Below are 72089 nucleotides of genomic sequence, written 5' to 3'. Positions count from 1 at the left end.
AGCAACCTTATTAGTCCTGGATGATTTTCTCACTTTCTTACACAACACAATGGCCTAACCTCACTTTACACACTAACTACTCCAGACCTAGATAAAATGTTTCCAAGGATACCTGTTGCTTTTTGGATCGATGATATTCAGAAATAAGTAATTGCTAGTTACTGAATGTCACGGCTTCCAGGTCCTTGCAGTGTTTGTAAAAATGTTAACTTGCACTGATATTTTAAATTTAAATTTAGTACTATAGAGTTTTCTTCTTTTATTATTTATTACTCTCAGTTTAAAAATATGTTTGCTTTTATACTGAAAATCTTAATTCCTAACAACCTTAATATACTTACTACTGACTTTTGTTTATTATTCAATATATAGTTTAAAAATTCTAAAATCAATAGTTCTCCTACATATAAATCCTCTGACTGAAAATTGAGATTTCTTTAAGGTGCTTGTGTCCATATTAAAAACAAAAGAAAACAAAGCAAACAAACTAACACCAAAAGTGTCCTGAATACTGTATTTCAAATACTCAATTAACACTTTTGTCTGTGTGAATGTGATATTAATTTTATATTTCTTAGTACTTTTGTTTTGTGTGTTTTATTTTTCAACTTGATTTGATTTTAAAATATTTAATACATTTACATCTTTCAAAGATGTTAAAAGTTTTTATCTGAGAAAACCTTCACCATTCTTAATCTCTCCACTATTTGGGCACTGATTTTCAAACTTAAATTTAATAATACATCCAGGAAATTAAATTATTTAGTCGATGGGCTCTTATATTTTTAGTGTAGTATGTCATTGTGCTATAATTTACATAACCAATGTCCTGAGGTATAACTTGGACTGCCTTTAATCTTTTACTAATCCATATAATATTTTAATAAATAGCCTTCTTTATTTGTTTAATCATGCTTGTGGAGGTGAATTTTCCAGAAAGATTTAGATAAATAAGATTACTGGGTTATAGGGTAAATGTGCTTATGGTTTTGTTAGATACCGCTGATTTTCTTTCCACATAGGTTTTGGAATTCCTATCAGCTATATACAGAAGAATCTATTCTTCATAGCCCCTGGACAGATTTTACTGTCAAACTTGGATTTTTGTCAGTTTGACGGGTAAGAAATAGTTTTTCAGTATAGCTTAATGTGCATTTCTCTTGTTATGTTTGTGTTCAAGCATCTTACACAAGTACCAGTTATGTTTATTTTTTTTTGAATAAAATCTATTATAATTACTTTACCTATTTTCAGCAAAGTTTCTTCTAAATTTTTGCAAGCTTTTTCATAATAGTGCTTTAGGCATTTGGAATATGAGTCAATATTTTTATTTGCTTTCTCATTTTTTTTCACTTTACTTATGTTTATTTCCAAGTGAAACTTGTTTTTACAGAAGTACATATGTAAAGTAAGAACATTTTTAAACTTGTGTGGATATTTATTTAAAAAATTATTTTCAAAAACAAAAACAAAAATTATTTTAACAAATATGAATTATTTGATTCAAATAATTCAAGTTTGAATTATGATTCAAATAATTCAAACATCCACATAGTATTAAAAGCATATCATAATCTTGATACATTTATTAATTTGCTTTTAACAGTTTGGATTTTTCTCTTTATGCTGCTTAAAAATATAATCATTTATCTTTTAAACATTTGTTTATTATACAAGAAGGAGTTTAAATTAACTGATTTTCTCCATTAATAAAATGCAAGCATCTTTAAATTTAATTTATGAATTTATAAAGTTATTAATAAAAACAACTGATAATGAGGTATTTTACATATAGAAAAGAATTCAGATCAGTTGTTCTGATGTCACACCACATGGCAAAACCTGCTTGATGTTCTTTCTTCTTCTCTTTAGCCTTAGTAACATAATCATGATTCTGTTTGAAACAGACAACTTGAGCTGTGTCACATGACTAAGCTTTTACCTGGAACACAAAGACGATGATGGGAGCTTGAGCAACCGCCTTTAATTATGAACTGTATTTAGGATGGAAGCCATGTACACATACCAGGGAAATGCAGAACATACAATCTATACTGGCTATAGAAAATAAAAGCACTGAGTAGCCATCCTACAAGCCTCTACTGCTAGACAGGAAAAAAAAAAAAAAAAAAAAAAAAAAAAAATATATATATATATATATATATATATATATATATATATATATATATATTTCTCTTTTGTTAATCAACTATATTTTTTGAAGTTTTTAGTTTTATGGAGCAAATATAGCTATTAGTTGATATGAACAATTCATGTTAAATACTTCAAATGTCATAGGGAAAAACTTAGGATTTAAAAAAAATAATCTAATGTAGACTGAAAATTTATTTAAATGGATCAGAAATTTGTTTTTCAGAATGATAACCTTCAAAACTTAAACATGAATTAGAAATTAGCAACCACTGAATTATATAATAAAAGGAAATGTGAAAGATTGGTTACATTTCTCTTTGGATTAAAACTAAAGGTAGATTCTTATGAATTTTGACATTTTGTTCAACTCATTCCTTTTCAGTTTTTCCAAAAATTCTAAAGTCTTCCTTTTGTTTTGATGGTTGCTTTCTATAAGACCTTGGGAATTTTGGAGACATAATCTCCTGAATTCACTGAATTAAGAATTTCTATTTTGTTAGTACAAACCAAAACCAGTTCTTCTTGTTTCATGACATGATCAGTAAAAACCTACTTTTTATAAATTTGTCTAAATGTCTCATTTTTCTTTTAGAAAAGTTCTAACTTTCTATTCTCCACATTCTTCATGCCCAATCTGTACCACACATTGTGTCTCAAGATAAATGATTTTAAAAATCATATGCACACATATACATATTTAAAATATTATATAATCATATCATCACAACTATTTCAGTATTTATAAATATAAGTTATACATTAACCAGAAATATGGAATTCTACAATTTTGGTTGATCAATACATAGCATTTATTATTCACAGCTAAGAACTCGTGTGTGTTAATATACTCTTCAACACAAATGATGTTACTTTTTTTCTTTCTATCATCAACATTGATTGATGGCTGTTTTTATATCATCAATGTATTCTAATTGATTGTCGTTAGTATTTTTTTGTGACCAAATGGTCATAATCTTCCGGGTGAACTTTGGTGTTTTTACAAGTCTTCTTCTAATCGTAATTATTTGTGTAATCATGTGGTATCTGACATTTCCAAAAGAATTTAGTTTTCAATGAATATTGCCAGCCCAACACATGGAATCAGATATTTTTTAGGAGTTTTGATCGTTTTTTAGTGAACAAATTTGCCAATTACCAACACATACATACATACCAAGTACCTTATTCTATTATATGTTCATATCTACCACCTTTTTGAGGTTTGGTTTAGAATTATAAGTTTGATTATTAAATACTCCACTGATGAAAATTGTTATTTGAAATTATTATCACATGCAAAAAAAAAATCACTTTCACTATAGAATGTTACCTCTCTGGTTCCCTTTTTCAGCTCCCAAGTTATGGTTTCAAGTCAAAATTCTAAAATCACTAGGGGAAAAATTTTTCTTAGAGAATAATTTTTTCATTAACGTTTATTTTTTGGCAAGGTTCCATATCATGTACCCTCCTTCATTTTATTTCAGCAAGAAAGATTCCAGCCATGCTTTCTCAAAAAAAAAATTGTGATTTAAAAACACCAATTAATAATGACACTATAACTTAATTATACTGAAACAATAGCAATCACTATATTAAAAATATGAATTATCCTGGACTTAGTATGTTTTAGCTTTTAGTAATTTGAGCCCAAATATTTCCCCTCTCTAGAATTTAGAATGTTTCTTCTGAACACCAATAATTAATTTCCTTATCTCCCTACACATTTACAGACATCCCAGAGTCCCAAAGCCAAGTTCACTTGCCAACAAGTCCATATATTCAAAACATATAAATTAAACCAAAGTTATGAATAGCTTTACAAAAACTAATTTATAACCAGCCAGCACAATCAATATTAAATTACATCGACCGTTAAAGTATTTTTCATGTAACCTGCCTATTTTAAAATTTTTCTGCTGATAGTATCTGTCAATACAATTCTCTAAATTTTAACATTTATCACCCCACCACATACACTTCTAGAACTTTTATCCTTAATCAAAATTTCTGTGTTGTGAAGTCCCTCTATCCTGTTAAAAGTTCAGAGATTTCTTCCATTTTTCCTTTAGAACAAAATCCCCTTGAGTCTCCCCTTTACTTCAACTTTCAAAATCAGAGGAATGCTTGCCCTGAACCTCTGAAGCAGAACCAGCGCTTATGATTCTTGTGCTTATAAATCACCTCTCTAGTGTGATTACAGACACTGCCTTTCCAGAAATACTTGGTTTATCACCATTATGTTTTCAGAGAAATGGGATCTATTTCTTAGACATCATTGTTCTTATACTATGCCTTGTCACCGTATATTCTTCAGATTTACAGAATAGAATTCCTTTTCTCATTTTGTCTTTCCATGCTACTTACATTGCTGTAAGATCTCCCACTTCAGCTGGAATGACAATTTCCTATTTACAACAAATCCCAGGATTGCCTGGGAGTAATTTGCAGGGATGATTCGGTACATCTCCATAGTTATCACTCTTATTTATCTCTCCAAGTTTGCCAATATTCTAGTCATTGCCGTAGTCAAACCTTGCAGAAAGAGCATTTTGTGTAGAGTCCCCAGCTTGTGTGCTTTCATTTTCTTATTTGAAAATCAATAATTCTTCTTGTTTCCCTCAGGGTAGATTATGCTTTCAGTTTTGACATACTTGAACTGGTCTTTTGATATATAACCCTTGTCTTTGATATACTGTATCTTGATGAATCAGCCCATTTTAGTTATATCTGCTCAGTCACCCTTTACTCTAGTTAGGGTTCCCCTTTATTGAGGATATGTCAAGTTGTATTTCTAAGGACCCACTCTGGGCCTGCTACTCTACCAAGATGTTGTATCACATATCTCTTAATTCTAAGTTTTTCTTCTGTGTAGTAACAGAATCAAATAAGAAATGATGAGGCAAATTAAGGCAAAAACGAATGTTTAGGGTGGCTATACCAATCAAGAACACATCACTATGAATCACAGAGATCTGCAGTACAGAAATTTCTGAAGAAACTTTTTAATGCACAGCTCAAGATCTTACACGTAATTATTTCTTCTGTGTTGCAAACCTCCCCAGACTCCTTCTCAGATCTTCTCCAAAATGCAGATTGCTTTGTATGTTTCCCCATATTTGGTTCCACCTCTGACTAATTTATATGCAGCTCCCTTTATTTGTATGCATCTCTTATTGTATTTTAATATTAACAACAGAGATTATTGTATAACTGAGGGTTGTGGATGAGTACTTCAATGGTTGGGCAAATCCCCATTCTACATAGTGAAACTGCAACCCAGCTCTTGGCTTGTCTCACAGTTGTGAAGGCAAGAATGGCAACTCACCATGGTCTTTTCCCTATCTTTCCTCTGTTCCATATTAGCCTGAACTCACTTTCTTAAGACATTCTATTCATATTAGTTGCCAATGGCATAACTGTAATACATATATATTCTGATTTGAAACTACCACAGATCATTCTTTCTCCAAGGATTCCACATTTTACTGTTTCATATACTAAATCCCCACATAAATATATAAATTAATAGATATATTAATGAAGATACAGATATCAAGATATACATGTATAGTTTCTTTATATTCTGTACTATTCCAATGATCTTTTGGTTTAGTACTAAAGCAATGTCACATTTTTAACCATCATATTTTATGATTTCAGATTGGAAAAGGTCTCCTGTATAATCACATAGACACTCATGTTTAAAACAAACTGCTATGGTTTCAACCTATACAGCAACAAATCCAGGGCAGGGCAGTAGTTCCAGGCAGTGGACCCAAACCCATTTGCTGAGGCATCAGAGATCCTGGTCCAGGATGGCATTTTGAAGTAATGCTTCCTTGTCCTCTTCACCAAACTATATAAATGAAAACCATTTTATATATATATATATATATATATATATATATATATATATATATATGGCAATGACTCTTCTTTCTAAAAAAAAGATATGTATATATATTATACTAAGTGGGTCTTTTGTAACTTATGTTTACTATTATTAAGTTTATATCAAAGTATATGAGAGAATCAGTCACTGTAAATAGTTTTCTTTAATTCCAATTATTAATTATAGCTACTATATAGGAATACATAAATTTACTCATTTTCATATCATCTTTGTGCAGTCTCCTGAGTGTACTTCCTTACCAATTCTACTATTATGTTTATTGCTTCTTTGGATTTTCTAAGTGGAAGATTTATTATTCATTAATAACGATAATTTTATTTCTTAATTTCACATATATACATATTTGTGTCACATTGACGATGATAACAGTAACAGTGATAGAGAGCTCTGAGTGTCTACTGACTGCATTTATACAGTTAAGGCACATCCGTCCTATTTGTTTACTAAGAGACTTCTTATAAAAAGTGGTGTTTAATTTTCTCAGTTTGATATATATATAATATATGTATTATACATAATACATATATATACCTAGGATGCCAAAAAATGTATATAAGTGGACACATTGGTCAATTTTGCTCAAGCAGTGGTTCACCGTAATCAGAAGTGTCTGAACGCTTTGAGCAATTCAAGTAATTGCAGAAGTCAAACGTGACTTGTATCCATCTTTTGTTATCAGTATATATTGGGTATTACAATTTTAATACAGTTTTTTCCTTTCTTAAAATGGGTGTACATTTTTTTGGCACTGTGTGTGTGTGTGTGTGAGTGTGTGTGTATAGATACAATTTTATTTTTAATTTCTAGGTGTAGGAAATTACATAAACATATTTTCAAAGTCAGCATAAAAGCTGGCCCTGACTGATTGAACCTAAACAACGTTTTACTAACAGGATATTTAAGTACAGCAAGTTCACCGAAAAAGTAGACAAAGTTTTCAGGATGCAAGATCAACATGGAAAAGCAATTGTGTTTCCACATAAGAGCTGTGAACAATACAAAAATTAAATCAAAAATACAATTTCATTTGCAATTGCATCTAAAAGGGTATTATAAGAAAACATTTAACAAAAAAGTGCAAGAAAATTATAAAACTTTGGTAAGGAAAATTAATGATGATCTAATAAATGGAGAGACATTCCACGTTCATGGTTTTGAAACCTCAATTTACTAAAGATAGTAATTCTCTTCAAATTGATCCATAGCTTCAAGCAATACCTATGAAAATTTCAGCAGAGTATTTTTTTTAAATGGCAAGCAGATCCTAGAGTTTATATTGAAATGCAAAACACCTAATAGCCAATCTCTCTCTCTCTCTCTCTCTCTCTCTCTCTCTCTCTCTCTCTCTCTCTCTCTCTCTCTCTGTATATATATATATATATATATATATATATATATATATATATATATATATATTTTAAATGAGCAAGTTTAGATGGTTCCACATGTTAAAGCTTTAAAGTTGCCATTTAGTCTTCACCACTAGTAAAATGCGAAGCAGACTGAAAAGTCAGCACTGATTCTTGGATCCATAAGCGAAGGGAGAACCACTCCTAGGCATCTATCCAGAGAAACTCAAAACTCCAATTCAAAAATCTGTATGCACTCCTATGTTTATTGCAGCACTATACACAATAGCCAAGACATGGAAACAACCGAAATGTCCATCGGTAGATGACTGGATTAAGAAACTGTGGTACATTTATACAATGGAGTATTACGCAGCCATAAAGAAAAAAGAAATCTTACCATTTCCAACAACGTGGATGGATCTAGAGAACATTATGTTAAGCGAAATAAGTCAGAAAGAGAAAGACAAGTACCATCTGACCTCACTTATATGCGGAATCTAAAGAAAAGAATAAGTGAATGAACTAATCAGAAACAGTTCTGGGGACAAAGAGGAAAAACTGAGGGTTGTTAGATGGGCGGGGTGGGTGGGGATAAGGGGAAAGGTGAGGGGATTAGAAAACAGTCGGTAACCACAAGATGGCCACGGGGTTTTTGAAAAATAATTTGGGGAACGTAATCAATAATAGTGTAAAGATTTTGTAGGGTATCTGATGGACACGTGTCCCATTTGGGAGACCACCTCAGGGAAGATGTAGATGCTTGATCAATGTACTGTACACCTGAAGCTGAATAATCATCAATGCCAACTATAATTTTATATATACAATGTGATGGCTCAGTGCGATGTCGGAGGGATAGTGGAAGGGGGGATGGGGGAGGGGGGTCCACAGTGTGAGGGATATAAATGATGAATGTCTAAGTATTACCTTGTCCTGTGCACCTGAAACTAATATAAAAAAAAAAAAATAAGGGAGGAAACCTTTCATTCCTCTGGTGCCCCAAGATTGGAGAGACAGGCAGAGGAATAAAAGGAGTCATGGCTTATTGGCTAGTGGCTTACTGATTTTATCGATCTTTTCAAAGAACTAGCTTTTGGCTTCATTAATTTTCTCTCTTGATTTACTATTTTCAATTTCTGTCATCTGCTGTCATACTTCTTTTTTAAAAAAAATCTGCTTTCTTTGCTTTTAATTTGCTCTTCTTTTTTAATTTCCTAAGATAGAAACTTAGATTTTGGAATTTTCTTCTTTTCTTACATATGCATTCAATGCTGTATATTTCCCTCTAAGCACTGCATCTCACCAATTTTGATAATTTATGCTTTCATTTTCATTTAGTTCAAACTATTTTAAAATTTCTCTTGAGATTCTTCTTTGGCCCATGTTTTATTTGGAAGTATTTGTTTAATCTTCAATTATTTGGGGATTTTCCAATTATCTTTCTGTTATTGATTTCTAGTTTAATTCTACTGTTATCTGAATAAAGACATTGCATGATTTCAGTTCTTTTAAATGTGTTAAGGTGTGTTTCATGGCTCAAAATTGCTCTATCTAGGTGAATGTTTCATGTAAGCTTGAAAAGAATGTGTATTCTTCTGTTGTTGGATGGAGTAGTCTGTAGATGTCAATCATATCTAGGTGATTGATGGTGGCATTAAGTTCAACTATACCGTTACTGATTTTCTGCCTGCTGGCTATATACATTTATGATAGAGGGTGTTGAATTCTCTGTAATTATGGATCCAGCTGTTTTTCTTTGCAGTTGTATTTGTTTTTTTTTTTTTTTTTTTTTTTTTTTTTGCCTCAATTTGACCCTTTGTTGTTAAGCACATGCACATTAAAGATTATTATATCTTTTTGAGCATGGACCCCTTTATCATTACATAATGCCCTTTTTTATTTTCAGTAACTTTCCTTGCTTTGAAATCTGCTCTGTCTGTTATTAATATAGCTACTACTGCTTTCTTTTCATTAGTGCTAATGTGGTATATTTTCCTCTACTCATTTACTTTTAATCTCTATGTATCATTATATTTAAAATGAGCTCCTTGTAGACAACATATACTTGGGTGTTGTTTTTGATACACTCTGACGATCTCTGTCTTTTAATTGGTTCATTTAGATCATTGGCATTCAAAGTAGTTATTAATATAGTTGGGTTAATATATACCTTAATTGTTACTGAGCTCATTGTGTAGTGATGGGGTGGCTGAGGAAAGAGGCTGATTAATATCCACAGAACAGGTCAGTCATCTTATCCATTTAATTATTAAAATCATCCTCTGCTAAGGTTATCCTGTGGTGTTAATTGAAATGGGACACAGATATCTTCATGTTTTTCACCTACTAAGAGAGGTCTATCCATATCTTTTCCCCAGACTTCCTTGTCACCAATTTTTAAACACATTCCTTTTAATTCATGACCATCCAGCCAAACCACTGGCCACAGACCATGAATCAGTATATAATTGCACATCAAACCATTTCTCCTTCCAAGAAAAAGGAACAAGTTAGTGCATTACTTGAGTTCTTCTCTTAGGAGGATTTTTAGTTCACTCCTGTCATTCAGGGATATTCCAAAGATCCCAGAAGGGGTCTGTAGTGCTGCAGCTGTCCACTTGCAGATGGTGATTGCATATTGTGCAGAATCATCTATAGACCAGGCCTGAGTTTTCACTTGTCAAACGATAGTAGGAAACTATCTATGAGGCCACAGTTGCAAGTTGGGTAAGAGAAAGTAGTGTGGCAGAAGTGGGGACTGTATACATTTAGGCTACTTCTTCAAGTGACTTACTCGTGCCTTCAGGGCCTGCTCAGGCCCAATCTCCTACATATAATAATTTCATTTGTTAGTGAGTACTGCTGGGCACACTCAGCTTTATGACTTTGTGGATCAGATAACACCCAGCTCATGATGGGCAGCTCAGGTCACATTAAAACTTAATAGCCTATGTTTAAGCATGTAGTTTATACTAAGGCCCAGTAGAAGGCCAAAAGCTGTTTCTCCAAGGGATAATATTTATCTTAGAAGATGGCATGGATTTGCTCCAAATCCTAAATGTCTACTTTGTGATTCACCTATAGAGGCTTGCCAGTCTAATTTTTTTCATCACTGTAATGGACCAGTGTGTCATCTTGTAGAGAAAGGCAATCAAGATCTGTACCAGGAGGTACAGTGAAGGTGTATTGCTGCCTTTTCCAATGAAAAGCAAACTGCTTCTGATGAGTCTTATTGACAGATGGAGAAAAAAGCATTTGCCAGGTCAATCTCCACATATCAGATACCAGGGGATGTATTAATTTGCTCAAGCAATAAAACTACATCTGGTTCAGGAGCAGCAATTGGAGTTACTATACCTAAGCTTATGAAAATCCATTGTTCTTATTCAGGATCCATCAGTCTTCTGCACAAGCCAAATACCATATTTTGCTGTGTATAATCTGCTCTCGTATACTGCACATTCACGTTTTTGGTGCAAACTTTCAAGAAAAAGAATTTTTTGTTTTAATGTTTTAATTCAGATTTGTATTTGTTTACATTAAGGTACTTGTTTTATATATTGTAAAGGAATTTTAGCATTTATTGTTTAACATGTTATGGTACGAGAAACTTTAAGCAACAAATAATTACAAAACACAAGAACAGATACAAGGTACAAGAAATTTTATGCACTGGCAACAAGTTTACAATATTTACATATCATAGAATGCCAAGAACTCTTTGTCATTGCAAACTCATCATTAAGTTAAAACCGATTATTGTATTCCAGCATATTATTTTACATATGAATATTGTTATTGATTTCTAAAGTTATACTTTTAACTCATAAGCATAAATAAAACAATTAAAAACATTTATGTAAATATGGAATTAGTACTACCATGTATAATGTGCATCTTTAATTTTCCCCTCACAAATTTGGGCAAAAAAGTGTGCATTATACACAGCAAAATACCACAGTTGGGTTGAATAAGGATGTGGTGGGAATTACCACTCTGCATCTTATGATAGCACAAATATCTCTAATCCCTCTAGGAATGTGGTATTGCTTTTCATTTACTCTTTTTTTTTTTTTTTTTTTTTTTTTTTTAGATAATGGAAATTCTAGTCACTTTCACTTGGTTTTTCCCACCTTAATAGTCCTCACTCTATAGGTCAAAAGCTAATGTGTAGTTTCTGCCAGTTGCTGAGTATAGCTGTTCAAATTGTGTATTCCCAAACCAAGGAAGTAACCATAGAATGGGTTTGGAGACCCACTGGGCTCACTGTGAGACTAACATGAGCTAAAACTCCATTGATCATCTGACCTCCATAAGCCCCTACTCTGACGAATGAACCACAGTGATATGTTGGGTCTCCTGAAACTAGTGTCAGTTCAAAGCCAGTGTCTAATAGTTCCTGACAGATCTGATTTTTTTCCCCAATGCACAGTTAGCCTGGTAAAGGCTATAGATCCTTTTTTAGAGAAGGCTGTGAGAAAGAATAAAAGTATAAAATTTTGACAGAGTACGAGAATCCTTCCTCAAGGGGACTCTGCCTCTCCTTTTATTCAAGGAGTTCTAGGTCTATAAACTGACTAAAGTCTGCGAATTGATTGAGGGGCTATTACTCTGTTTTTAAGACTCAGGTAAAACTCATGTTCACCTCACCTGCTTATATAGATCAAGTAAGAATTTAGTAGGATTCCTATCTGCTTCACTTATAGGGACATCATGATAAGGACTCGCCAATGCCATAGGTCTATATATGATTCAGACTTCTGATTGCTACTTTGACTCTGCTGTACATTGTGGTAAACATACCCTTGAGTTGGGTGGTTGAGTGTAGCCACTTGGCCCCTGATCCCTTGGGATTGAGTTACACCCATTGCATTTAAGTTTCCCAAGTCACTTGCTACAGTTCTCCTTGTAAGGTCTGGCCTACAGAGAAGAGTGATCACAGAGCTTTCCAATGATGTAGGAGCTCACCTCGTACATTCATTTCTTGTGGTCAAGTTATGTCTTCTGGATCTTCCCAAGGTAATCGAGTAGATCATAAATGATAAATACACTCTAACATTCCAAGCCCCATAAGCCTTTGAAGCCCCTTCTCTACATTAAACCAAGGGAGATTCGCCATTTCCATGTCACTAATGTGAGCCACCATTTTTTCACATTTCAGCCAACCAACAAACAACTGTTAGAGCTCTTTCTAAGTCCCCAAGTTACAATATTAAATACAGAATCTCTGCCTGGTGGACCCATAACAATAAATTCAGCCTGATCCATCTTTATGTTCCTCTCACCATTGTCCTATACCTTTAATATCCATCCCCAACATATTCCCTGGATTTCTGTCTGTATAAATTTGAAAATTCAACTAGTTCTTTTGAGGTGTCTCATACTTCCTCATGGGTCATGCTCTTTTCCTCGTCTTTAGAGACCTGCTATGACTTGAGTGTAGTTATACGTCTAGAAGCAAAGATAGATGGTGAGGGTGAGTCCTGAGAAGAATTAGCATTGTCTTGTAAGGCAACTGCCTCAGGGAGGCTATTATAGTTTTTTCAGGCAATGCAGGGTTAATCTCAAATGAGAGTGCAGCAACTAGTTCCACTGGGGATAGAGAGATTGCTTTTTACTAGAGGTAGAGAGTTGTTTCTACTGGCAAAGAATCATCAAAATTTGGGGACACAGTGTCCCCAGCTTTGTCAGAGTCTTCTCACATGCTCTATTCCAACTTTCCCAATCATTGCTCTCTTTTTAACAGTAGACATCCTGTGAAGCTGTGAAATCAATTTGCATTGTAATTCTCCTAGAGGCAGGATGAGATTCTAGGTTAGGTTTTCATCAATATTAGCCCTGTGGTTACAGGATTGAAAGGTCTCTTTCAGGGCAGACATAGAATTTTCAGGTGATTTATGTGGTGCTTAACGGAATTGAAATTCCTGAGTTCATCTTTTTTTTTTTTCTTTTTTTCCTCCACTTTGTCCAGTGGCGTTAGGAGCAACCAACCATTATCTTTATACTCTGAAGTTTGACAAAAGTGTTTGAAAGTAGTATACACACTGTCCCCCATATCCTTGCTTCTTATAAGTGGCTGTTTAAAAGTTTCCAGTAGAGATATCCTGTATATCTCTATAGCCAGGTCCTGTCATGTAATGTTGGTGCTCTCTGTAATACTGGAACTAGAGTCATTAGTGTCTTTAAATCTAAACGGATTAGTGAGCCATTTCCAGAACCAATATAGGAGATTCATTAGTACGGTTCTATTCCTCTCCTGGTACAAAAATCTCAATATATATATCCATATCTATATATCTATATCATCTATATCTATCTATCTATCTATCTCTATCTTATCTATCTATCTATCCATCTATCATCTATCTATGTTAGTGCAAAAAGTAATTGTGGTGCAAAAAGTAATCGTGGTTTAAAAAGTTAAAAACAATTGCAAAAACCACGATTACTTTTGTACCAAACTAGTTATCTATCTATCTATCTATCTATCTATCTATCTATCTATCATCTATCTATCTATCATCTATTGAGAGAGATAGTACTTGGCCAAATAATCAGGAGAGCTGTTAGTATAGTTTCAGACTGAAGTACAGTAGCAGAGAACCAGGAAAGCCAATGCTTCAGCTCTTGTCCAAAGGTAACTTGCTAAAGAATTTTCTCTAGCTTAGGGGATGCTGTGCTTTTAATTCTGTTCAGGTCTTCAGCTGAGTGGATGAGGCACACTCCCTTATTGAGAGCTATCTGCTTCCTCAAAGTTCATTTGATTTAAAAGTTAATCTCATCCAAAACCATCTTCCAAGTTGACACATAAAATGAGCCATCACAGATGTAATAGCTGCTTTTATGTATCTACCATTCACCTCACCTCCCTAATTTGTTCTCTATTTTGGTAGCCTTCAGTATGCAGTATCCTTAGAACCATTCATATTTTGTAGCAATCTTTGCCAAAATCTGTTTTTGCTGGGATTTCTTCCTGTAGTATAATTTCATATTCTTTCAGTTTGGAGGAATTTCTTAATGTTGCTGATCATTTGTAGACATTTTCTTCATTTTTCAGTAATGTTATGAATTTGTTTTTTTTTAATCTGTTCTGATATTCCAAGAGGAAAAACATACAAAAATTCAATCGTTACCGTGATCCACTCTTGTTTATTTCTTGAAACACTCTATGCTCTTAGAATTACATGATATTTTACCCTGCAATTTTTCTTTATACATGTTTGACATCATGCTCTTCTCTGATTCTCTGTGACTCTTTTTTTTTCTCCTCAGAGTTCTATACTTGATACTTTACTCTTTATTAAACCACTTTTCTTAAGTGGTGTTGAGGTAAAGCACTGCTATCTTTAAATCCGTACTTGAGAGACTCTCTGAAAGCTCCTCATTATTTGCTTTAAAAAATGGACGATTTTTTTTTATATATTTTTTTCTTTTTTATCTGAAAAGCGACTCAAAAATTAAAATGTCAGCAGCCTCCAAATCCATGGAACTAGCTTATCTTGGGAATTCATATTCCGCAAGATACTCCGCAGTATCCGCTACATTTCTGGGTCATATGGATGGGACTTCTGTCTCAGACATGATATTAAGGAAAGAAAGTATATTCACAGTTTAAGTTATCTGCAAATGTAGAATACAGTAAAGGGAATTGTGTGTGTGTGGGTGTGTATGCGTGCATGTGTGTGTTGCAAATGTTATACCTACTCTCAGTGGGAGAAGGGAGTAGTGCGTTCTGCCCAAATAAGGCCATGACTAATGCTCTTCCTTAAAGGTATATATCTCTGCTCACTAGTGGTAAACACATTGCCAAATACCCTTAGGTAGCAGGACTAACAGTTAGAAAGCTGACCTGCAAGTTGTATCATTACAAAATACGGCTTTGTAAGACCTCCCGTGTCACTTGAAAATAGTATTTTCCCTTGACCACTCATATATCTTGGCACCAGGCTAAGCATGGCAGACGGTTTTTATATTGAATGCCAGGTCTCATTGTTTCACAATAACTGCCCAAAGTGCTACACTGAAAAAGATTCTCAGGTCAAATATGAACTGTTTGGGAAAGAATGCTATAATCAATTAGCAATAAAAAGGAGGAACAAATGGAGAGTTGATTGCTCCATCCAGTACAAACTTTCACCAAACAAATTTCATGAAACCTAGAAATGAATTGTCATAATTTAGCACCATTTCTTTTGATCCCTTCCACTAAAATTTATAAATCTAAATCAATTTCATTTTCTAAAATGTGTGATATCAAGACCAACATGTTTTTCAGGATACAAAACTGATATGGTTTCTCTTTTTATATTCTACGCTGGAAATTTCTCGGTAGCGGTTAAGATTTATTTCCTGTTTTCTAAAATGATTATTTTACTTCAGTGGCTCAAAATGTCATAGAGTTTTCCAATCAGACACTTAAGTAATTTACTAAAATTCATATTGGATAATTTAGATTAGAATATTAAAATAGAGGACTGAGATAGGGATATGTCTCACAGAGTGCTGTATCTGAGTCTGAAAGTTATTGAAACAGATTACTTTTTATGAAAATTGATAATATATGTTTAATTTGAGTCACATGTGCATTCCAACACAGCACTGAAGGTACAGAATTTGCATATAAGCCATTCCAGATATGCAGTGTATTAGAAAACCCATTTTAGTATCATTTCCAATATACTTGCTGCTAAAAAGCAAGATTTTTTTTTCAACATTAGAACAAGAAGACAGTTGTGTAACATTTTCTGTCAAATTTTATAGATGATTTATTCAATTTAATTTGGTTGAAGAGATGCTAATAGAGGGTTGACAGATTTCTGGAAAAAGGAGAGAAAAAACAAACAATGATAAATGAAGACATGCTTTTATCTTATAATAGCTTACACTAACTCTCCACCATATTTCAATGGATGGCAGAAATCATACAGATAATATAAGCCTAATTATTATAAACATATTTTATTTAGTTTTTAAATAGAGTCAGAATGATAACATACATTCTGACGTATCCATCCTGATTTTCACCTTGACCTTTTCGATATCACACTATACTAATCAAATGAAGGAAAAGGTCTGGAGATATCGTGAATCATTAAAAAAACATTATCCTGGAAAAGAGAACTTTCCATAACATCATAGTGATTTAAAAATTAAAGTGTCAAATAAACTGGGGGTTGGTGTACCAATACACAGAGAAAAATGTGGTTCCCTTTACTTAGTCATCATACTTACCAGATTCTAGAAATGTTAGATAAATGACTATAATTTTACCAGCCTTCCCTAATTTTTTTTATACAACTCCCAAATTCAGATATTTTTTTTTATTTGAACATCTACCCCAGTTATAATCTGTTTCAATCTAAAAATTATATTTGTATTTACCTCAATGCCTGTTTGGTCATGTAATTTAGTCTTGTTTTCCTAGCGAGCCTAAGTTTCTCAGGAATGTGTTAATTAGCTAAGTAAGAATGACCGTCAATATTTACCTGGACATTTTCCATGAGATTGGCCATCATTAGTGCTGGTTTAAATGTTGTTTCAATTTCTCAGTTTATCACTGTTAACTAAAGATAGTGTATCATAAATCTGGTAAAACATATGGCTACCCATAAGACTAAAATGCCTGTTTACACTGGCCAGGTTTTTCCTTTCTTGAGTTAATGTACTTGCGAAATAGAGAGCTGCTTGACATACAAGGACATGCTTCACATGGACATACCAAAAAACATTATTACATTTTGTTTTCTGTGGAGTCACTGTTCATTGTGAATATAAACCAGATATACAGCCTGGAATATTTATGTAGTTGGTATATACTCTTGCCATCACTGTGTTGACAAAGGACAATATCAATGTGTACAATTCAAGTCATCAAACACTGTTGTGTAAGAATCTCCACTTCAACACCTTCTTTATTCCTTTTGCCATGGTCTCTAAAGATGCTGTAATTCCCAATTTGCAGATTATTTTTATTGAGGGGGAAATGTCACAAACTATATGTAAATTCTCTCATTTGCTTCTGCTCCATGTTAATATATTTCTATAAATATGTGATTATGGTCTGCTATTTTTCAGTGAAATTTGAACAAGAAGATTTAGTTTGCATCAGTAAAGTTTAGATTGAACAGTGAGAAAGTTACAGAAGTTATGAGATGGAATCATACTATAAATAAAAGCTTTATATATTTTTGATAGTCTATGAAAATCAGGATAAGGTAAATTTTATTTATTGGTGGTTGCTACAATACAAATGTTTCCTTTTAAAGATGTTAACAGTGAGGCCCCAAAATTTATTAGATGAATAGCTTGGTAGTTAAAAAAAAAATAATTTTAGCAATTCAATTTCTATAACTGAAAGTATTATGCTTCTTTCCTCTTAAAAATGTAAAATAATTTCTAGCTATGCTTTAAGATTATAACTATTATTAAAACCCTGAAAAATTAAATCTGGCAATGTTTTTCATGATTCCAATATAATGTGCCACGTTTGTTTATACATTTAAAAAATATAAATATTAAAATAAGTATAAAAACTTTATCTCTTAGGGTTTTGGCATAGAAAAACTATTGTTTTCCCAACTATGTGCCTGATTACTAGACCTTTTATTTCTTAAATTTTAATGAATACTTTAAGAGTTTGCTGCCATACTTAACGAATCTACTTTCATATTTCTGTTTTTTAAGAGATATTTTACAAGCATACTTTATCACATATTGAAATTAACTATCCAAAATAAATATTTATAGCTTTTTTAACTCTACTTACTTTTTTTCTTTTTCAAAATATGTTGTGGTAGCTTGCACATATTTTTTAGGTCTTATAGACCATGACCTATTGTTTTGGAGCTAACAAAGAATCAAATAGCAAATTTGAAGTTAGGGTATAAAAATAAATTCTTTAAATTTCCATGATACTAGTGCTAGTCAAAATTCAGTAATTCTCAAGGAGCATTAACAAATTTGACAAAGTGATTTTTAATATCTATGCATATATTCATTTCTCTCTTTCTAGTCTACCTTTTGTCACGTTTTCCTCACTGACGTTTTTGTTTTTTGTTCTCTTTTGGTGAATCTAAAAGTTCAAATTGACATAACATACACTCAGAACAAAACTGAGAATGGTGATATAATTTAATTTTAGAACAAAAAAGTAATTAGTAAAAAATATATTTCTTTATGAAAAAATGCAAAAATGAGACTGAGTTAAAGTAGACTTAAATAAATTTAATGTTGTTGTCTAGCAAATCACTCAGTGTTTGTAATGACCTTGCCAAAATGCATGAGAATTTAGAAAACTATTATTTGAGAATAAAGAAAATGATGACAAGTGGTTTCCATTTCCCTGTTTAATAGATCAAGAATTAATGATTTTTTAATTGTTTAGAAACATAATTTAAAAGCATTCATATTGTTTAAAACAGAAAATATTTAATTATACCAGAATAATCACTTTAAGTGTAGGAGGCAAATACATTATAGTATATTGTGTTAGGGTCCGGAGTCAACCCCTCCTCAAGTGAACAGAAGTCACACGATAATGCAAGTCACACAGCGAGGTTTATTTCCAGCTAGCTGGGGTCCGAGTATCTGCCCGACGCAGCGGGTTTCAACAAGGACCCCAAACACTTAAAACTCAGGGTTTATATAGCATTTTCAAGGCACACAGTAATTAAACTGCAGGACTTACATAGCTTTAAGGAGTATATGATAAACTGCAGGACTTACACAGCTTCAAAGAGTATAAGATAAGCTACAGGGCTGCTTGTCTCCTTGCTGTCACTGCCCACATCTTGGAATTTACAGTCAGGTTGTGTTTACACTTAGGTTGTTTTTCAAGCCAGGGGCCGTTAACCCTGACCTTAAGATAGCAGTTCTCATGCTAACAGTCTCTTACATTTCCCCCCTGTTTGTTGTTCATAATGAGCAATCTTGCTCATGTGCGGGCCAGCTGTAGAGGTCTTCAGGGGCGGCCACTTCATCGTTGGGCGAGGCAGGGGCTTGGTGTTTCCCCGAGGTCAGGAGAGCTGTAGCTTCAGAGGGTTATCAGGGTGTCGCCGTACGGTCCACTCCCCAGCTTGTCTGCTCCAGCTGGTTGGCTTGGCGTACCTGAGAGTGATGGACCCAAGGTCCGATGTCGTCAACCTTTAAGGCAGTGGGGGTAACCAGAATAACTATATAAGGACCTTTCCACCTTTTGTCCAGTGTCCGGGACCTGTGTCTCCTCACCCATACCCAATCCCCTGGAACGATGCCATGTTCCGGGTTTGGTGCATCTTTAATTTTATATGGTGAGTTCCAGACCCGGAACATGACATAGGGTCAGAGGGCACCCAGTCCCCGCCAGTCTCGATGGCCAGTTTGGACAAGGTCTCCTTTAGAGTCCAATTTATTCTCTCTACCTGCCCTGAGCTCTGGGGATTATATTCACAATGTAACTTCCAATTGGTCCCTATCGCTCGGGCCAGTCCCTGTAGGACATTACTGATGAAAGCTGGGCCGTTGTCGGAGCCTAAAACCTCGGGGACTCCATATCTGGGAATAATTTTCTCTAGCAACGCCTTAGCAACAACCTGGGCAGTCTCCCGTTTCGTGGGGAAGGCTTCCACCCAGCCTGAAAATGTGTCAACCATGACTAGTAAGTACGTGTACCCACACCTCCCAGGCTTTACCTCAGTAAAATCCACCTCCCAACTCCGTCCCGGCGCACTGTCCCGGCGCTCTCCCCCATACCCTTGTACCTGTATGCAGGGGCCCCTTCCTACTGGGTTTCATAGCCTGGCACCCAAGGCACTGATCCACAATCTTCTGGATCTGAGCTGTTTGTCGGGGGAACCGGAGGGGGGCAGACTCAAGAATCCTTAGTAATTTCCTCTTTCCTAAGTGAGTGGCTTGGTGCAGGTTGGAGAGGAGAAACAGTCCTAGCTGTGCCGGCAGTATCAATCTTCCCTCTGCATCCCGATGCCACCCATGCTGATCAGACTCCGGGCAGTGGTGGCTCTGGATCCATCGCAGGTCTTTCGGAGTGTAGTCAGGTCGCGGGGGCAGGCGCGGGAGCTCGGGTGCGAGCAGGGCGAGTGCCAAAGCTGATGATGAAGCTACTGCCGCTACTTTGGCGGCTTTATCCACTCACCGGTTTCCTTTAGCTTCCGGGGTCCGGGCAGACTGGTGCCCGGGGACATGGACAACAGCAACTGCCCCGGGCATTTGCACGGTTATCAGCAGTCTTTGTACCTCAGGGAGATTGCACAGGACCTTTCCTTCCGCTGTAACAAAGCCTCTCTCCCGGTAGATAGCACCGTGCACATGAACAGTGCCGAAAGCATAGCGGCTATCGGTGTAGACAGTCACTCGTCTCCCTTCAGCTCGCTCAGTGCCTCTGCCAACGCGATCAGCTCGGCCTTCTGGGCTGAGGTCCCCGGGGGAAGCGGGGCGCTCCAAATGATGTTCCCACCTTGGTCTACTACTGCTGCGCCCGCCCTCCGCACACCGTCTATAATGAAGCTGCTTCCATCAGTGTACCATACCAACTCACTGTTGGGTAGTGCGGTGTCCTGGAGGTCGGGGCGCACCTGGGTGACTCTTGCCATGACCTCTTGGCAATCATGCAGGGGGGGGGGGGCTTCCAGATCCGGGGTTGGCAGTAGAGTGGCTGGATTCAGAGCGGTGGGTTCAGCGAAGATGATCCGAGGCTCGTCTAGCAAGAGACCTTGGTAAAGGGTTAGTCGGACATTGGTTATCCACTTACCAGGGGGATATTTCAGGACCCCCTCGATCGCCTGGGGGGTCACCACCTTCAAATGTTGTCCAAAAGTGAGTTTATCTGCATCTTTTACCATTAGGGCTATTGTCGCGATGATCCTTAGGCACGGGGGCCATCCTGCTGCAACTGGATTTAGCTTCTTGGATAAATAGGCAACCGGACGTTTCCAGGGCCCCAGACGCTGCATTAGCACCCCTTTCGCTATTCCCCTTTTTTCATCAACAAAGAGAGTAAAAGGCTTCAGGGGGTCTGACAATGCCAGGGCCAGGGCTCTTAAGAGAGCTGCCTTGAGTTTCTCATAGGCCTTCTGTTGGTCTGGCCCCCAGGCCCAGGGGCCTTATCCTTGGTTGCCTCATACAGAGGTTTTGTTATTTCAGCATACCCCAGAATCCACAGCCGGCAGTAGCCTGTCGTTCCTAAAAACTCTCGGACCTCTCCAGCAAAGGTAGGAACCGGAAGTCTAAGAATAGTCTCTTTCATGGCCTCTGTCAGCCATCTGGTTCCCTCTTTCAGCTTATATCCCAGGTAGGTGACTGTTTGCCTGCATATTTGAGCCTTCTTTGCACTGGCCCGATAACCCAACCGCCCCAGCTCCTGGAGGAGGTCTCCAGGGCCTGTCGGCACTCGGCTTCGGAGGGGGCCGCCAGAAGCTTCATCTACATACTGCAGGAGTGCAACTGAATCATGGCTCTGGCGAAACAAGTCCAAATCCTGATTCAGGGCTTCATTAAACAGGGTAGGAGAGTTTTTGAAGCCTTGCGGTAGTCTAGTCCAGGTCAACTGCCCGGGGGTTCCCGTATTGCCATCATGCCATTCGAAGGCAAAAATGTGTTGACTGCTGGGTGCCAGGGCTATGCTAAAAAAATGCATCCTTCAGGTCTAAGGTAGTGTACCAAACATGTGAAGGGGGTAAGTGACTTAGCAAGGTATAAGGGTTGGAGACCGTGGGGTGGATGTCTTCGACCCTCTTATTTATTTCCCTTAGATCCTGGACTGGCCTATAATCTTCCCCCCCTCCGTTTGTTAACGGGGAGAAGCGGGGTGTTCCAGGTAGAGTGGCAGGGTTTTAGTATCCCAGCTTCCAGTATTCAAAACTGAGTACTGAGCTCCTGTGTCTACCATGAATCCCACCGGCTCCCCCTCCACATACACGGTTACCCAAGACTCGGGGAGGGGATCTGAGTCCCCTCCCCCCTAGTCACTGTCTATTCCCGCCAGCAGAACCCGTGTGCCTTGCCTGGTCTGGCCTTGGCGCTTGGGGCACTCCCTCTTTCAATGTCCATATTTTTTTCAGTTTGCACACTGCCCCCTACCCAGTCAGGCCGCGGTCTCCACGGTTGGGCTGGTCCAGCTGGACCTGGTCCCGCCCCAACTGTGCCTTGCACGCCTGCCAATAAGATCTTAGCCATCTCCCTCTGCTGCCTCCTGTTTTCCCTACTCTGATGCTCTTTGTCTTCCTTCCTGATTCTTTCTCCTGATACGATCCTCCCTCTCTTCGGGAGTCTCTCAAGTGTTGAAGACTCTCTCCGCTACTTTCATCAAATCCCTAATAGTCATCTCTCCCAGTCCCTCCTGCTTATATAATTTTTTTCTAATATTTGGGGCAGCCTGGTTTATAAAAGACATAATTACAGCCGACTGGTTCTCCTCTGCCAGGGGGTCCAACGGGGTGTACTGTCTAAATGCATTATAGAGGCGTTCTAAAAACACGGCCGGGCTTTCATTTTTCCCTTGCATCACAGCTTTTACCTTGGCAAAATTGGTGGGGCGGCATGCCGCCACTCGGAGACCTGCCATAAGAGTCTGGCGGTAGACTCGGAGATGCTCCCTACCTTCTGCATCCCCAAAGTCCCAATCCGGTCTATTCAAGAGAAAGCGCTCCACGATCAGGTTTGGTAAGGCTGTAGGCCGCACCTTGTCACCAGGGACATTTTTTTCTAGCCTCGGTGAAGATCCAGTCGCGCTCCTCGGTGGTGAATAAGGTCTTAAGAAACTGCTGGCAATTATCCCAAGATGGGACTGCGTATGCATGACAGACTTAAACAAATCAGTTAGACTTTCGGGTTCTCAGAAAAGAGGGATTTGGGGCCTTCCAGTTATACAAATCACTACTCGAAAAAAAAAGGCCAATACTGATAGGGTCGCTCCCCATCTCTCCCAGTTCCTCCTAGTGCTCGCACAGTGAGGGTTGGCGCCCCAACGGAGGTGGAGGAAGAAGGCTGCTCCTCCTCCGGGGTTTCTCCCGCTTTCTACGGGGCTTCAATCCTCTCGCTGGTCCCTGGGCTGGGGCAGGGGGAGGAGGAAGGAGAGGAAGAGGGGGGAGGCGGTCGAATGCGGAGACGCAGGAAGGTCAGCCGCCTCTGGCTGATGCGGCGTTTCAGGCACATAAGGAGGGGGAATCTGCCTGCACCGGGAGGAGGCTCGGGCAGCCCCGGCGTGGGGCACAGTGGAGTAAGCAGACGCGGGAGGGGCAGCCGCCTCGGGCTGGAGCGGCGCCACAGGCGCGTAGGGAGGGGGAGTCCCTTCAAAATCTAGGTCTATCAGGGAGGGATATTGGTCCGGATGGCGCCGATTAACAATATCTCGGACCTTCTTAATAATGCCTAGGGAAAAAGTCCCCTGGGGAGGCCAGCCCACATTAAAAGTGGGCCATTCTGCAGAGCAGAAGGTGTCAAACTTACCTTTCTTCACTTCCATGCCATTGTTACGAGCCTTGGCGCGGATTTCAGGAAAGTGGCTCAGGAGCAGAGTCTTAGGTGTTACCTGAGCCTGTCCCATAATAGTCACAAAGAGAAACCAAGAAAAGGCAAAGGAAAGGACGAAAGACACAGTACCAGCAAATACACAACTTCGCACAGGACTTTTCAACACCCACCGGCTGGTCACCCACACCACATCCACAGGCGCCGTTTCAATCACACCAGTCACACCACACTCAGGATCCTTACCCAGGGCCCGTCCAAACGGCGTCCACTGCGGACGTCGCTGAGCCACCTTCTCGTCGGGGACGTCTCCCACGACTTCCAGTAATGGAGCCTCCAGGGTCGTAACCCGCTCCTTCCTTCCCGTGAGAATTCTCAATTGGGACCGGGCAGAGACCTGTTTCAGTCTCTCTGGCCGAGGGCCTGTTTCAGCCCTTCCCTGATTGGAGGTGGCCAAACCTCCTGCCGCGGTTCCAGAATAAACCTCGGTATCCGGAGTCGTCTGTTCCCCTGAGGTAGGGTCTTAAGATCCCGGACGAGCCCCCAAATGTTAGGGTCCGGAGTCAACCCCTCCTCAAGTGAACAGAAGTCACACGATAATGCAAGTCACACAGCGAGGTTTATTTCCAGCTAGCTGGGGTCCGAGTATCTGCCCGACGCAGCGGGTTTCAACAAGGACCCCAAACACTTAAAACTCAGGGTTTATATAGCATTTTCAAGGCACACAGTAATTAAACTGCAGGACTTACATAGCTTTAAGGAGTATATGATAAACTGCAGGACTTACACAGCTTCAAAGAGTATAAGATAAGCTACAGGGCTGCTTGTCTCCTTGCTGTCACTGCCCACATCTTGGAATTTACAGTCAGGTTGTGTTTACACTTAGGTTGTTTTTCAAGCCAGGGGCCGTTAACCCTGACCTTAAGATAGCAGTTCTCATGCTAACAGTCTCTTACAATTGCAGAGAAAAATAGGAGTATTTTAAACAGTCTAGTGTATGATGGTAATTTAATTGTAAACTCCTTTACATTTAAAAGCTTTTTAAATTATATTACTCATCTTATTTAAACCCATCAATCTTTTAAAGTTCTTATGGAATTTTTCAAATTATACATAAAAGTAGGAAGTATGTTTTAATGAGCCTTCAAATAACCATCATGTATATGCTAGAATAATTAATACATTTGCTTTTATATTTTTCAGTCTTTCACTTTCTTCTTATACTTTTTTTAAAAATTAGAATGTACAATTTTAACCATTACATGAATTAACATGAATTATAAGTTGATTTAATTATACCTGTATGAAATGCTAAGTTATATGTAACTTATTGTAGAGCACTTGTGTCACAGTTCTCCATATGTTGAGATATCTTCTGAATATATAGTTTGTGGTCAAATAAAATAAACTTACAACTTTTAACAATTCAAATCAATTATTGAATCTGTATTTAATTTAGACAAGTATTCTCCTAGGATTTGGTTAAATGTCTAAGCCATGATGATGCAACAATGATGGGTAGTACCCTTACATTAATTCAACTTAAATACAGTATAGCAGTTAGTATATTGCAGTGAAATTTGTTTAAAAAAAAAAACTTGAAATAAATGGACCATTCTCTAGAAAGGATGTTTTATTTATTTATTTATTTATTTATTTATTTATTTATTTATTTATTTAGGCTGATAAGCTTTGTATATTTGTAGAAATAAACTGATTGAAGGAAAAGTCATTAATTAATGCATTTTGTCACATCTGAAATGAAAAATTCAAGGCAAAGAATGCTCATGTCCCATGCCCTTTCCTGCGTCACACAGATGAGTCTCTTTTACCCTAGGGTTTGAAGTCTCTTCTTTGAAGTATTTCTACACTCTGCCAAGCCTTTTGCTCTATTTTCAAAGTACACACAATTCTTTATACTGCAGTATCCTTTAGCTATTTTGAAATAAACATGAAAACTTCAATTCATCGGGTGCCTATCAGGCACAAACCTCATGGCATGCCATAGCTATTAATTAATAGAACTACATGAGCTATAAGGTGATATACCCCGTCTAATTTAAGAGCAGCACGACTTACCATCTTTAAACTCTAGAGACTCCTAGAAAATCTAGGTCCTTAATAGTACTATTTAGATTTCACTGGGTTTCAAGTGTCAGACAGGCTAACTTAGCGATATAGAACAAAATAGCATTTGTGATTTTCTTTCTGAATTTACATTGTGATATCAAGAGCTCAGACTTACACATAAGGTGTTCAGTGTGTATGAATTTTTCTTTTTCAATGCTATTGCTGGATCTGAATCATTCACCTTATGTTTTATATAACTTTCTTGACATAAAAAGTCATTTTAAAGTTAACTGGAATCTTCTTTATTATTCTATACCATAAAACTAATATAAAACATATCTTGCCAAATATAAATTATCTTACTTGATAATTTTATAATGTTACAGATAAACTATAACTCCCCGTGTCCTTAATGATGCATACATATGTCAGCATAAAATATTTAGCAAACCTTTATTCCCCAGGTCTGATGGATTTCAGTAAGAGAGGATTTGTTTTAAATTACAGTTGTGAAGATGGGAAAATCCTAATTCATCCCCATTTGTGCAATTTTTTCTTTTTGCATCATCATAGGTTACTTCTCCTCAGATGTGCTTTAAAACAAAGGAATTAATTTTTTGAAAGTTGTAACTATTTGAAAGTATGAAATAACATGCCCTCTCATAAGCCAGAGGTGGTTACCTGATGGGAATTGTGTATCTTTTTATCTTTTATACCCCCCCCCAATAAACCTAATCTTGCTTGATAGATAATAATAGCTAAAATTTAAGGAACAATATATCTGGCGTTTTGCTAAAATCTTTACATATGTCTCATTCAATTTTCACAGCAATCCTATGTGGTAGGATACGTTTATAAATTAGGAATACAGAAGACAAGAAAGTAAAACCTTTTGTTTATGATCACCTAACAGTGGATAGATCATTGTTTTTACTGTCCTGGCTTTGGAAGACATCAGGCAACTCTAGTCCTGCTAACTATGTTGATAGGGCTTCTCCAGTTACTATAAAAACCACACTTCCTGAGCCTCTAATATTAGATTCCAAAAACTATCCCTGGGGGCAGGACCGACTGCACTAAGAACCATTGCCTACAGAAAAGGATTAATAAATCCTGAGGTTTTTATCTCTGTCTTCTCTCCTCCAATTGCCATTTTTAGAATCTGAGTGGTATATAGGGAAGTGAAACCAAGGACTAATTTCCAACTAAATCAGGTAGTTCCTCTTAACTGCCCCAGGCAGATGTATTTGTTCCTTCCTGGAGTCCCACACTGTGCAGTTCATGCTGCTCTCACAGCACTTCCCAAGCCAACAAGGATTCACCTGTTAGTACTTATGTTTTCTTCATTAGAACAGAAGCAAATCCATTTTTTTTCACGTGTTTTGCTTTTCCCTAAGGACTGAACATATTTTGGAATTATCTCAACCTCTTTTTTAAAACATCTTTATTGTGGTATAATTGACATGCAAAAAACGTAACATAAACTGTATATTTTGATAAGTTTGCATGTGTGTGCAACCAGGAAACTCACTACCATCTAGATAGTGAACAAATTCTTCAGACCAAAAGGTTTGCTAGGTCCCCCTCCTGCCCCTTTACTCCCCGACTCATTCCAAGGCATCATTCTGTGATGGTTTGCATTATCTGGAAGAATATACAAAATAAACTATACTATCTGTAATCTTTTTGTCTGAATTCTCATTCAGCATAATTATTTTGAGATTTATCCCTGCTGTTTTATATGTCAGTAGCTCATTCTTTTTAAGTTGCTTCCATTACACAGATATAATATATTTTACTTATCCATTTTCAATTAGATGGATATTTGGATTGTTTTCCCTTTTTGATTGCAACCTAGCTAAGTTGTGAAGTCAGCTTTAATCATGCTGTTATGCTTTGAAGATAATCTGTCATTTTACTTTTCTGTTTTTAATATTTTCTCTATTTTTTGTTTCTTTCATATGATATTAAATATATATATTATAAAATATAGTTTAGATTAGAAGTGCATGAAAGTTTAATGTAGTGGAAAGAGCTCAAGCTTCTCCTTTGTAAATATGGAAATAGATAGATTTATAAAAACACCATAATATTTTCTTTCTTTAGCTTCTACACAGTAAGAGTAATGTTACTTATTTTTTAATGCCATAATAAAATATGGTTAATCCTCAAATATTGTAATAATCTGAGTCTATAACAATCATTATGTCAGAATTATTAGACTAGGAGATCCTTAAGGCAAAGTCTATGTTTCGTTTTTCATGTATTCAATTCAACAGTGCTACACATATGTTAGGCAGACGATATATTGTTAAATTAATTCATTTATAAATAGCAAAATATTGTGTGTGTGAGCTGAAAAAGTGGGTTTGCCTTACATCTGAGAAATATACAAATACATATTTCACAATATGCATAGAGCTGTTTATGTTTTTTTCTGTAATATAAACACTAAATCCTCACTTATCTTTTATTAGCTTCAGAATGTATTTGATGATGTGGGTATATGCAAGGATCTTGGTTGAAGTTAGAGGACATGTTATATAAAATAATGAGAACGGGAACACTTTCTATGATTGACATTACTTTCTTTATGATTTCTTATCAACAAAGTTGTGTTGCTTTAATCAAGGATTGAACATAGGTGGTAATCTCTTGGTAACTCATACCAGTGTAGTTCAAGTTTGGAGACCTTTCTCTCACAATGCATAATAGAATTCACTATCTTTTCAAAGCCAGGCCAGACTGTGGCTATAAGCGAGTGATTACTTAATCCTTACTTTTTATTATCTTTAATTTTATCTCTTTCATCCATTTTATAAAGTCTAACAATCTTTTAACATTTTAAAAATGAATAATTAATAGTTGAATTGTGCAGACAAGACTAAGAACATGTTGTCTCATTCATTCTTATTCAACATATTTTTAATGAAAAATAACTCAATATTCTAAAAGATGTAAAAGTGGGGTTGGGGTGAGGACACATGGACTCACTTTGTCAGTTCTATAATGCTTTCTTTTCCTGTTTTAAATGGGTTCAGGGGTCTTTCTACCAGGCAATGAATTGCTTATTCCCAGTATCTCAAACATCAGGCAAGTGTTTGCAAGGTTGATTCTAGGTAAAACATCAAAGGAATATTGGATTAAAAGTCACAAAGCTATAATATTATATGTCTTTCCCTTTTTTGTAACAGTTCGATTTTTGACATTTCCAAAATGTATTATAATATATAATTACACACTTATAAGTGAAATTAGATTGCTAAAGGATAGTTTTATTTGAAATTTAATGACAGAAATAAATGCATTTTCTATTGAAAACTGACTTTAGCTACATTAAGTATTATATAACAAAAGTTAAATATAGTGAAATACAATATAGAAAACTGTGTGTCTTTTGCAGCTTTTGTTCAGAAAAGCTGTTTGTTTAGAATTATATTATTTGTTTAACCCCTCTCTAAAACTAAATGTTAACTTCTGAAATTGTTTCTTTATGTGTTTTTCTTAATTGTTTATAAGAATGTTCTGGTCTTTATTGTTTTCTCTGGAAGTAAAATATTTATTTTCAATAATCACCGTTTCATGTTTTCCTCTAAATGAAATTTAATATACTCACAGCTTTTTGATTTCCCAGTAGGGTTTTTACAAACTTTTTTATATTACATATTTTTTATACAATGTTTTATAAATTTGTATTTATTATCCATCTGGTGCTAATCATTATCAAAAAGTGTTCTATGGGGAAGAGTAAAATCTGAGTAATTTATTCAATAATAGGCAGAAATTTTTTACTTTGTTAGTAATCTTCATATAAATGCAATATATTTTATGAAAGTAAGTAGTCGATAAAAACCTCAGAACCTAATTTTATTTAATGATCTTAGAAAAAAATATGTTCTCAAATGTCTAGTCACTGTCACACTCAGAGTTAAAAGTCATTTTGATTATATTCAATTCAATTAAACTATTTTTGAGTCTCTACTGTGTATCAACTAAGTTTTATGTGTTAGGGATACAAAGACAAGTGTCCCATACATGGACACTACATCACATTTTCTTATACATTTTTCTTAAACACATAATAAATACAAATAAAATTATTTGCACTTTTGTTTTGAAATGATGTAGTTGTCTTGAAAACAAGATTCAAAATTATTTTGCAACAGTAACCTGCTTCCTGTTTGGATGTGACATAACCTAGGTTATATTTCTACAAAATCAATAGCATCTTTTCATGTCAGATTTTCTGAAGGAGAACTTGATCTATTCACCTGAAAGCTGCACTAGCCAGAAAGGTGTAAAATAGGGTCTAACAGAGGCCAAGTAAAAACGAAATGTCATAAATAATGGCTGCAGTGAGTACATCTTTAATTATTTATTAAGATTAGAAAGATCAACATTTCCATGTTAAAAGCATGGTCTAAGTAATCACAACCATAGCTTCTTCAGTAGGCTTCACCCTAATCCTCTAGAATGTGTCTGTCAATAGGAAAGTCATGAAATCGTATTGATTAGACAATGAAATGTCCTCATTGGCAGAATGTTATTGAACATGAATTGATTATAACAATTATCTCTTCTCAGATTTTAAAAACAAATGTTCAGTTCCTAAGCAATAGGCATTTAGCAATCAGTAATTCACTTCGTCAATTTACTGTGATACAGCTGTTTAAAGTAGTCTTTCAAGAGTTGTGAATTCACTAACCAAAATTTTATTAGCCGAAATATGTACTAATTTAAGTGTCTTAGATGATGATCTGAAATTTCAGTGGGTGGAAACACTGTTAAATTGGTAATATACTTCATTACATCGATTAACCCATTTCTGACACCTACTCTTAACAAAACCTTCCTGATCTTTTATCTCTTTCTATGGGAGTTCAAGGTTCTGAAAAAAGAAAAACATTAGTCATTCACTTTTCCCAAAGTAGATCCAGATGAGGTAATACTCATGGGCTCCCATCACAAGAAGGTTTGGAATGGAGAAAGACTCTTTTAGAATTATTAAGGAATAACATCTGAAGAAAGAAGTCAAAATATTTAATTAAAATGTCGGCATTACTTTGTGGATTAAATTATGATTGGACCCTGTTATGGCTTGAATAATGATTCCTAAAAGATATGTTGTTTTAACCCCCAATACCTCAGTATATGACCTTATTAGGAAACAGGATCATTGCCAATGAAATTAGAAGTATGGTCTCTTTATCCAATATGACTGGTATATGAAGAGGAAAAATAAAAAGACAGGCACATTGAGATAATGCCATGTGAACTTGAAGGCAGAAATTGGAATGACGCATCTCTAAGCCAAAGAGCACTCGGGGCAACCAGAAACAGGGAAAGGCAAGGGAGGATCCTTCCCTATTAGCTTTGGAGGAAGCATAGTCCTGCTAAGACTTTAATTTTGGACTTCTGTCTTCCATAACTATGAGACAATACATTTCTGTTGTTTTAAACTGCCTATGTGGTGGTACTCTGATACAACAGTCCTAGGAAACTAGCAGAAACACTGAGTAGATTCTACTTCAGAGAGATTTTCTTGTCCCAGTGTGGTGTTGGAATAATTAGTACCTTTCATTTTTATCCATGGAATAGTTTGCCTTGGGCATTCTACCCACTTCTCCAGAAGTCTTTCTTTAATAAGTCAACTGGGTGCAACACATGATTTACTGTCTCCGTCTTCTGAATTTCCAGCTATTAAGATCCCTGTAAATAGTGAATATTTTTACTATAAGCCATGCCATATATTGATCTTTATTTCTTCTTTCTCTTATATTGCATGGGCATCTGAGTTATCCAGCCTCATCTATTAACCTTGGTTACAGACTCAGAAGTTTCATGTCTCTCATTCAACAGCACAGGGTGCTTTTCTTCAAGCTTTAAAAAAAAGGGGAGAGGGTTCTTATGCACAATTTACCAGAAAATAAACTCAATGAGAATTGATGATTAGTAGACCTTCTACTCATTTCTAACATTCTGATCCCAAGTTGTACACGGCCTTCGTATGTAAGAAACTCAACTTAGTTCAAAATGAGCATTTATTAGTCCTGTTGTAGACATCTAGAAAATAGAATGAAACCTTGTAGGCTTTAGTAGTGTCCACTTCAAGATCTCATAAATATGCTCTTCTGGATTCTTTTATATTAGTACCCTCATGATGTAATTGAATGGCATTATAATCTCTCACATGGTCTTTACAATTAACTGACTAAATTTATGACCTACAACACACTACCTTCCATTTGAAACAAAACATAAGTTTCTCCTTCAAGAAAGATAGTCAAAAGTATGAGGGGAAATAAAACCATAATTAAATACATAACAGAAATCAATGACCATGGAACAATAAGTAAAACATAAAGCTTATCAGGAATGAAGGGAGTAGGTACAGTTGAGTCTTGAAGGAAAGATCAGATTTTGACAGAGATGAGCACATAGGATTTTATATACAGAACAAAACATGAGAAAAGTCATAGAAATGTGGAATAGAGATAATAATGTGACTTGCTAAATTTATTTTATCCTTCCTAAAACAGAATTCTGTGTTAAACAAGTGATTATCTAATTGAATCTTTATAACAGTTCTATAGTTGGGTCTGTTATTTTCCCTGTAAACATGAGGCAATTAAAACCAATTATCTTGCTAAAGTTCTTGTGAACACAGTTTTAGGATACAGGAAGGACTGGCTGGGAACAAAAAGTCAAAAGTAAATTAAAATAAAAGTTAATGTGTACGTCTTATAGTGAAGGCAACAATTTAACTGGATAAATAATTGAGCATCATTCAGTGCTTTTGTACATGGCGATAACAAGATTCAAGTTCTGCTTGGGAAAGATTAATCTGGTACCCAGCTGTTTGGATTAAAGAAAGTGAAAATTTAAGATTAGAAGACCAGTTAGGACACTTCTTTTTCTACTGTCACTTTCTAAGAAAATCCTTTAATCTTGATCAACATTGACTACAGAAACAGGCTTAGAACTGGTTTCTCTAACTCCAGCGTTTTGTTTTTGTTTGTTTTTTTCAATGTCTACTGTTGTCACCAGAGTGGAAGTTGTCAAACACACATACCATTATGTAACTTCTCTGCTTGAAAATGTTCAGTGGTTTGTCCTCGTATTCAAAAAAAGACATAACCCCTAGTAGGATTTGAGGCTCTTCATAATTTAAATAGTTTCCCAGCCCTTTTCCTCACCTCTCTCCAATTTCCACCCACCATACCATCTTTATATTTAAACACACCAAATGACTGCTTCTAAATTTAGACTCTTCTGAGTCACAACACTTTACAGGTTCCATAAGCCTGGAATGCTCCTTGCCCAACTCTTTATCTGATAAAAGTTGTTCATCTCTAGAGACCACCGGTGTCACTGCAGTCCCAGTTCAGGAAGACATTCCAGTCTCTAAGCTTTTATTTAACATGTCTGCCTTCCACTATTATGACATTTGTCACATTTTCTTTGAATTATATGTTTATATGCCTGTCTTTCTACAGTTGATAAATACCTAGAAGCAAGGCACAAAATTTGTGCTGATAATTAAATTTTGGAAAAATTTTCCCTATCAATAAATATGCTCTGCTCAGCTTGTATTATATGTTAGCCAGGAAAAAAAGAAGCAAAGCTCCCAGTGCCTTGTGCATTTCTGAAAGAAGGTAACACTTTAGATCATACATACTTATTAATCAAATACTCACTGATATTCCAATGAAGCAAAATCCACATAGCAACAAAGAAACTGGTCACCAATTTAGAAAAATAATTAAGAATATATTTAACTATGATGACTTTTATAGTGCAAATTTATTCTGATTTCTTCAACATGAGTTAGAGCAAATCCTGCAGGAACTCTGGAAAAGTGGTCCATTTTGGGTAAGTTTCCATGGAAATAAGTTTGCCAGGTCAGAGCCAGGTTGGGCTGATTTAAAAAATTTGAGAGAACATTTTCATAGAAGAGCAAATGAAATGCTTCTTTATTTCTTAAACAAATAGAGAAATCACTCACTCACACACATACACACACACACAGACACACCGATTTAAAATTATGTAAACTATATTAAAATTTAAAAATTCATGAATAAGATATTACCAAATTATAATAAAACCCAGGATTTATTTATTAAATGATGGACTTGATAGTTGAGGTTATTACCTTACATACGTGAAGAATTATCTAAGGTGTTTATTCTAAGATTTATGTTGTAGATGTACTTTGTATATTTAGTAAATTAATGACTTCCAGTTTTAAAAAATAAACTACTCTCGAGGCTTGGAAATATTACTATAGCTTCAAAAGTTGAACTGTATGCTCCCTTCTTAACAATAGGTTCAGTCTAATATTATTTTTAAATAATGAAATTCATAAATTTTGGTTTAAAAATCGTAATATGCACTTCACTCATCAAATCCATATTTTTCCCCTTGAGGGAAGAATGAATATATGTTATATATACATATATACATATATGTATATATAACGTATTTTGACAAATTTCTAGTATTTGTTATACCAAGAAAAAAATACCATGAAATGGGGATGATGGAGTAAAAATATTTCGTTCTTTAATTAAGTTATAAGTATTTTTAGCCTATAAATAGGAAGAGCTCTATTTATTTATTTATTTATTTATTTATTTTCCTTTTTGGTGGATTTGTTCTATACACCTCTCCATCCTCACCTTTGTTACTTCCCATCACCTTTACCATCTATACCCCAAGTATACTAAGCTCTAGTTCACTGCATCACATTTTCTCCCCAGCTTGGAATGTACTTTGCTCATTTCTCCACCTGAGTAACCCCAGTTTGCCCTTCAGGACTCATCTAGAACTCACAAGCTCTGAGAAACCTTCTCTTTCTATCCCATGGTTAAGGCAAATAGCTGTCTTGTGTGCTCTCATTTCAGTGCTTATCCCTATAATCGCATTACACTGATCCTCATGTTGTTTGCGTGTCAGGTGTATGACTTTCCCACTTGTCTGTCACAGTTTAAGAACCAAAAGAGTGTCCCCAGCATGGGACAAGTAGCTGGCATGGAACTGACAGTCAATAAATGTGTTGAATAAATAGACACTGAGATATATATAGTTGTTTGAAATTAAAGGCATCATGTAGGCTAAAGATAGAAAATAGGCAACACCCTTCTCAAGCCATTCTCTTCAAACTCATTAGTATGCTGTATCAAAAGATAAGAGAAAGTATTTTCAAAGTTGGATACTCCTCTTGGGTACTACTGCTCATTCAGGATCAACTTCGTGTAGACTTTCTGTGCTTTGGCTTGTAAGTCTCTTGCTCACTTATCCCCATCTCGCTCTACTCTCCTGCCTAGATGGAAAACAACTTATTTAGAACAAAGGATTCTTGCCCAGGGGGACTGGATTAGAAAATTATACAGAAAAAAGTGATTGGAAATTGCTTTCACCCAAAAATTTTTTCAAGGGTTAGCCATCTCACATGTCAAGCGTCCAAAGGACATGTCTTAACCAAGAAGTTTAGTAGAAGGAAATATTGTGGGTAAGATTTAAATCTTTCTTGTTAAGTAGTTTGAATGATGAATTACAGTGTTTCATGTATCTAAGGCAACTTTCTCTGAAAGCCTTATTTGATCTGAACTACAGAGGGGTAGAAAAAGAAGAATGTAAATGTTTATTTGTCACTTACTATGTGCCAGGAACTTTTCGAACATAAATTTCTTTAATATTTGTTAATACAATTACAACTTCCTCTTATTTAAATGTCTCCTATCACTTTCTTTGTTTAGAATCTCTGCATTTTTTTCATTTAGATCATTGCCAAACTCAGAGCTAGAAACATCTTCCCCTTGTTTAAAAAGAATTCAAATGTCTCACCATTGCTTATAGCAAAAGTAAACACATTTTTTTCTGTAAAGAGATAGGAAATATTTTAGCTTTGCAAGGCAAGATGCAAAGTGATGATGTTTTAAAGTAATTATATAACAGGAGATAAAATTTTCCATGAATATGTATTGATTAATAGTAATAGGCACTTTTTGAAAAATATGTCTACTAATAGAATGGATTTGGGGGAAATAAATGTTGGAGTTCAAAATTGGTGTTGCCTAACATCAAGTCAATTATAATGGTCTATAAAATGGTTTTTAGCTTATGTTTTGTGTCATAACAGGCAGTGGGCAGAATTTGCCCTATCAGACAATCAAACATGGTTCAATGTCACGTGGTGTTTCAAAAGTTGTTCCGACCCATCTTTATAACCTCATTCCCATGTTCCTTGATATCTCATCTTCTGTGAAACCAATGGTTAGGAAAAGATAAAATTTTGTGGTGCCTAAAGTTTAAACACTTGTGGGGTGGGTGGGTGGTGGTGGTGGTGGTGGTGGGGAGAAGCCTTTCTGAGAAAAGAATATAAGATTTCAAGTAGATATGAAAGTACATTTTTACTTAGAACTCATAAATGAGGCACAGAATATTTTAAAAGTTTTTTTTTTTTTAAATCTTACAAATAAAACAAGCATCCAGGAAATAACTTGGCACCTATGCCAGACCTTCATGTTATGACTCAAGAAGGGTCTATACATTGGGCAGTAAGGACCCTTGGAAGACATTCCTACACTAAGGTGACTGGCAATAACTTAATATGCACAAGTGATTTCAAATTAAGTAAATATGCCCCACTAAGGCCAAACAGCAATATTCCCACTTTGTTTCCCATTAGTCAAATAACAAAATTGGCAGTAGTCCTTTCAGTGCCAAATAACAAAATTGGCAATAGTCCTTTCAGTGCCACCTGGCATGACAAAATTGGCAATAGTCCTTTCAGTGCCACCTGGCATAAGGGAAAGTGTCGCAGAGGATAAGTTAAAGTGGGGAGAGACAGTGGTCTTAGCTAGTTATGTTTAAAAACATACCAATTTTGGAAACGTTTAAAAACATAAGACCACATGAATATATTGTTGTGTCACCAGTGTTTTTGGAAGGAGCCTAGGCCAGTGAGGATCCCAGAATCATAAGGTTTTTAGCTCATGGTCAATACAACTCACCTATTATCTAGCCATTCCCAAAACTGTTGCCATTCCCAAAACTGTTGCCATTCCATGAACATGCTATGTAGTTCTTGCCACAGTGTCTTTTTGCTTTTGTTTCTCTTTCTGCTTTCAATTTGTTTCTTCTTCAAAACTTCTACGCTTTTAGGAGTGCGGTCAACCATTTCATCCTGTAGAAATTATAGGAATTATTCTTGTGTTTTAGGAATTATTCTGATGGTATCATTACATGTCTTTATTCCCTTACCATACTACTCTATGTGTATATTGTTTTCATTGTTCCAAAATATAACATCTATTCAATGAATGTTTCATATATGCATTGTTGAGAATTAAGAATAGAATCAAAGAGAAAAAGCAATTGAAAAACAATTGAACTGATTACAAAGTACCCTATTCAATATCTTCATAGCATTGTTGCCAGCATCTTTGTAAATTTTGATAGGGATAATTTTGTGTTCTGTTAAATTTTAGAAATATTTTAGAAATATTTTAGAAATATTTTCTCTAAAAATAAGAGTAAATAAATATTCTATTAAGATATAGAGAATACATATCTTCTGTTGAATATTTTTAGGAAAAAATACTTTTTAAGTTGAATCTTCTTCTTAAATCTAATTTACAATGCAGTCTATCACATATGAATGTGATGAATCTAATATTATATTTTAAATAGTTTTTAATATTTTGCTAATCAGTTTAAGAGACTTTCTGCAATTTTATAAATGTGACTTAGTAATTGGAGAAAACAGTTAATCAAAACTGTTTCCAAAATATATAACTTCAATAAAATGTAAAAATGATTATAGTTCTACATAAATACATGCAAAATGAGAGAATCATCTCTTGCAAGCCTTTGTCAATTTTTTCTTATTAACGTAAATTTTATTTTTACTAACTAGATTGAGACAGAGTGAAGTGAAATTATTTAAACTAATTAAAATTATAAATAACGTTCCATATATAATTTTGCTAATGGCTAATATTTATTGATTGCTTATAAATGATTGTCAAGAAGCATTATCTATATTTCTTAGAACAATCTTGTCATGATGATCTCTTTTCAAAGAGGTGAAATTGAGATTTAGAAAGGGTAAATAATTTCAGCAATTCACAGGAAGCATTATTAAAATTACAAGGATTTTAAAAATCCATTTGTTTAATGAAATTTATTGGGGTAACAATTGTTAGTAAAGTTACATAGGTTTCAGGTGTACAATTCTGTAATACATTATCTATATATCACATTGTATGTTCAACACCCAGAGTTACCATATGTTTGATGTTCACCACCCATCACCATATGTTTGACGCCTTTTACCATCATCTATTGTAAAGATATGTGTGGTAAGATGTTCACTGAAGTTTCATTTATGGTGGCCAAGACATGGAAACAACCAAAGTGTCCTGTGATGGATGATTGGATAAAGAAGATGTGGTATATACACTCAAGGAAAAATCCAAATCTTATGTTCGTATTCATTAAAATATACTACCTCCTTCAGACTGACACCACATGCATCAGACATTAATTGTGTGTGTGTGTGTGTGTGTGTGTGTGTATGTGTTTATATGTGTGGACATGGACAAAAGTAAACACATTAATATGTGAGAAATATTACAATTACTACACAATTACTGAAAAGAATATTTGCTTTTTCCTCAGTTTCTCAGGCTTATCAAGAGCATGAAAGAATCAAGAGCAAATGTATTTCCATGTAAGTCCATTTCTTAATCCGCATCTTGTTATCCCATTGTATTCTTGTAATCATATTTGGTTAAACAGAGTTATGACCATGACACCTGGGACAAATGTAGATTTTTCCTAAGTTAGGTTGGCCTAACTATTGACTTAGAACAAAGAACTTAACCTCTCAGATACTCAGTTTTTTTATTTGTAAAATAGATAACAATATCTGCATTACAATATAGTTTTTAAGCTAACAATGTAACATATAAAACACCAGGATAAGTGTCTGGAATAATCCAGAGTAATTTCGAACTGGGATGCAAGTAGACTGGTTCTTCACATATCAAAAATGGAATGCTAATTCTCCTTAACAAAATTGAAGACTTTATTTATCTTTAGAGTGCGTCTTCCCTAGCTAGGCAAAATCACACTGGTTTTAAGAAACACTATAAAAATGTGATTAAAAAGATATTCTACAAAGTTATTTTTGATACGAAATATATTTCTCATTTGCCTCTATGCTATAAAAAATATCCAAGAGTTGATTTCCAAGGAAGTGCATATTTACATTAGCTCAGCAATGTGCGGGACAAGATAAGCAATGATCCCTTTGATTCTATACATAGAGACCAACAACCACACAAGTCTGAAGTTCATCCATGTTTTTAAAATGTCATAGATGAAGATTCAAGAGTGTTGATATAAAAGATATACATATCAGTTTCATGTGAAAATATCAATATGTTTAAATAGTCTCAAGTGAACAAAATTAAGGATGTTAAATAAGTTTAAGTGACTTTTTTATTATATGTGAATTGCAGATGTGAAGTTGTTCATACAATAAACAGAGTAGCATTCCTAATAAAGCCTTCTAATGTGGATGAACTAAAATTATTAAGATTTCATTTCAACAGCCATATGTATAGAACACTTTGACTTTGTTGAATTCTTGTATATTTAATTTACAAAAGGTATAATGAGGAGTTATAAGCCTGATCTGATCATTACTGTGGGACAAGATCTCACTTTCTCCAAAGAAATATTGCAAGAATACAAATATTGAGATTAATTATGTTTTATTCTCATTTACAATTCTGAAGGAAAAATGAGAAAGATGGTAGATAGATAGATAGATAGATAGATAGATAGATAGATAGATAGATAGATGATAGATAGATGATATCTATATCATCTACATACATATACATATAGTAAGCCTTCAATTATAAAATTTCAATTATGGTTTATGAATAAATTCTATAGAGATCTACTGTACATCATGCCTATAGAAAACAATACTATATTATGCACTCAAATTTGTTAAGAAGGTAGATCTCATGTTAAGAATAAAAAAGGGAAACCCAAGGATACTCTGGGAGGTACCGGACATGTTGATTCCCTTAATTATGGTGATGATATCATGCGTGTTTGCATATGTTCAAATTAATCAAATTGTACACATTAAATGTATGCAGTTCTTTGTATTTCAATTATATCTCAATAAAGCTGTTAAAACTCAAATATTAAAACAAACAAAAAGACCCCAAAATATTCTGCATACTTCTTGATTTTATTCTACATATTTTTATGTTAAAATGCATTTCTTTTTTAGAATTAGTTTTGAATAGGATGTAATGGATGAGTGAGTATGCTTGTATTGTTTAACATTCTTACTTGGTCCAATAAAATACTTGAAAATTTATACCACATATTTTCATTAGTTTTATTTTTATTATTAGTCAATTTTTATTCATATTCAACAAAGTACAATTACTGATGAGTTTTCCATTCTTCATTGTTTTTTTCTTTTTTGAGTTTTGTTTGTTTGTTTGTTTTGTTTTTGTTTTAGAAGAATCACTTTCTAGATTATCAGCTTCTTTTTTTAATTGAGGTATAATTGACATACAACATTATATTAAATTCAGGTGTAAACCATAATGATTCCATATTTGTGTGCAAAATGATTACTACAATAAGTCTAGTTACCATATGTCACCATAAATAGTTGCAAATTTTCTTTTTTTCTTTTGTGATGAACAAAACATTTACTCTCTTAGCAACTTTCAAATATGCAATACAGTATTAACTATAGTTACCATGCTGTATATTACATGGTCATGATGTATTTATTTCACAACTGGCAGATTACAACTTTTGACCCCCTTTACCCATGTTGCCCAATTCCCACCCACTCCTCTCCTGGGGTAACCACCATTCAGTTCTTTGTACCTCTGAGCTTGTTTTGTTTTGTTTTGTTTTGTTTTTAGATTCCACGTTTGAGATCATATGGTATTTGTCTTTCTCTGTCTTACATATTTTACTTAGCAAAATGTTGATGATTTTCTTTGTTGTGCAGAAGCTTTTCAGTTTAATATAGTCCCATTTGTTTATTTTTACTTTTGTTGTTTTTGCTTTCGGTGTCAAATCCAAAAAATCATCACCACAACCGATGTCAACGAGCTCACTCTCTATGCTTTCTTCTAGGAATTTTATGGTTTCAGGTCTTACATTCAAGTCTTTAATTTATGTTGAGTTAAGATTTGTGTATGGTATAAGATAGTAGTCTAGTTTCTTTTTTTTTCCTTTTTTTTTTCTTTTTTGCATGTGGCCGTCCAGTTTTCCCAGCGCCATTTATTGAAGAGACTATCTTTCGTCAGTGTATGTATTTGGCTACTTTGTTCTTCTTTCTCAAGATTGCTTTGACTTTTCAGGGTTTTTTGTGGTCCTATTAAAAAATTATGGATCTATGAAATGTATCAATTTGGCAGGTGAAGTGGTTGCTGTGGAATAACACCAATTCCCACTCAGAACTCAGGCACTAATTCCTCCAGCTGCCATGCATCTTAGCTACTGACAGATCACAGCTGAAATAATTAGCTCAGCTTGAAGGGTACTGCCTTGCCCAAGACCATGCCCCCTCCCTGAGAGCAGCTTGCACCCACTGACTGATGCATATTGGGGTACAAAGGCCTGGCCCCTCCCCTTGCATTGACTGAGAACTGCTCTGAAGGTCCATTCCTGCTTCAAAGTAGTCCCTCATAGGATGGACCAAGTCCTCTGTGGAAACAGTCTTGCAAATGAATCAGTTTATCCTTTCCCTCTACCAGTGCATCTTCCCTCACACCATTACAGGTACTGTCCCAGAGGTCTCTCCAATAATTGACCTGCACACAAATCTCATTCTCAGGTTCTATTTCTGGGGCAAACTAACTTCAGACGTAAGGACTCCTTTGGAGGTTATTCCAACCGTGACATCAATGTTAATGAATAATATCCCCAGACAATGTCTAAAAATATTCAATTATAAATTAAGGTATTCTCTTTGACAAAGAACATTTTATCATCATTTGTACCATAACTATTACCAAGGTGATAATATGAACTTGTAAATAAGGTCATAAGAAATTTATAGTTCAATAAATAATGTGGTTGCATTTATCAACCACTTCCTGTATGCCACTTGATTATGCATTATCTTCAGTCATTGTTCATTACAAACGCCTGGTTATTTGGTCAACATAATTGAACAGCACAGACATTCAAACCAAGGTCTGTCTAATCCTAAAATCTTCTCAGACTGTGAATTTTCCACTCTAAGGGCTGCAAAACTGAGACCAAATAAGTACAGGCATATCAGTAACACATGTGTGAGAAGAAATGGTAGATAAGAAATTGGAAGGGTGGTATCTAAGAGGAAAGCCTTACTAAAGAGTTCAGAAAAAAAAGTTACCTTCATAGAATGATCTACACCAAAGGAAAGCAGTGCGGATCATGACAAATGGCCCCCAATATAAAACCATTGGTGATTTTTAAGGGCTTAGCTAGGAGTTAAAGGAAATCATGAACAATATTGATAGTTAACATTAATTAATGCTGTTTGTAGTTGCTAAAGAAATCATTTTAGCTTTTTTATTGTTAATGAGTTTCCAACTGGGAAAGAACCATGTTGTTTAATAGAAAAAGTTTCCCAGATTTGGGGGTTGGGGTCTGAAAAGAAAAGAATTGTGAAAGTCTCGCATCCCAGACCATACCACATTTTAAGTTTTCCATAGTGATTGTCAATCTTGATATGACTTATGTTTTATTTTCAAATTTAGGTGTCACTTTGGCATCCTTTCAAAGTTGTGAGAAGTGGCTAATCCATAGCATTATTTATTATATTTAAGAAAATAATAAGAAAAACAGATAAATTTTCTATGTAATTAATGAAAACTCAAGTTTTTCATGAAGTATTTTTGGAACGGTTCTTATATAAACAGAAAAAGGGAAAATGCTGACCAGGGTTGTGGGAGGAGAGTCCTGTGAGGTTTCTCTGTACTTGTGCTAACTAATCAAGCTGAACAAAATATCGTATTCTCTATTATGTTGTTTGTTATAAAAGTGCTTCAGATTTAATTTTCATGAAAGTACTTAAAAGGAATCCCACTTACAAGCACAAACACTTATAACACTTCTGATAAATATGAGTGTCTACATTAGCCAAAATTGAAATGCACAAAAATATGAATCCCAGGCATCAGGAAATTATTTTTATACATAATATCTTGCTTTAGTAAAATTACACCTATCTTTGAAATAAAGCTAGTGCTTCTTCTAGGACAAGGATGAAGATATCTTTAGAGTGTGAATTCTGTGTTGAATTGATCAAAGTGCAATTCTCTATATTAATGAAATAATGTTATGCATTGGAGGCTTTGTCAAGATGACTAAGTGATGAATAATTTAACAAGAATATTGGTTCACAGAAAATTGGAAAAACCTGACAAGAAAGGAGTGAACCTTGGAATAGAACCTGGTCCTTTTTTTATAACACTCTTGATATGCTAAGGGATTAAGTTCTCTAGGTCTGCAGATGTTTCGCAGGTATGTAATTTTAGGATATAGTTTCATGAAGATATGATGTAAAAAACCTGAAAATAGCTGGGAAGAAGGGGAGTCTGAGAAATAAGTTTTTGGAATGACTATATTCTGCATAACATAGTAGACTTTTGGTAGAGATAAGGGTATACTTTACAGTTGGATTACATTATAGTATTACCTGGCCCTGACAAGTAGGGTCAGAGGGAATCTTAACCACAAAAGGGAGAGTTCCAGGCAAGTGGGTGACTGCTGGAATACCTAGTACCAGATGTATGAGTGAGAGAGACTTTCTAGCTAAGAGAGAACTGGGAATAACAGAGGGTAGGCAGAGAATTTGCAGAAATTGCTTTATATAAATTAGGATGAAAGATTAAATGCAGCATTTTATCCATTTATTCATTCAACCAACAATTATTTATTGAACAATTACTATGTGTCAGGCACCGTTGTGTAGTAGGCACATGAACAAAATTATTTATGCTCCTGGAAATTGCATTCTATGGGAGAGGCAAATAATAAAAAGTGGATATGTAAGTAAGTATACGCATACATTTAGTTAGATCATGAGAAATACTAACTAGTAAATTCAAGCATAAAAAGAAAATAAGTGTCATGGGAGGGGAACTGCATTTTTAGATAGGATGGCCGGAAAAGTCCTCACAGAGAAGGTGACATGTGAGCAAAGTCCTAAAGGAGTTGAAAGAGAGAACCACACAAATACCTGGGGCAACCGCAATCCACACTTCCTAAGGTGAAGCACACCTGGACAGTGTGACCATAAAGGAATAAGCAGAGTAGAAGAATGGGACATGTGGTTGAGGATACAGGTAGATCATTTAGGTTCTTACAGGTCATGATGGAGATTTTGCATTTTAGTCATTCTAGAAAACTAAAATATCAATGCATTTTGTGATTCAGTACAAACAGTACTAGACTTGGCATCTATGTCTTAAGATCATCTTCTATTAAAAGACATGTGTTATGCCCCAAGCATAATCACCATTCTGTCAGCTACAAATATCGACTGCTTATCACTCGATTAATATTTGAGTGTGTACCAGGATGCAGTTAGTCTTCAATGAGTCCTTAACATGGGGGCTTCATTCTCTAGTAATTCACTCCTCAACTTCTAGGAGTTATTATAGAGTTGTTCGCCAAGATTCTAACAGCAATTCTGCCTCTGTGTGCTGACCATGTGAACTTTGGTAAGTACCTAGTGCCTCAATCTGTAAAATGAAGAAACTAATAGGCTAAATATAGAATTGAGGATTGAACTGATAGACTATGGAAACAACTCCATTGCTTTCACAGTAAATTTCAATTAATGTTATCATTCTTATATTGTCATATTACCATTATTAGAGTATTAACAAATCGAATTGTTGGAAATGGACATGAACGCAGATGATATGTCCCATGTTTTAGTTATGTCTCCTGATGCCAGCATTTTTTTTTTTTTGGTATCTTGACGTGTTTGTGAAATATCAAAAATAAAAGCAAACTTGAGCTGACAGTGAACTCTTGTTGATTCTAAGTTCCCTTGCACCTGAAAACAGAATTGCCTATATCTGTTAAAGATGAATTTCTTGCAAGCTCCTCATCTACACATTTATTAATTCAAACAGACTTCCTCTGGGTTTTGGCCTGTGTGTATCTTTGTGTAAACAGAGCTACAGATGGTTATGACAAGTTCTTGTTTGTGCATATCAGAGGGCATGCTGTGTGGCAAATTGCACTCTTATTTTTCTTGAGTAGATTTCAGTGCGTTTTCTTCTTGTTTCGTTTTTCCCATAATAGGGCATCATATGGCCACAGTGAACAAATGTAAATCTAAAGTAGCATGATCACAAAATACGGTCCAATAAAATAACATTTCTGTTGTATCAAGCTTTAATAAAGCTAGCAATTGGTTTTGGTTGCCAAACATATGGCTAGTTAAAATAAGGTTGAAAGTAGATTAGATGCAATTCAGGAGGCTACATTAAGGATTCAGTATAGTGAATTTTGCTGTAATCACAGAAGGAGAAGTGGAGGTAGCATGTCAATGATGTTGGTGTGCACTCATATGATCTAAAGCTTAATGTATATTAGGAGCCAAAACAGAGGAACTATCTCAAGTTCATAAAATTAAAATAATTCAATTGCATAAGCCAAATGGTGGAAAAGTTTATTCACAACTCTATGTTTATGATACTATCCTTGTTAAATAAACTATACCAATACTGAAATTTAAAAATAGGTAACTCAGAAGTCTCCATAGAGTCACATAAAGGCCAAATTCTAGCATTGGGTCACCAGGTAGGTATTATTAAAAGGGTTTGACTTTGATTTTTGCTACCAAGGAAAGATTTTAAAAGTCTCAGTGTCAGACTCCTTCCCTATACTTGTCCTTCTTTTAACACTAGTAATATTCAAGTAAATTGTGCCAAAGAGGACTTAAATTAGGTCAGACCCAGAAAGCATTGTAATCAACTTTATGGAGTAACAGAATGAAGATTTCATTCTCAGGGAACCATGCAGAGTGCATGGAATGCGGCATCTGAATTGAAAGTAATGCCCTTACGTGATTCAAGTTGATTTCCTTAATGCCCTTTAAACACATCTTCTAATTGAAGCTCAGTAAAGTTCATACACATACACATATTAATCCTTAGAAAATTCTCAGTAAAATAGCTACTTACATTTCACAACAGTGCAGGGAACCAAACTGATTTTTATTATTTTCTCCCCCGTGTTGAGAAAGCAAAGCTAAAAGGTATTGACACCACAGATGAAAATCAGAATTGAGAATTTCCAAATAATTTATAGCTCTCTTGAAAATGTGAATGCAAATAGATACTGATATCCTGGGCATGTATGTGTACAGCTCTGAACATGTGGATAGCTTCATAGATCCCAGGAATATGCTAGAGCATTTCTGAGTACCCTGCTGACATTTCATTTTTAGATTTTAAGGTTTTTATGGCCATATTCTTATTGCCTCAACTGCTGCCACTGCCACAGGCAACCAACAAACATCCTAAGGGAAGTTTTTTGTTTGTTTGTTTGTTTGTTTTCTTCTTTTTTTCACTCAGTGATCTCTCAGTCAGATAAAATGAAGACTTGCCCTGTGAAAGAGGATTTTCCAGGGATATTTCATGCAAGTCAGATAGTGACAATAATCTGGTGATGGGACATTTGTGGAGCTTCAAACCCATTCTGCCATCTCCAGCGACTATTAGGTTAGTTTTGTTTTGTTTTGTTTTACAGCTACATGGTTTTCAGGTTAATAAGGCTAGGGCAGGTTAAGATATGATAAGACTATATGTTATAGAGATATGATAAGACTATATGTTACAGCTTCTTCTCTTGAATAAATACTCCTGGAATTTTTGCAAGCCTTTGGTTCATTTCCAGAATTGGGAAAAAGTTTGTAGTAACTTTTTTTTTTTTTTTTGCCAGTGTTTTTGTTTTTGAGGGAGATCATATTTTTAGACGTCATTATTCCAACATTCCAGAAGTTATTCTCCCAGACATAATTTGATAATATGAAATATAAATGAATTGAACTCTTCTTTAAGAGAAGAAAGTGTACACATATGACTTTCAAAATTAAACACCAGTTGTCTTCCAAGTGAGACATGTAAAATATAATTAAAGTTTAAAACAAATGCAAGGACATACGAGGTCTGACAATTAAGTTTGCAAGCTTGTTGCAACAGTGTTGTTGCTAACATTTATTGATATCAGAGGGATTATTCATTATGAATTTGTACCAACTGGACAAACAGTTAAGCAGGTTTACTATTTGCAAGTGCTGAAAAGGCTGCGTGAAAAAGTTAGACGACCTGAACTTTTCACCAACTGTTTATGGTTCTTGCATCACGACAATGCACCAGCTCACACGGCACTGTCTGTGAGGGAGTTTTTAGCCAGTAAACATATAACTGTATTGGAACATCCTCCCTACTCACCTGATCTGGCCCCCAGTGACTTCTTTCTTTACCTGAAGATAAAGGAAATATTGAAAGGAAGATATTTTGATGATATTCAGGACATCAGGTGTAATATGATGACAACTCTGATGGCCATTCCAGCAAAAGAGTTCCAAAATTGCTTTGAAGGATGGTCTAGGTGTTGGCGTCAGTACATAGTTTCCCAAGGGAAGTACTTCAAAGGTGACTGTAGTGAGTAATATTCAGCAATGAGGTATGCAGCACTCTTTCTAAGATGAGTTCGTGAACTTACTTGTCTGACTTTTGTAGATTGATTAATTTTAAATAAGAAAATAGCCAAAATACGACTTTTCATATCAAAGAAATTAAATTGTTAGAGTTGAAACAGTATATATAACAAAGGAATCACTTTATTATAATATAGTATATATTCATAAATATATCTACTAAATAACAATATGAAATTTATGGAAACAAAAATACTTTTAGAAGGTTTGACAAAAATAAATCATCACAGGAGAGATAAAAATGCATGCCCTTGTGTAAACAAACAGATCAATATATAAAAGAGTTTTATATCTTGCCATTCACCTCCACCCTTCAAAAAAATATCTTGTATCTAGAAGATCGATGAGTAAATTATTTTTAAAATTTCACAACTTGGGGTGGCCGGATTGCTCAGTTGGTTAGAGCACAAGCTCTGAATAACAGGGTTGCCAGTTCAATTCCTACATGGGGCAGTGAGCTGTGCCCTCCACAAATACCGTGTTTCCCTGAAAATAAGACCTAGCCAGACCATCAGCTCTAATGCATCTTTTGGAGCAAAAATTAATATAAGACTCGGTCTTATATTATATTATATGACCGGGTATATTATATTATAATATTATATTATATTATATTATATTATATTATATTATATTATATTATATTATATTATATTCATTATGTAAGACTGGGTCTTATATTATAGTAAAATAAGACTAGGTCTTATATTAATTTTTGCTCCAAAAGATGCATTAGAGCTGATGGTCCAACTAGGTTTTATTTTGGGGGAAACACGGTAGATTGAAGACAATAAACTGCCGCAGAGCTTCCAGAGGGGCACCTGGATGGCTCAGTGGGTTAGAGTGCGAACTCTTACCAACAACCTCGATGGTTCAATTCCCACATGGGATGGTGGGCTGCGCCCCCTGCAGCTAAAGATTAAAAACAGTAATTGGACTTGGAGCTGAGCTGTGCCCTCCACAACTATATTGAAGGATAACAACATGTACCTAATGGGCCCTGGATAAACACAGTTCCCAAATAACAAAAAAAAAAAAAAAAATTACAAGTAATTTCAATGTCATATAATGTTAAAAGCACATAAATATATGGAAAGATAGTCAATTTTATTTAATGCCATAGGCAGCTTCTGATAAAAAAACTTCACAAAATGGACCACAAAAAAAGAATACTTGTAAACACAGACACCAAGAATTGAAATAGAATACAAAGGAAGAACAAAACAGTAAAATTAAAAGTGATAACTATGAACGGTTTATTATGGAATGTATTAAGGCATAAATCTTAACAATAAATTATATATGAGAAAATTACATACTCAATGTATGTTGAAAAAGTATTTGAAAACATACCTACAGCTAATTAGTTGATTAGATTGATTAGTATGATTATTCAAAATCATAATTATAGTACTATCTGCTTAGCACAAATATATATATATGTATATATATATATATATATATATATATATATATATATACACATAGATAATACATACACTTCCTTTGACATTTTAATTTCAATTCTCAGAAATAAATGATATGTATAAAATCAGGGAATACTTGAATAGATTATAATACTGCCATATCACGGTACACAGTTAAACAATTATGCTGCATTTAAGTATATTTATGTGCATACTTACTTAAAAATGAAAATGATAAGTAACGGTTTCAAAAAACAGGATACCAAATTTTCTGATTGGTATGATTTCAATTTTGGATGAAAATAGTGCTAGGGAGAAAGAGACCTTCTAAAGATAAATTATATTTGGACAATTGAATTATAGTACTGTTCCTATTTTAAGATATTTTCTATATTTTCCAATGTTTTTCTTCATTTTATTGCAATTAGAAAATAAAACTATTTTTAAAGGACTGGATAAAAAAATACAGTATCCTAGATTCAGTTGTTTCAACACTTGTTTTTGGCTATGTATCATCACTTTCTCTTGCCTATTATTTTTCTTTTTATAAGCGCAAAATTGTTTAAGTAAAAAACTAATAAAAAGAATTAGGAACATAAAGCACAGTCATGATGATTTTTATTACAAAACATCTACTCTCAGAATATCCCTATTTTCAGTTACAGATTTTGCTTTACCCTACAAGCAGAAATGTCTATTGGAACAGCTGGGCACAAATGTCTTTTGCATCTGGCTTTCCAAAATGTAGTCCACAGAACCTAGATTTCTAAAACAGCTTGCATGTGTATCAGAGTTTTAAAACTAGAAGAGTTATCAAAGGAGAAACATTGTAAAATGTTATATGGAGATTTTAAAATTATTTAATCATGTATTTTTTTGAGAACAAAACTTAAGCCATCATAAAATCTTTTCTAATATTTAATATTTTTTTACTGCCAAGGAATCAGTCTTTCTGTTGAACTTAAATTATTTCTGTTGTAGTTAGGATGGCTTCTTAGTCTTTTTTTACCTTCTATGGTTAGGATACTCTGTGTAAGCAAAACTTTGACAAGAGGTATTCCTTTAAAATATAGGAGAGTGATGGAAATACTTTGCTTGTATATTAATTGTATTTATATATTCAGTACTATGTACTATGCTAGTAGTAATCAGTGCTAAGAATAAAATCAATGTAGGAAAGAGAATTAAGAAGTGTCCAGAGTGGTGAGATTTTAGATTGGGTAAGCAGCAAAGGCATATTAAGGAAGTGGTACCTAATAGAAATCAGAGGAAAGGAGTAGTGAAGGAAATGAGTTGATACAAAGTGGAGGTTTGGAAGTAAATAGCAAATTATAAATAGAAAAAATGAAAGAAAAATCAAAATTTGATAATAACAATTGATAGACTGCTCAGTACAAGTGCGTAAATATGTTCTGCAAACCAGAAAATAATTTGTTTGTAAATTTCCAATACCACAAAGCAAGAATCTATAGTAAATACACAAAAGAGAATGAGAAAGGAATATAAGCATACAACTAAAGAAAGTTGTTAAACCACATAGGAAAGAGGAAAAAAAGAAGGAACAGAGAAGAACTACAAAAATATCCAGAAAACGATTAATAAAATGGCAGTAAGCAAGTATCTTTTAACAATTACTTTAAATGTAAAGGGACCATATGCTCCAATCAAAAGACAAAAAGTGGCTAAATGAATTTTTAAAAAATACCCGTCGATACACTGCTTAGAAGAGACACATTTTAGATGTATGAACACAAACAGAATGAAAGTGAATGGATGGATAAAGATATTCCATGAGAATGGAAACCAAAAGAAACCTGAAGTAACTATACTTGTAGCAGACAAAAATAGACTTTAAACAAAGACTATAATAAGAGACAAAGAAGGGTAATACATAATTATTAAAGGATCAATCCAACAAGAAGATGCAACATTTAAAAACATGTATGCACCCAACACAGGAGTAGCTAAATATATAAAGCAACTATTAACAAACCTAAAGGAAGAAATAGACAGCAATACAATAATAGTAGGTGACTTAAATACCTACTATCTATCAATGGATAGATAGTCCAGACAGAAAATCTATAAAGAAATAATTAGCCTTAAACAAAGACATTGGATTAGATTGACTTAATAGATATTCACAGAATGTTCCATTTTAAAGCAAAAGAATACACATTCTTCTTAAGTGCACGTGGAACATTTTCCATGATAGATCATATGTATGTTAGGCCACAAAAACAAATCTTTTATTTTTAAGGGGATTAAAATTACATCACATATCTTTTCTGGCCACAATTGTATGAAACTAGAAATAACATGGAGAAAATTGGAAAACTCACAAATATGTGAAGATTCAACAACACGCAATTGAACAACTAATAGGTCGAAGAAGAAATCACAAGAGAAATAAAAAAATATCTAAGACAAATAAAAATGAATATGTAACATACCAAAAACTCATGGGGTGCAGCAAAAGCAGTTTTAAGATGGAAGTTCACAGTGATAAATGCCTCCCTCAAGGAAAGAGAGAAGGCTCAAGTAAACAACCCAACTCCCCCCGAAAAAAAAACTAGAAAAGAAGAACAAATGAAATTCAAAGTTAGTAGAAAGAAAGAAATATCAATGAAATAGAAACTTAAAAGACAAAAGGAAAGATCAATAAACTGAGAGGTGGTTCTGTGAAAAGATAAAATTGACAAGACTTAGCTAGACTCACCAAGAAACACCGAGAGAGAGAGAGAGAGAGAGAGAGAGAGAGAGAGAGAGAGAGAGAGAGAGAGAGAGAGAGAGAGAGAGAGAGAGAGGGAGAGAGAGAGAGAGAGAACTCAAATATATGTAGTATCAGAAGTGGAAATATAAAGGATTATAAGAGACTACTATGAACAAGTATATGCTAAAACATTGGACAACCTAGAAGAAATTGATAAATTCCTAGAAACGTACAATCCACTAACACTGAATCATAATGAAATAGAAAATTTTAATAGGACATTTACTAGTTAGGACTTGAATCAGTAATCAAAACCTTTCAGCAAAAAAAGTCCAGGACCAGATGGCCACATTGATGAATTCTACCAAACATTCAAATAATTTATACCAATCCTTCATAAACCTTTCAGAAAAAAATAAAATAAAAATAAATAAATAACAAATAAACAAATAAATAAATAAATAAAAATAGGAGAGGAAAAGAATTCTTCCAAACACATTTTATGAGCCCAACATAACCCCAAAATCAGACAAGGATGCCCCCTCCCCCCAAAAAAACCATGATAGGCCAATATCCCTGAAGAATATAAATGCAAAAATCCTCAATAAAATATTAGCAAACTGGATTCAACAATATATTAAAAGGATCATACACCATGATCAAATGGGATTTAATTCCAGGGATGAAAATATGGTGCAACATTAATAAATCAGTCAGTGAGATACACCACATTAGCAAAATGAAGGATTAAAATTATATGATCGTCTCAATAGATACAGAAAAGCATTTGACAAAACTGACCATGCATTTATGATAACAACTCTCAACAAAGCATGTATAGAGGCAATGTACCTCAACATAATAAGACCATATATGACAAGCCCACAGCTAACAGTATAGTCAGTGGTGAAAAGCTGAGAGCTTTCTTCTAAGATCAGGAACAAGACAAAATTACCCACTCTTGCCACTTTCATTCAGCACAGTATTAAAAGTTATAGCTTTTTTGTTTTCTAAATTAGGTCATTTCTCCCAAACTGTATAATAACCACCTTGGAGAAGAGATTTGTAAGTTGATATTTTGAATTTCCATAGCACATATGTGTAGTAAAACCTTTTCAAAATAGTATATATTCAATAAGGAGAAACCTAGATAGTTTATAAATGTAAAACTCTAAAAATCTTGCTATACATAATAAACTATGAAGATTACTATATTTATAATCCTGACTTGATCTTTGCTATTGATTATTAAGATTGCCAACTTATGTATTAATACAATGGAAAAAATAATACCAAACTATTGATAGCTATCATCTTTATATACTAAGTCTGATATTGTAAATATTTCTGTTTACTAGTCAAGTTAACGCTTTTTCCGATGGAGAGCTGATGATGCCATTTTCTGTTGCAAACTAGAAAGGAGAAAGATTATTTCATTTTTTTACCTCATAAATATCAACCATTTCTCTAAACAGAGTGCACACAATTCTTGACTCCTCTAAAATCATAAGTATTCTTCAACAAATGCTTGAGAACTTTTGGAACAAACATATTTTTCCTTGAAATTATAGTTTTTTTAGTCTAGAGTCACTCTCTTCTATTTATGCATGCAGTAGTTACATAGTCTGTCCTAGAATATTTTTGTAATTTTAAAACATGCCAAAAGCTTATAATAATGTGACTAACAAAGATGAAGCCTAATAAAATGATCCATGGACTTTTTTACTTTAGCATTCATTATGCGTCCTTTAACTTTCCCACCGTGTAAAATTTACCCTCTAAAATTTTAACTGTCTTTACAATTCAATAATGATGCCTCTCTAAGTTTTATACATTCTACTTTGGAAAGTACAGATTGTAACATTCAGTTCTGGGAAGAATCTGACAGCTATTGAAATGATTTGACCCATAAAATAGCACCAATAGCTATTGAATATAGAGGGAAAAACTTTTGTTGGTGTTTCTGAATTGGTAAGTTTAATAAATAATGTTAATGCGAACTCTTACTCTTTTGAACCATGATAGTACCTGTAGTTACACAAGTAAGAAAATGGCCTAAAGAGAATTTTGGAAGGCATTAATCTAGTAACTACCTAAATGCATATGGTGTTAGGGACACAAATATTTATTTAAAGTAAGTAAAATGTCAACTCTAATAAGAGGGTATAAATCAACTTCAGTAAGTCTACTTACTAGAAAACTAAAACTGTTGGAGTACTCAACTGAAAGTTCAGATTTACTAATTTGTACTGGGGTAAATATATTTATACTTAAAGAGAAAAGGCTGTTGCACCCAAATATCAGAAAATAGATAGTATTTATGATTCAAATATACCATTACACTAATAAAAAAAAATAAGCTAGCAGAATAAAATAGCTATGATAATCTGTTGAATTCATACATGGCCTATAAAATATGAGTAGTAAATAGTTATACCTGATTATAAAAGTAAACATCTATGTGAAACATAACACAAGTTTATAATTTTATAGATAATCTCAAAGTCTATACTCACCTAAATCATCCAGTATATTTTATATTTTACATACATATAGATATAATAAAATAAAAAACATTAAAATTTAGAGCGATGCCAAAGTAAGCAAACCTGAGAAGCCATACCACTCTAGACTTTCTTTGATAGGAAACAATGTTTTTCATTGGTCATTTATTGTTTTCAAGCCAATAATCCATCTGTTACCAAAAGTCTTAAAATTATACTGAAATTCAAGAGCCTTTTAAATCCCATAGTAGCAGACAAAGATGTCAACATCTGAAGCAGCAATTTCTTTTGTAGTCGTGCTATGAAATTGCACCTAGCTGTCAAATATTTGCATTATATGATGGGTAATGGCATTACTTATGTACAGATTATCTACTACAATTCAGACAAGGCAGGCAGAGAGGAAAATGTCATGGGTCACGTATTCTTGTTGAAGAGAGAAATAATAGCACAAAGTGTCTTTAGTTATTATAACTTCACATCATTCAAAAAACAATGAATATTGGGCAGATAAATAATCATCATAGCCTTCAAAAGTCTATAACGTTGTCCCTTTTTCTCTTCCTATAAACTTTGAGATCCTAAACCCCCTCCTATTTTATCAATCGAGAGTGCATATCCTGCTTTTTATCTAAGTGAAGCTATTTCAGTTTATTTCATTCGGTATACTTGTTTCTTTTCCTTATTTCTTCTATTTCTTTCTATTGGCCTAAAACCATTTAATAATCTTCTTATTAGTAGTGTACAAAAGGAGCGGATCTTTCATTGTTTTTACTATTGTTGTTTATGTGACATCATTTAAATTACTTATAAAACCATTCTTAACTATATCCCATCCTACCTCTGTAGATTGAATTTCCAGCATGTGGCCACCGTACATCGTTCTCAGATAACCCTCATTTTTCTGATATAAACAAGAGAAAACAGAGAAATGGTATAGAATTGTATAAATTTTAAAGGCATTCTCTTTTAAAGCACTCTTACATAACCAGTTAGTAAGTGGAAAAGAGTTTAATGCTCATTTTTAAAAATAACTAACTTGATATCCAGAGAAATACAATCATTTTTCTGAGGTTACTTCAGAAATTATAATTATAAAATTATAAGACTAGTATTTGTGGTAGCCCTGATCCTAGTCCTTCTCTTCCCATTATTAAAGTAATAATTGGCTTTGTTTTGGTCTGTGTTTTTCTCTATCCTCGATTCATTCTTTAAAATGATGAGTTAAAATAATGGTTTACTACTCTAGCAATTTTTCAAAGTTATGGTTCAGATATCAGAACTGACTATTACATGAGAAGAATTGCTGAGGAGACATGATGGAATGTGTGCAAAAAATTAAGGGTAAAATACTTTGTATGTTTCTAGGATGGAGTTTTGGGTTTTGTTTCTCTATTCTAACCTATATTTAACGCAGCTCATGGCATACCATATTTGTACTGGCCTTATTATTATACCTTTTGATGTTTGCCTTGTGATTGTATGAAATATGACTTTTTTTAGATCCACTACCTGATATTATTTTTAATTTTCTTTAGAGAAAAACAAAGCAATTTCTTATATTGATTTTTATTAAAACTATTTATTTATTTATTTATTTACTTACTTACTTACTTACTTACTTACTTAAAATTCCTTATTGCTCCACTCATTTATAAGCATTGGAAAGAAGTCAAAACAAGCCATAGATTTCCTAGGTCTCACTTTAACCAATAACAAAAATCACTAAAGGATCTCCTGTGTCTTGCAAAGCATGTCTTAAAACATCCTGGGATTTTTGTGAAATAGTATTGAATTGCAGTATTGAAACAGTTACCTGAATTTCAAAAGAATTCAAACGGATGAGGTCCAAAATCATCATGTAATGTTTTTCTATACTAAATAGTCCAAAATATGGCAGAATATATTTTCTGGGGATGCCTCTCACCTTTTCATATTAGAATATGTAAGTGGATATCTGGCACCTCTGGAATTATAGTAAGGCCAATTTATTTATATAATTGATTTACATGAATAAATAGAAGCTATTTCAGAGAGACTACATCAGATGATAAATGGATAGATGATATAGATAGGTGATAGATAGATAGATAGAGAGAGAGATAGATAGATAGATAGATAGATAGATAGATAGATAGATAGAGAGATAGACAGACAGATAGATAGATAATTAAAGGGATATAAAGAGGAGAAGAATGAGTAGTAAATTTGTTGCTAACATAATATTTTAAAGAATGTATAAATACTGATCTTTCTTGGAAAGCAATAAAGAAATTATATTATTTTGTTCTAAGCAGGTGTAAAAAATAGAGAAAAAGAAATCCAAATAATAATAAAGCCAAGAAACATAAATAAAGCCTAGACACAGATAAAAGTTAAAAAAACATTTTTAGTGTTTGGTTTTTCTCACTCAAAGATACAAACCTGAAAAAATGAATGAAATGATCTAATCTAATTCAATAAAGCACAGATGAATAAGCAGGGCATCACAATATTTAAAGCTAAGATCAACTACTCACATTATGACAAAAAGAGAGAAGATCACCTACAGGAAAGAACTAACTAAATCTAATTCTGATTGCCCAACTAAGAATATATTTTGTTAATATAAAGGCTGAGTGAGATACTATGCATTAGAGAGAAAGGAATATTAGACTATTTTGATGAGAGATTAGATTATGCCAATACGTGTGTTTTTAGGAAAGTCAACTAATCTTTCTAAGTCAGTGTCTCCCAAATCATAAAGTGACAATAACAATATATATTCAAGAAATTATTGTATCAAATAACATATTATATGTGACGTTTCTTCAAAATGTATGAAGAACTCTGCAAATGTAAAGCATCTCCATGTTTATTGTTGCCATAGACTCAAAGTTTCTGCTTGTTTGCACTGACTCAAGCCAAATAAGATATGAGAAAGAGTTTGCAGCAAAGTAAAGGTTTATTTAAGGAATTGGCACCAAGTCTAGAGAAAGAGGTGAGTTAGTGCTCTCAAACCTGGCTCCCTGATGGCCTCTACTAGCTAGGTTGTATAAGGGGAAAATCATTAGTCGTGGTTGCTATGGAAATTAGGCTCATGGGCTCTACTGATTGGTTGGGGCTAAGGCAGGGAACAGTTGATCATGGTTTCAGGTCCTGATATCAGTCATGGCATTGTTCTGGTCGGTTTCCAGGGAATATATTCATAGGGCCGTTCTGCTTTCATGATCTGGAGCTGAAACATAACTGAGGCCAAGGTGTTATGTTTGTTTGACTAAAACCTTATTCTAGCTTGAGATTTAGTTATTGTATCTTGGTCATGGTTGACACCTGAAGCTTTATTCTTGAATTTGACAGTGACCAGAACCTAATGTTCCAAGAGCTTAATGATTAAAAGGAGTGGGCATACAGTGTATGCACAGGTAGGAGGGTCTGGGGAAAGAATGCAAGTGAGACAAATTATTACTGTTTTAAAACGGCCCTTTTCCAGTCCACTCTCCATGATACACTGAGGTTGAACATTTGATTAACAAATCAAAACTAGTGGCAGTAAAGAATTTTCCCCCCTTTGGAAATTCATGGAGAATCATCTTCTAATTTTTTTCAGGTAGGGTGATGCTGGAAAAGTCAAATAAACTTCTTGTAATTCAGTTAAAATCTTGTAAACTTGAACATAATAGTGATTACCTACTTACTCTGACTACACTATAATTGTAAGTATCAGGAGATATTTAATTAAATTGAACAAATACACATTATTTATTTATTTATTTATTTGTTTGTTTGTTTATTTATTTTATTTATTTTAAAAACCGTGTTAGGCTCTGAGAATAACATTGACTAGACCTAGTTTCCCTACTCTCAAGCAGCTTACAGTCTAATTGGAAAGATAAGTTAATGTAAGTAATCACACAATATCAGTTATCTAATGGCTGATAACGCTGCATTGCAAATAACCACAAAAACATCCTGGCACACAAAGATAAGGAATTATTAATCACCTGGATGGGCAAGTAGGTGGCTTTGCTAGATTTGGTTGGACTCACTCGCATGCTATGGAGGTGACTGGTTATAAGATGATCCAGGATGGCCTAGTTTGGGACAACTGGACCAACTTGATACTGCCTACATGTATAGCATGTAGCAGTATAGCCTGGGCATATTCTTTTGGTGATGTCAGGCATACAAGAGAAATCAAAGGAAAAGTAAGCCTCCTTTTGATGCTTACACTCAAAACTGGCCCGCCTCTCCATCACTTTGGCCTCATTGCAATAGCCAAATAAATCACATAGCTGATCCCAGGATTAATGGCTAGGGAAATTAAGTCCAACTTTTTGGTCATATGAAATTCATATTCACATGGCTAAGGGCTTTGAATAGAGAAAGGGGTGAAGAATTGGAGTCATTATTGTCATTAGTCACCCACGCACATGTGTGTATATGCATAATCACAAAGTTTGTTCCAATGGAAATAAATACCATTGGAACAATGGATACTGATCTAGATCAAGAGAGGTTTTGACATCTTAATTATTATATTTGAATTATATGCTATATTATTTTTTCATTATTGTTCCAAATTACCAGAAATGTATCAGCTGAAAACAACACACATGTATTATTTCAAAGTTCTGTAGGTCAGCAATATAGTCAATGTTTTGCTTGGTCTGACATCTTATCTGGAGGTTCTGGGAGAAAATCCATTTGCAGGTTCATTCAGGTTGTTGGCAGAATTTAGTTCCATGCAGCAGAAGGACTGAAGTCTTGGCTTCTTTGCAGACTTTCAATCTGGAGCTTCTCGCGGATCCTTAATGCCTCCTTCATCCCTTATCAATTTGCTCCCTTCCACTTCAGGGAGAGAAATGGCAGGTTGAATCCTCTGACTTTTATTTCTGCCCTCTTCTACTTCAACTGAGAAGGTTCTCTCTTCTTAAGGGCTCATATGACTAGGTTGGGCCCACCAAGGTAATCTAGAATGATCTTCCTATTTTAAGGTCCATAAAATAATTACATGTGCAAAGTACCATTTTCCCTGTAATGTCCTGTATTCACAGGATCTAGGGATTAGGGTGTGAATATCATTTGCCTATCCCAAAGATTCATGTACTTTCAAATGCAAAATACATTCATCCCATCCTAAATTCCTAAAGGTCTCCTCCCATTAAAGCATCAACTCAAATCCCAAATTCCATTTAAACCTCATCAGCTCAGATATTCCAAATCTCATCATATAAAATAATCTAGTAAACCTAAATTATCTAAATCATGAGGATGAAAGTTCTTGGTATAATCCAGTTCTTGGTATAAACACAAGCGCTGCTGTGCAATTCCTCTCCATCTGTGGACCTACGAAACTAAAGACATAAGTTATCTGTTCACAACATAGAGTAGAAGAACATCGATAGATAACAGTTATAGAAATCCTCATTCAAAAAGTGGGAGAAATGGAGAATAAGATGGAGTCAGCAGTCCAAAGTATTTTTAAACTGAAGGCAAGCAAACTACATTAGGTTTCAAGGATTGGGAATAATTCTCCTTGGTTCTTGGCTCAGGCTTCCAAACTCTTTGGAGTCATTATTCCTTCTTCATGAAATGTAGCACATACTTAACATTGAATACTTTTGTCAGCCTATTTACTGCTGGTAGAATTTTGGAGGCCACAGAAAGATTCACTCCAGTAGGCAAAAGCCACATCCACAAGTCTTTTTGAGATGATCCTATGTCTGCTTTTGTTTTCTTTTGAGATGACTGAAGGTCGAAGATCTAAACTTGCCATGGGATCTTGTTTTGATGGAGATACTATGTGAGTCACACTCTTGATCTCTTTGAACAGCCTTTGGTGTAGGCCTGATCACTTGGATCTATTAACATCTGGATAGGCTGAGAATTGTCCCAATCATCACATCTACAGTTTCTGTTAGTTGAATCCTTCTTCCCTTAATTTATATCATTCCTCTTGCATTTTACTCTAAATAGCAAGAAGAAACCAGGACCCAATCTGAACACTTTGCTTGGTAAACTCAGCTACATATTCAACTTCATCATTCACAAGTTTACAAGTGCTAAGGACATACTGCTAAACTTTCTGACACTAAATAATAAGGGTTCCCCTTTTCCATTTTCTAATAACATATTCCTCAATTCTTTCTGAGTCCTCATCAGAAACATCGTGGAAGTCCAGATTTCCATTGACAACCTGTTAACAGAGATTTAGGCTTTCTCTAAGGAGATCTGCAATTTCTTACTATTCTCATTACTTCCCTCTGAAGCATGGGGGGGAAAGGAGAGTTCTATGGAAAGTAACTTCAGAGGGTGATCTGATCATCAACTCCTAACTGGACATTTCAAGGTGGGTAGTCACATCCCAGGCATATAACTTCTTTAATAAAATGCTTCTCTTTGCCTTATGCCAGCCCTGTCCTTTGTTTCTGTGCATTTAGGTTAACACACTTTTGAAATAAACCATAACCACCATCAAGAGCGCATATAATCTTAACTATCCAATTACCCCTGATTGCTTCCTTCCACCTCTTCCTTATGGTCCCTCCTTAATTTCAAGTGCAAAACTGTTATTCTCCAGAGCATTTGAGATCTCGCTCTCCAGCATATGTCATCAATTTGGCTCAAACTCTTATAAAAATTCTCTACAGGTTTGGACATTTCTGTGATCATCAATCCTCATTGATAAAGTAATTAATGCCCAGTTTTCTAGCAACAATCTTTTCAAGGTAATCTCGGCTTTTTCTGTTATATTCTTTAAACTTCTTCCAAATTGTGCCTACTGCCCAAACCAAAAGTAACTTCCACATTTTAGGAATTTGTTTTTGGCATACTCCTGTTCCAGATAGAAAAATCTGTATTTGTTTTCAATTGCTGGTATAACAAGTATCTAAAATGTTATAGATTAAGACAATATAATTTTTATTTCCGAGTTTCACAGGTCAGAAGTGCAGATATGGCATAACTCAGGTGAGTTCTATACTTAGAATCTCAGAAAGTCTAAATCAAGGTGTATGCAGGGCTTTATATGGGGACATGGGAATAATTCACTTCCAGGCCCATTTTGGCAGAATTCATTTCTGGGCAGTTGTAAGACTAAAGTCCCTGTTTTCTTGCTATCAGCCAGAAGCCTCTCTCATGTCCTCAAGGCCACCTGTATCCCTTGTCATGTCGCCTCTCCATTTTCAAAACCTAGTAGCGGTTCAATGCCTCCCGACACTTCAAAGCTCTCTGAAGAGCTGTCCTCCCTGAAGAGCTGATGGTTGAAGTGGTACTCTGCAGAGAATGACTTGCTGGTGACTGATTAGACAAAAGCAGCCTGGGAGACTAACAGCATTGCCATTTCCACAGACTTTCTTTTTCCCCCCACACATGATCTTGTTTGTTCTGTTTAATTCTGGCCCCAATCTTGAAAGGTAAGGGAGGAGGCGTTATTGTGATTCCTGTTTTATAGGACTCATCTCTCCTATGTGTCCTTGCTAGGAAACAGCAGAAACAGGGTCAGAGCCAGGTCTCTGGATTCCAAAAGTTATACCATTTCTACCATATCACCTCTATTCTGGGAAAGAAGAGGAATGTCTAAGAGTGGCCGAAATCTTCTATTTTTAGTGAGGATGAACCGTGGAATCTGTTATTTTGTCTTCCTTCAGAACAGTGATTCTTAATCCTGGTTGCGCATTAAAATCCTCTGGGGAGTTTATAAATGATACCTTTGCCAGGACTTCACCCTAAACCAGTTAAGTCTAAATCTATCAGGATGGGCCTAAGCATTTGTATTTTTCAAAATCAGAGAGATTTGAAGTGTTAGAGGGATGGAGGTACCAGTAGGATTTCTCCTGCCGCAGCATATCGCCATCTCCAGTGGGAGAAATTTCTCTACCTAGAAGGGCTTACTTGAATAGATTGTGTTCATCTAGATAATCCAGGATAGTCTCTCTAGTTTAAGGTCTGTAGCTTAATTACATCTGCAAAGTCACTTTTTCCACGTAATGTGGCATATTCACAGCATCCACTGGTAGGCATGTCACATCCGTGGGTTGGGTGGGAGTGGCGATCAGTCTGCCTACCGTACAGACCCTTACATCCTGATAAGAAACCAGGTAGGTTCTTTCTGCTCAAATTGAGCAACCTGTGAAATTTAATGTAAAAGGTCAAACACTTGGGAGAATTCAAATAACATTCTTGGTTCACAGCAACAAATTAAAGTGGGAGTAACCTAACATATTCAGAAGAAGAAAAACGAAATTTGAATTATAAGAGTTTTGTTTTCTTTTTATTCCTGGATTCAGAAAGCCAGTGGAATAAAGGAAGTAATTTCCTAATCAATCACTGTTATTAAGAAATTATTTAAGCTTTGGCAATGCCAGGGAACAAAATGATCAGCATTAGCTAGTCACTGGCCAATGGCAGATGAAGGTTAAAAACATGAGTCCCATAGAATGGCTTTGTATTTGATGGTGTAAGTAGCAGTACTGCACTCTGAAGCACTGACACCTATGGGTTCTGAGATGTGGGTAGGAGGGGAAGACATAAAATGAAAAGTAATTGTTATGACTTGACTGGGAAAGGTCAGTAGAAGGAGTTTCATTTCCAGCTCAGTATAGTAGTAATTACTCTAGCTACAAGACTATAAAAATGACCCCTCAGATGATGCCTTTTCTGGCAATGCTAATTACATCATCTCGCCCAGCGTTAGAAGAGGAATCAGAGTAATTGGTGTGGCATGATGAATTCAAGAGACTTCCTGACCTCATTTCAATTGCAGCAAATAACCCCGGTAAGATGAAACATTTGTGCAGTGCTGAGGAGTTGCTCAGTATATGAACTCAGTCTGCCAGAATTCTGTATAATGATTTGCTAAGTACAAACGGACTGTAAATTTATTTTCCATGTCTGTTTTTGGACATAAATCTACCTGCCACCTTAAACCATGGGGAAGATAGGAAATAGCGACTCAACAAGTATTGAAACAGAACTAAAACTGCCAATCTGTTCATCAAGTGTGTGAAGAAAACCATCTGGTTGTGACTTCAAAGAGTGTCTTCTCAACAGTAATTTAGGTGAGAACCACTAAGCAAAGTGGAAAGGATCTGTCACCTATTCATTGAACAAGATGACTACTTGTTCATCAGGCACATGCCTCTTCAAATGCAAAACTGGGCACATCATGAAATGTAAAATCGGTATTTGGCAGGAGGGAGAGAGAATGAAGATAGGTTTTATTTTTTTTTAACTCAAAACAAATAGCTAATGAGTGTAGAGATGAAGATGGAATTCAAAGTTGTCAATTAAACAGCTGTTGCATAAAATGCCTCTGTGTCAGAGAAAACCACCATTTCAATGAAACTTTGAGGAAGATTGTTACAGAAGCAGTCTAATAAAAATAAGCCATTGTATTTGTTATGTTAATGAAACACTTTAGAGGGAATATTTTTGGTTTATAAGTAACATCATGGAAAACATTAGAGTAATATATAGGTCATTTAATGGAAAAGCCTCAAAACTTGAATAACTTGGTCTTTGACATACCAATTTATTTATTTAGTCATTCAACCAATTTATATGATTATGTCACTCTTCTTCTAATAAATGCTTCCTATTTCCCACTTGACTGTAATATAAGTCTCAAGGTGTTAGTCTTTAGAATATGCCCTCAGGCTGGGGTTCAACTATACCTTCTGACACACTCTACCAATCACCTATGTGGAATATCTCATGATTCCTCAAACATGCCACTTCTCAGCCTTTGAGTGTGCTATATTCTGTCTAGAATGCATTTCTCAGGCCAATTGGTTTAAGACTATGTTAAATATTAACACCACACCTCCAAGACTTCTTCACTAATCTCAAACTGAATTAACCATTTTGTTTCTCTATACCCTGAGAATATTTTTTATTACTTCTATTATGGATAATGCATGTTTCAAGTGAAGCACAGAACAAATAGGAATGAGTGTTGTCTTGAGGTTAGGTAACTCATGGTTCAAATACTGGCTCCATCATGCACTAGCATTATAACTTAAAAAAAGTCTTAGTATTTTTCCTATATAACATAAAAAGATTAATGCTTACATTATAGGAACATTGAGAATATTAAATCTATAAAAGCCACTGCACCTCACTTAGTTAATATGCACTTGATACAGGTGCTTTTCTTTAAACTTACAGCACTATAAATATGTAACTTCTATAACTCTAGTCTCAACTGACTGTGACTACAAAATAAACATACACTTCATTTTTTTAAGCCCACATCTGCATTTTTATGGCATAACCTCTCACTAACCTATTTCCTAGAAATAAGTCCACTCAGTATCTTATTCTGTTATTTTCATTTGTTCCTAAGGGGGAAATGAATGAATGAATCAAGTATTTATTTAACATAAATGCTAGGTGTTTTAGATTTATAATTTGTATGTATTTGAAAACTAGTGTTCTGGAGACCAAGAGAGAGTAGTTTGAGTAGCACAAGAAAGATTGGTGTGTATGTCATTTACCCTAAATAATTGGGCACCACTTGTGCCCCAGAATCAGTCACAGCCAAATATTTCTAAGTAATCACTTGGGAATTTCCAGGAATCACACTTTCCTTCCTTTCACATTGGCTTCATACATTGAACACACACAGAGAAGATATTTTTTCTTAAATATACAAAAGATTTTTGAGACTACCTGGTAGCCTTAGTAGAGAAAATACAATATTTTATAAAACACAGATCAAAAAATTCTTTCATATTTCTGTGTTATAACTTCATATTTCTTTCTTTTTACTATTTTATGTATGTATTTATTTTTGGTGATTAAGTCAAACAAAATCCAACAAGAAATCTCAAGATAGCAAAAAGGTAGTTTAAAAATTGATTTTTACAAAAAAATAAAATAAAAGTAAAAAGACAAGAGTTGGGGGCAAAGTAAAATATAACTGAAAATTTTACTTTAGCATATGTCTACCTAGTCATTCCTACCTAGCCTTTTCATTTCTAAGGGACTGCAGCCTTTATCAACACATAATTGAATCATTCATTATCTGTCATTTTACCAATTTCTTACTCTCATTTCAAACTTATTTTGATTATAACTTACTGACATTTAACATATTGGTTAGCTAACAGGTTTTTTTCTTCATTTTTAAAAATAACATTGGTCACTCTGGGAATACCTTTCAGCCTAATCATATCCTTTCATTCTCATATTTTAGTTACTTTGACTAAAAACTGTGACAGACAAGTTTCTCTCATGTCTTGTATCACAGTAAAATTTTGCATATTGTTTTCTATTTTCTTACATCTTATAAAATCCCCATTCCTAAACAGAGTAAAATAGTCTGTCCAAATAGTCTCACAACCATTGCAAATAATCACTTACCACCTAGTTAAATTTAATTGTGTATTTGTACTTATTCTTCAGATCTTCCTTGTATCTAGCCTTCTACTTGAGGTCTTTATTTGCTCCTTTGCCAATCACTTCAAAGGCCAAGAGAATTGGAATTAGTGCTTTCCTGGTGGTAGGTACACAGTGTCAAGCTTAAATTTCGTGCCTCCAGCCATTATTGACATCATATATGTACATCATTGTCTGTGAAGCCCTAACTTAGAAGCTGTGGGGATTTATAAAGAACCTGACATCTCCGCCACTATACTAGAGGATGTAATCATATAAGGAAAGAACAACAACAAAAAAACAACTTTATAAAATTCAGAGATGGTTGAGAAATAAAAAAGCATAGAGATTGTTCCTAAATGAAGATAATAGAATAGTTTCTGTTCTACTTTAGATAGAGAATTGGTGGGGAAGAAATAGACATATTTCAGTTAAGTCAAAAAAGAGCAGAGGTATAATCATACGTAATAAAGAGAATATTCATTTTCAAGAAATATAGGAAGAAGAGATCAATGATAAAAGGTAATGGATGAGAAATTTTGGTTACAGTTTGGTGACTGGTACACAGTAAACAAATACATGAGTATTTGCTGTTTTTGTTAGATAATGGGGAGGGAAATTTTTTCAGATTTCTTCCTTAGAGGAAATGAGCAAATGCATGTGGGGCTGGCTGTAAAAAATGCTTTCCCTCCCCAAATATACACCCCTTGCGATACGTCTTTTCATGTCTTTCCCTCAAGAAATGGAGGGAATTTCTCCCTACATTAAATCTGAGTTTGGCTGGTGACTTACAGTGTTTCCCCAAAAATAAGACCTACCCCCAAAATAAGCCCCAGTTAAGATAGTCAGCCAGATGGATTCATTTAGCACTTTATGACAATGTTCCAGAAGAAGATGACATGACTGTATTTGAATAAATGTAGATTGTTGTACATGAAAAAAATAAGAAATCCCCTGAAAATATGCCCTAATGCATCTTTTGGAGCAAAAATTAATACAAGACCCAGTCTTATTTTCAGGGAAACATAGTACTTTGACCAGTAGGATGTGGCAGAAATAACATTATATGAGATTTAAACACTTTTACTCTTGTTCTTAGAATCCTATTGAGTGACACTGTGGGCAAGTTCCTGTCAGAAGGTCAGAGTCCCAGGATGTGTTGCCCCTGTTGCCCCAGTCAACAGCCAGGCGACACTCAGAAGAGTTTTCTGGTTAACTGGCAGCTGACCAGACTCATGAGTGAGCCTGACAGAGATTACAAGAATTGGCCACCTAAGTCCAGGCAAACTGCTGACCCACAAAAGAGTGAGTTAAATAAATATATGATTTTCAGTCTCTAAATCAGCTGAAAATTTAATTTAAAAATAAAGATTTTGCATTAGCTGGAAAATTGTAAATGTAAAAGTATAAATGTTTTCTTTGAACAAATGTTTATTATACTACTATTTTACACAGTGGAATCAGAGTAATATATATACATACATATGTGTATATATATATATATATATATATATATATATATATATATATTACTGCCCTTGTGGAGCTTCTATTCTAGAAGGAGTAATGCATAGTAAACAAAGTAATATTTGTAATATGTCAGAAGTTGATAAATGCTCTTATGACAAAAAAAACTGTGAAATATCACTAGGAATTAATGTGGGGAGATGCAGAGGAGATGTGGTTTTAGTCGAGATAGTATTTTAAGGTTGACTAATGTCATGTATATACATATATGGAGAGAGAGAGTCTAGATATTAAGACTGTTGACACTCTACATATCAAGAGAATTTGAAAGAAAGGGACCCCCAGAGAAGAGAAGAGTGGGAAGAAGAAGGCTTGGGCTGGTTTGCTGAAGGCAGAAGAACTAGGTTAGGCCTTACAGTTTGCTAGGAGGTGGGAAAGGGAAAATTTCCCACGTGCAAACTGAAGATTTGCAAGGTTTGAATTTTTCACAATGGACGAAGGCATGCATAGCCCACCTATCAACCTGTCTGGACATGGGGCCAAAGAGGAGTGAGAGTGAGTTTTAAAAGAATCAGTGGTCAAACATGAAACAATGAAGTTGCATTCTTTTATTATTGTTGATAAGGGAAGGTCTTATTGAGAAAGTGACATTTGAGAAATGACTTAGGGGGTGTGAGGTGTGGTATAATAAAAAACTTCTGGTCTTTGTCTTAGGTTTCTGGCATTGAACGTCCAAAACTCCTAGAAATTTTCAAGTAATAGGAGTATCTGTATACTTAATAAGGTGGGTCATGTTGGGCCACTGGATAGCTTCAGGATGGGAGCTGGCGATCAACTATGTGATTAGATGGTTGGGATTTGGAGCCATTCCAACCTCCAGGGAGAAGAGGGAGGCCGGACATTGAGTTCAATCATATGGCCAATGATTTCATCAATAATATTTATTTAGTGAAGCTCCAATAAAAATTCTGAACACTAAAGTTCAGTAGAGCTTCCTGGCTGGTGAACACATTGATGTACTAGAAAAGCACCCCGAGTCCACAGGGATAGGGCATTGGAAGCTCTGCTTTGGGACCCTCGCGGTCTTCACCTATACATAGCGTGTTCCCCTGAAAATAAGACCTAACCAGAAAATAAGCCATAGCATGATTTTTCAGGATGCTCGTAATATAAAATAAGCACTAATGCATCTTTTGGAGCAAAAATTAATGTAAGACCCCGTCTTATTTTTGGGGAAACACGGTAGTGCTTTTCTGAGTTCTGTGAGTCATTTTCATGAATTATTGAATCTTAGGTGAACAGGAATAGCCCTGAACTCATGGCCAGTTGACCAGAAGTGCATATAGCCTGCCCCCCCCCCCCCCAGTGTGGCTAGCATCTGAAATAAGAATGGTCTTATAAAGAACTGAACCCTTAACTTGTGGTTTTTGATGCTACTATAACCAGGTGGGTAGTGTCAGAATTGTAATGCAATACATCCAGTTGGGGTTACATTAATGGATTTTTACCAGATTATAATGAAATAGCATTGTATAGGAGGAAGAAGAAAGAGCTTCCTAAGAAAAGGGGACGAGAAAATCAAAGACCTTGAGGTAGGAGTGTTCCTGTTGTGTTCTGGCGATAGCCTCCATGTCATTGTGTCTAAAGAGATGTAAGAAAACTATATTAGTACATGAGATCAGAATGACAAAAGGAGATTGGAACATGTGAAACCCTGTGGGTCATTGTAAGGGTTTTGTCTTTTATTTAGGGTGATAACAGAGTTTTGACTAGAGGAGCATAACTTGACTTAAAAAATGAAAGAATTACTGCAGTTGGTTTTTTAGTAGATGGAAAGGAGGGGACAGAGATAATTGTTAGGACGCTATTCCAGTAATAAGACAAAGGGTAATAATATATTTGCTAAGATTTAACTGATGTGATGGGAATAGTTAAAATCCCAGATATATTTTTAACATAGAGGGAATAAAAGATTTTCTAATGGATTGAATATGGAGTGTAAGGAAAGAGTGCAGTTAAGGGTGAAGAAGCTATCTTTCATCTTCTAATAAAGACCAAGTTGGAGCCGAGTGGTGGCTTCACAAAGGGCCTGAAAGATCCAGAGTACCACCCCAGGTCACCTGTGTCTCCATCCTGGTCTGTGCTGCCTTTTGAGTGCTAATTCTCTGATTTAGTCTCATAAAATAATTGTTTTACTTATTCACATGATTCAAATTTAGCAATACAATTAAATTACAGTCTCTTGTCCTAAAAATATATATACATATAGGGTATTGTTTAAACACTGGTCTATTTTTTCTAGGAGATATATTATCAAATTAAATTTATTTTAGGATTATTACTCAAAAAAGTAATATCATTTAGCTATTTATTATCTTTGTACTTCAATTAAAAGGTCACTATGAAAACAAATGCATACTTAAAAAAATATTTCACCATAGACATGATTTTTCACAATTATTTGATGACATTAAATATACTCTGCCTATATTTTGGAAAAATTATCTTTCCTGAAACTGCATACTCATATTCTACAATACCTCAATGTGCAAAATATTTAGGTAAATTTTCAGTAAAAATATGAAGGAATTTTAGATCATAGAGTACTGTTCTAACATTTTGTTCAGTTTTTTTTAATCATAACAAGTTACTTAACACTTGCAGTTCTTTTATTATTTCTGTTGTAAAATCCAGAAATTTATTTTTTAAATGATCCTGGATATTTTCTAATCCAGAGGTAATATGTGGACAATAGTTTTGATAAGTTTTATTTGATGCTTAATGTGGTTTTATTGGACAAAGTGCCTTAGTCAACATTGTGTCTTATTTTTGTTTTCTGGTTGTGACTCAAAATAATTAGCTGTGTTGGTAAATCCTGCTACATACACACATGTACTCCTGCTATCCTTCACCCCCAAATACACACACATACACCCACATGCACAAACATTCATGTATACACAATCAGTGTACGTAGGAGGGATTCATTTTTAGTCAAACAATTCAAGGCTCACTGGGATATGGCAGTGAAATATGTTAATTCATATCTAGTATAATATTTTAAAGAGCATAAGCCAGCACAATGTGTTCTAGACTCTATCTTTTTTGATAATTGTACTCATGTCTATGCTCCATTTAGGAATGTTACTGATTATGAACATCATTATCAACTGGGGATTAAAATAATAATAATTATTATAGTAGAAAATTTACATGATTTACAATATGAAAAGTTTTCACATAAAATGCTAATTTCTGATTTTTAATCTCCTCTAATGTTGTGTTAATATTACTCTTTATTAAAATAATTTTGACATTTTCCTCACCTTAGTATATAAAAATAATTGCCTCTTTCTCCTTAGAATGCTCATAACATACAGCTGTAGACCTTTTTAGTATCTTTCTTCATGTAACATTTCTTAAATTGAATAATGGCTTTGAACTTTTCTGGAAAAAAGCCTTTAGGCGATATGAGAGGGGAAAAAATAAAAGAAAAATGTCAACTCTATTTACTATTTGTGAGAAGTATAAAATTTGAAATAAAACAAACAACTAGGTAGTTTTCATAGTAATGACAATTCTAAAGTAAATACACGAAGCTAGAAATCAGAAGACTGGAGTCCACACAGTCCATTTTTCCCTTAGACATAATATTCCTATTGTACAGGAATGTTAGAATAAAATTAATTACATTAGATAATATATGAGAGCCCTTTGAAAACTCTAAAGTGCTACATAAATGTATTGTTTATTTTCTCAAATCATTATTAAGAAATTTATTTTAATAATAAAATTTCCTTGATAACCCAAAAACATATGTTATACTATATTTAAGCAAAGCATTGGACAAGGTGCTTTGGCAAATCCAAGATGAACAAAATACCATTCTTTCTCACAAGTTACTCACAATCAAATGGAAAGATATCATACACAAAGTTAATGTTGAAAGGAGTAGGATTAATTAAATGGCAGGTTAATTGCAAAGTTCTAAAGAGAGAGAGAAGTAATTAATTTAGAACAGCAATAGTGAAAGTTTCATGGGAAAGGTGTGGCATTATAAATCCTTTTATTACAATGTCAAAAGTTTCAAGAGGTAATTGTAAGAAGTATTTTTTTAGGCAACTTTTGGCTACTGAGGGGAAGATGTTGAATAATACTATGACTATGCGCAGAATTGTGAAGGGTTTAGATTGTATACCACTTGCCAGCTAACAGGTTAGCTCGCCGCAGTTTCAAGGATGCTGGCAGAAGATACAAGACTCCCGGCTCAGAGACAAGATACTTTATTACTCATGGAACAGCAAGTAGTATGTGTTTTATGTTCTCACGGGTTCGCTTTACTCTCCTGAGTCTCATGGGAGTAATGTAGAGTAGTCTAGATGGATACTGCTCTGGATTGGTGTAGAGGATTTGCCTCCTAGCTGAGGAACTCTGAGTTTAGGAAAAACTCCCAACTAAATAAGTGACTGCTAGCAAATTTACCCAACCTATGTCTCAGAGGAAGACATTATTATCCTTGATAGTAAACAAATTTGTCTTTGCCCTAGAGGGAGATTCTGTCTGTATGTTTTAGACTGTTGGCTATATCAACATCCTTGAAAATACAGTCTAGAACAAAAGACGAAAGCTGTCATAGGATTTGTAGAAATGTGAGGGACAAATGGACATCACACACACACACACACACACACACACACACACACACACACACTACTTATAAGCAATAAACAGAGAGTGGAGAAAATTTCCAGACATTGCTTACTCTCCCATTTTCAGTTAGAGACCTATTTTTTTTTTTTTTACCCAAAGATAGGGAGATTGAATTTGATGACCACTCTGCATAATGTCTCCTTTATTTTAATGGCAATTCTTAT

Source organism: Rhinolophus hipposideros (assembly GCF_964194185.1).
Source record: "Rhinolophus hipposideros genome assembly, chromosome: 9".
Classification (NCBI taxonomy): Eukaryota; Metazoa; Chordata; class Mammalia; order Chiroptera; family Rhinolophidae; genus Rhinolophus; species Rhinolophus hipposideros.
Note: the sequence above shows the minus strand (reverse complement) of the source record.